The following is a 72089-nucleotide window of genomic DNA, read 5'->3' on the forward strand; positions in this document are numbered from 1 at the left end:
CAAATCAAGGACTCCATCTAGCTGTGATGTTTATTTTAATGAAGAACATTTCTTATCTTAGAGGCTATTTCTCAAAAATTACCTTGGAGGTCAGAACATTTTGGGGTTTAGGTCACTTTGCTTTCAATCTCCGAGGGCCATAAAACAAAGTGAAGGCAAGACTGGACTTGAAATCAGCAGAATTGAGCTCTGGTGCACCCCTGCTGAAACTTTGCAGCAAGATCCTTCATCTCTATTATTCATGCTACATTTGCCACATGGGTGGGGGGTAGGTTGGCAGCAGGACCACAGATAGGCGCCGAGATCTGGGCTCTGTAGGGATGGGCACCCCACTCACAGCTATCAGTCAGCCCAGAAGAAATAGCAAGAGGATCCTACTACCGTAGATTGTACAAAGCTTGTAAGGTTGTCAAAGATTCTAAGCTGTGTACCCTCTCAATGAAGCCATTCCAGCAGTACACATAAGGGATGCCTGTGGGTAGATCCTTTTGATAGTGTCCAAAAGTAACAGATCCCTACATTCTTCTCCTTCTGCTCCATCCAAATGAGAATGGCTGCTCATTTCACACACAAAGGCCCCCAAGGACAGATTGTGCTGAAAACAAATCAATATAATGCAAAGATTTTTTTTCCTTTTGAAATTTTCATATGAAAAAGTCAGGATAGTCAAATGGAAAACTTAGCTGCATTTCCATGAGAAGACAGAATATTTGAAAGAACTGTAAGTCTTTCTTAGCCCTTTGACCCAAAGGTAAACGTAGGTTTCAAACCTTAAGTTCCAGGTGTATATGTAAGATGCCAAGTAAACAAGTATTAGCATCTCTAAACTCTTCACTGCATTCCTAATAAAAATTCATATTTGCGTCTTTAATAAGTGAAAGACATTCCAAACCACATGCCATGGAAGTGGATTATTGTGTATTTTTTTGTTTGAGACCATGAAGAACAGTGGAGAAAGGTAAAGTACAAAACACAAGGAAACTGGATGATGACATCAGCTCTGCCATGCCCACCAGCCTTTTGTACCTTGAACAAGTCTCTTCATCCCTTTCATCCTTGGTACCTCAGTTTTCTCATCACCAAAATGGCTTTGTTGCCCTACTTACCTCTGAGATTAAAGAAGATCATAAGGAATAGTTAAAAATACACTGTCCATTCTATATGGATTTCTATCCTAATGTATATGCATCTTTCATATCCAGAATTTCTCTGAATAGGCAAATTTGGTGGGATATTGGTTTCATGATTGAATCCTGATCATTTGTATGGCAAAAGAACAGACATAGAGCCATTCATTGGTGAACTCTTAAGCCAGACATCCAATCTCCAAGTGATAAGCTTTTTATAAACTCATTATCATGTTTTTCCAAATGTTTGATTAGAGCAATATCCCATCTTTTGTGAAGTCCTCTCTCCTACCTCAAGTTCCCATCAGCCCCACAGAGGGTCCCCATTTCTGAGCTGGTTCTCTCTCTAGAGGCTCAGGCAAGGTGTTTCCTCAGTGCTACTCTGTACACCCTATGATGGGGATACAACAACTGGCATTCTGGGGCACATAGCCCAAATCAGCCTGAAGTCAAATGCAAAGTGATTGAAGTATCCTGTTTTATTATTGAAATGTAGATAGGTTTTTCATTTGACTTTATATCCTGATGTTTTAAAACAAAAATTTTAAAATAGGATAAAAGTTTGATTAATGTTTTTTTTTTTCAGTAAAATGAACCACATTTATGCTGCAACTATCTTTTTCCCTATCTCCAATACATTTTATCATAGCCTGAGGGTATCTTTCTTATGAATTCATTCCCAAAATGATATCTCTCCATGGGGACCGGTCATGCAACAAGGACTTTTAAAGCTAGAATTTTAGAAAATAGTACAGTTAGGGAAAGGAGAAGTGTGTATAGTGAAAACTCAAACTCTCTCTGACCATCTGAGCCTGATCCCTAGGCAACTCAGCTCACAGACCCGGTCTAATCACCTGCGTGGGAGAGATCTACAGGTAGCTGTCCATTTTTACCTGGCTAGAAGGAAGTAATTCAGATGTGGCATTCCATCTCTGAAACATGGCCATCCATTGAAAGATAAGTTTCTGGTGTGGCCCTGCTTGCTGGTGAGGTTCTGCATGGAATCATAGCTCTATAATCATTCCTCTATACCTCTGAGGCTATAGACTTACCAAATATACCATTGGTCAAAATGGGCCAGAATGGAAGGTACTAAGGCCTCAGTTCAGCACTGCCCATTTATCATGGCAGAAAAACAGTCTGATGTCCAACTGCTGAGGGGTCACTTTTAGTCTCCTCACATACCAAAAATAACACATGTGCATTGTGAAGGCAGGCCCCCCTCTCCCACTGAGGTTTTGCAGACAGTGTCTGCCTGCACAATCCATCCCCAGGCCCTGTGAGAGGGAGGTGGGGAAGAAAGGGTAATGTGAAACATAAACAAGTACAGCTGAGACAGTTGCAACTGCAAATGGCCCTTAACCAATACCAGGATTCATCTGTTGTGAGTGTTTGAAGTCTGTAGACAGAGTCCTGTGCCATTCCCCTCTAATTTTTTGTGCTGGAGCTCATCAGCAGTGGAATGCAGAGACTAAGCCTCTGGCTAGGGTCTGCTGTCAAGAACAAAACCTGATCTGTGAGATGGAGCCATACATGCCCTGGATGACTCAGCTGTGTACCAAGGGCAAGAGATCCACAAGTGGATCAGCAGTGGTGCCCACACGACTGTGCCTGAGGCCTGGTCTGTTTGCCTCATCAGGGTGTGAAGAGAGAAGAAAGTGCCTGACAGAGAGGAACACTGAGGAACTGGTCAGAGCAGTGCTTCTCAGGGTCATCTTCAGAGCTCTGGACTTCAGAAAGGAAGGACAGTTATTTGGATCACTGAGAGAAGCATGGAAGGTTGGCATGGGATGCTATGTTCTTATCTTCCTCCTAAAGGTCTATTCATACAGCTTTGTTTTAGTAAAATAAAGGTCACTTTCTTGGGAAGGGGCAATCAGTCTGAACTCTGTCCTTTGTTAGTCAGATAGCATCACTGTCTTTGCCTGTGTGCATCCCAGAACAGTGGGAGGTCCAATTGCTAAGGACAACTCAACAATTTATAACCTAATCTCTGATTCAGGTCATCCTAAGGTTACTAGTAATTAACATTAAAGTTTGGCTCAAGCCCCTGAGTTGGACCTTTCCACCAAAACCAGACACTTCAGTCTCTTCTGCATCAAATCCGAATACTTCTGGGATCTATCCCTTTTTTTTTCATTTTCTCAAGAACTTTCTGATCTTCAATACATGGCACATTCATATTTTCTTTTCAGTGTGTTAATTACATATTGATAAGGGATTATTAATATCCATAATCAGAAAAATAAACAAATAGGCAAATTCAGCAAGAAAAAAGCATTTACTATTCATTCCAAACCATTCTAATGTTTACTTAAACCACCTGAATTATCAAATAAAATTGAGGAAGAAATTCTTTAATTTTCACCCATTATTCCATTCATCCTACAGGTGTTTATTGAGCACTCTATGTGTCAATTCCATAAATCAATGCCTGACTAAAAGATGATTAATGGTAAATGATACGTTTCTCAACAACGAGCACCTCATTTGTTAAGAGCAATTCCCGAGAAAAATAATTTGATGATTTGCATGTTCTAGTCATCCCTTCATCTCCTTAAGAAAATGTAACAAATACTCCACTTTTTTTTTTTTTTTTTTAGGCAGAATAAGGTGACCCAGACTCTTACATTTCTTGATTCCCAACCTAGCAAAAAAAAGTTGGCTAAAGTGAATTTATTCTCTCATATCGAATGAGAGCTATGACATTAATACCAGCCAAGCCAAGCAGCACTGGTAAGTAGGATTGATCAGAAGCCCCACTGTTAATAAGCAGCCAGGAGAATCACTGTCCTTCCTCACTCAGAGACATCAAGCAAAAAGTAGGAGGAGAGATATCAGGAAGGGAAGTCCTGCCAGACAAATAGATTTGCCCAGAAAGCTACTTTTTGGTCCCTGAAAGCCTGAGGAGTTGCCTCCTTCACCCAAAGACACCAGGCAGTCAGGCACCTGTTAAGGGGGGATCCTGCCACAATAAGCACTTTTATTAAGAAATGTTCTATTTCTCTGCTGGACCTGAGAATATCTTCACAACCAAGAGACAGTAGGAAGCCAGAGAGCACTTGGAAGGGGGATTCAGCTACTACATGTGAATAGTCCCCAAAGCACTTTGTCTCCAGGGGCCTGAGACTTCTCTCTTACTTCAATATTCCAGGTAGCCAGTAGCACCCTGAAGAGGGGTCCTCAGCCTAACAAGTGGCCTAGACCAGAAAACCTATTCGTACTAGCAGGCCAGATACTTTTTCTCCACCTTGATATAGACAGCCTGGAAAACTCCTTACACCTCCTGAGCAAGGACCAGTGGGTGTTTCACCTGAATCAAAGACAGTAACAGAACAGAGTAGCATGGCAAAGGCTCTAAAAATAAAATTTTCACTGGAAAGACCGCCCAAGAAACTACGCCAGGATCTGCTGAAACTGAAGAAGGTACTGCCTGCTAAAATGAAAGATTTAAATGAGATCCCAAATTTCCCACCATAATAGCTAAAATGTCCAGGTTATAATTGAAAATCACCTGTCATAACAAGAACCAGGAAAATTACTACTTGGTGGCAAAACATGGTCAAATTATGCCAACATCAAGATGATAGAAATGTTTAAATTATCTAACAAAGATTTTAAAACACTCATCATAAAAATGCTTCAATGCATGATTACAAATTCCCTAAAACCAATGAAAAAAAAAATATCATGGAAAAAATAAAAGTTGTAAAAACAGAATTGACTGAAAATTATAGAATTGAAAAATACCATAACAGAAATTTTAAGATTTGCTAAACCTATTCAATAGTAGAGTTGAGAAGACCAGTGATAGAGCACTTGAATACAGATCAATAGAATTTACTCAATATGAACAATAGAGAGAAAAGGGGGGGGGATGGTGAAGAACAGAGGTTTAAGGATGTGTAAAAAAAGAAAGTTCCAATAGTGGATATTCCTGAAGGAGGGGAGAAAGAGAATGGGACATAAAAAGTATCTTATTAAACAATATTAAAAAACTTACAAAATTTGGCAAAAGACCTTCCAATTCAAGAATCTTAACAAAGTCAAAATAAGAGAAACCCAAAGAAATTTACATCAAGGTACATTATAATTAAAGTTCTGAAAACTAAAGATAAAGAAAATAATCTTGACAGCATTCAAAGAAAAATAATGTATTTCTTTGAGGGAGAAAATAATTCAAATGGAAACATTTTTTTTTTCTCTAACTACAGAGCCAGAATAAAGTGGAACACTTTTTGAGTGATGAAAAAAAAAAAAAGAACTGTCAACCACCAATTCTATGGCCAAAAAAACTACCCTTTGGAACTGAAGTGTCAATAAAAACATTCTCAGGTGAAGGAAAACAGAAAGAGCTTTTCATTAACAGTTCTATCTTTAAATCATAACTAAAGGGAAAACTGTAGTTTTTTTCTTTTCCTAAGAGAACTATTTCCTAAGAAGGAACAGTGGGGGTTTAAGGTCCTGTTTCCCCAAACCCAGTTGACCTGATTTGATTACCTGGCTGAGCTAGAAAGTTTAACCAAGGTAAGGCAGTAATTCAAAGCAAAAATGAATGGAAACAGAAAATAAAACTAGAGTAGCATGGGCAGCATGAATAGAGCTAAAGTACACAATTCTCAGTGTAACAAAGAGAATAGAGAGCTAAAGTACACAATTCTCAGTGTAACAAAGAGAAATTTTATTTAACAACAAATAGAAAGTTTAGAGCACTTCCAAAGTGAGTTGGAAGTAGGTCTCTGTCATGATGGACAGAAGGGGAGAGAGATGGAGATGCAAAGGCAGTGCAAAGGCATAAATGGCCTCTTTTCCTCCATTTTAAAATTGGTTGCAACTGTTTCATTGGCCTCTCTGCTCCAGGAATTGTTGCTCTTTTCTACTGGTCATTGATTATCATACCTTTCTATTGATTATTAGTTATCTAGGTTACCTGACGCTTACATTCTTATGGGCCCTGCAGACTTCCTGGAGGCCACACTTCCCTCCCTTCCCCCTTGAAGCCCCTTTCTTAGTGTGCCTTCTCAGGAATCTTAGTGCATCACGAAGGAAGAAAGAATAATGAAAAGAGAAGAAATACAGATACATGCAATGGACTATTCTTTCACCTTGAATTTTATGAGGTATAGTTGACTGAAACAAAAAGTATAAAAGTATCTGATGTTAAAGGCAATGATATTTAAAAGTGATGAAGTTAAAGAACTATAAATGGAAATAAGGTCCAAGTTTTACTTTGAGTAAAAATATACTGATATCATTAGACTGTAATAAGTTACATGTGTATATTGTAATATCATAACATTAAGAACACTAAACAAATAGAAACATGTAAAAACATTATATATAAATTAAGAAGGAATTCTGGAAAATATATATTTAAGTAACCTGTGGGAAGGCAAGAAAAGATAAACAGAGAACAAGAAATAGAGAAAACAAATAGAAAATAATAAAGTGGCCCTCTAAGCCCTAACATATCAATAACTACCTTAAATATGACCTAAAAAGGTTAATTAAAAGGTATAAATTGGCAAACTGAAGTGAAATAAAAGACTCACCTACATGCTGTTTACAATAAATTGACTCCAAATTAACAACAAAAGTGACTACAGGTTGAATGCAAAAAGAAAACACATACACAAATACTAATCACAGAAAGCAGTAATTGTTTCATTAATATTAAAATACAAAAAATGTTACTTCAGAGAAAAAAATTACTGAAGACAAAATAGAACATTACATGACAATAAAAGGATTGATCCACCTGGAAGACAAAATAATCCTAAATATGTATGTATCAAATGATGGAGTTTCGAAATACATAAAGCAGATTTTGATAAAACTGGGAGAAGAAAGAGACAAATCTACATTTATAACTGAGGACTTCAACATTCACCCAACAGTAGCAAGGATATAGACGATCTCAGCAGCACAACCAATCAGCCAACAGGATCTAATCCTTATATATTCCCTAACAGCAGAGGATACCCTTTATTTCCCAAGTGACTATGATATGTTCACAAAAATAAGCCACCCCCTGGCCAAAAAAATCCCTAAAGGTTTGAAGTCATGCAAAACATGTTCTATAAATATAATGAAATAAAACTAGAAATTAATAACAGAAAAACACCAGAAAACCCCCAAATTTAAGGAAAGATCTTAAATTATTTAAATATAATTCTCAAAAAATGGAAAAAGTAAACCAAAAGCAAGCAGAAAGAATAAATATAACAGAAATCAATTACATTAAATTAAAAAAAACAGAAAAAAAATGAAATAAAAACTTACTCCTCAAAAAAGAAATCCCTATAAAATTAGCAAAATTCTACCAAGACTAATGAGAGAGAGAGAGATTGAAAAGGAAGTCAAACAAAATAGCACTTATTGGAGGAAAAAATTGTAGTGCAGTTACACTGAATCGGGGAAGCCCTGAAAAGTGTCCCATAAGGCAAGCATAGGAGAGGTATTTCATAGGGGATTTCCACAAAATGTTGTTTTGGAGGCAGTTCATTTGATGAGCAGAAATCCTAAATCACAAACTCATTCTGACTGGTTAATTAATTAGAGTACTTCCAGCTGAGAGATACTGGATGCCTACAGATACTAATTTCAGTTTTTATCCAGGTCTATTGGAAATTCTGTAGTTTGACTTTTAGCAGGTATGAGTGCAATCTTTTAGAAATTCTTGGCCTTAATTGCTTCTTTTTCCTTCACATTTCCCTCTATTGCTCAAGATCTTTCTCCAGAAAGCATCACAGATCAATTGGAAAGTCTGATTTTCTCCCTTATCACTGGCAGGGACCTGTCCCAGGGAGTCATGTCTCTTATCTATCAGGGAGTCTCAGGGTCTAAAGGAGTGTAGGGGTGGGCTAGATCACATTTGAGGTTTTCAGGGACAAGCTTCAAGCTTACTGAGGTCTTATAAAAGTTGTCAGGTCACATGTCTTCTCTGAATCATAGGCATTACTTTCATTAAATTGTTATTTCTAAGCAAACCTGGGTAAGGAGTAACTTAAATATTACAACAATAGCAAAAATAATTATAATAGTGAATATCAAAAGTTAAAGAACAAAATTTACCCACATTCTGATTTTAGAAGATAGTCAATGAAGAGATCAAAAAGCCAAATTTTTAACAATAGATACTCTATTTTTTTCTTTAGTTTTTTTAAAGTTCCGATTAACATATGGGTGCAAATAATTAGGTTACATGTTTGCACTTGTTAGATAAAAGTTCACGTTGGACTTGAGCCTTCACCCAGGAGGTGTGCCATGTATACCTATGTTATACCTGTTAGGTGAGAGCTTACACTAGACTGTTTATCACAGCTCAGTTCACAATCACCAAGATGTGGACACAACCAAAAAGCCCATCAACACATGAATGAATAAATAAACTATGGTGTATCTATACCATGGAATACTATTCAGCCATAAAGAAAGATGGAGACTTTATATGTTTTGTATTTACCTGGATAGATTTGGAGAGCATCTTCCAAAGTAATTTATTACAAAAATGGAAAAGCAAGCATTCAATGTACTCAATACTAATTTGAAGCTAGTAGATGAAAAACTGCATACCGGCATCAGAGGAAAACAAAACTAAATTCAAGTGGAGGCAGAGGAGAGGAGAGAGGGAGTTTGGTAAGCTTTCAACAATGGGTACTCTAATTAGCTAATTAGTATGTGCACAGATTTTTTCAGCTTGGTCTCAAACTTTTACAAAGTATTTAACTAAGTGGAATAAGAGGTATTGGTTTAGTGCAAACACCTCCTTCCTTGGTCAACATATAATCAAAGGTAAACCTGTTGTATAAGGGAGTAGAAGGCAAAAATCAAGAATATAGAGAAAGCAACATATTAAGGGCCAAAATATTTCAGGGAACTTAATTGTATATAGGCCTTTCCAGGGGTCTTGGGTAGGCGGTGAACTTCAGCCATCATCTGCTTCACTTCATGGTAAGTTTTAGCTGTAAGTCGCTGAATGTTTCTGAATTTGAGGAAAGGGTAGGAGGTTTCTTTAAATAAATACGTATCATAAAGAAGAAATATGAAGTGTCAACACCTTTTAGTTTGGCGATGCAGGGACTGATTAAAGAGTGTCTGATATAGGGAGGCGGAGCAAGATGGCGGCCCAGTAACAGCTTCCTTGCATCTGGGCACTGTGAGTCTGGGGAGATAGGACTCCAGGCATCTCTGGCTGGTGGGATCTGCCTATCATCACTCCTATGAGGATACAGGGAGTCAGCGAGAGACTTCTGGACCCCAAGAGGAGGACTAAAACAGTGGAAAACTGGCAAGTGGTCGCGTGTGTTCAATCCATCTAAACCCGCCCACAACTGTAAGTTCAGTAGCAGCAAGACTGCAAACCAGAAAGGCCTTACCTGTGAACTGTTTTGGTGTCCTTGGACTTGGCACTGAGTTGAACTGCCTTGGGGAGGGCCTGAGCGGGAGTGCGGAGAACTTTGGCCGTTGTCTAGGGCCCCAGTCTGAGCCGCTGAGCCAGACGGAGCTAATAGTGTTTGGCGGTGGGTCACACGGAACCATTGTCAGTGATCTGTCCCGGCAAGCTCCGCCCTCAGGGTCACAGAGCTGGAAATAGGTGGGAGCTGGTAACCCAGCAACCAAGTAGCCTAAGGGTGGGGTCTGAGCCGCCTTGCAGCCCTAACCCTCAGGGGCAGAGTGAGACCGGTTTTGGCACACTGGATAAGTAGATAGCCACTTTAGCAGTGATTCCAACAAGAAAGCTGGGAAAGCTTCTGCTCAGCAAGTTTACAAGTTCAAAGTGCCTTTTAAGTGGGCCGAAAAGAGAATTAGGGTGTCTACCTGCTGGGGTTTGAGAAATCAGCAGCCTCCAGTCGTATCAGAACTGTGATTAACATCTCATACCCCAGAAGAACATGTGTTGCCCAGACAATATTCAATAACATATACAAACTGCTTTGTTTTTGGTTGTGTATTTTTTTCTTTATTTTTGTTTGGTTGGGTTTTTTTTTGTTTATTTTGACATTGTTGATGTTCTTTTGTTTTTTAATTTCAATCTTTTCCATACAGATCCCTTTTTCTTTCTCAATTTTTCTAGTTTAATTATAATTTCCCATTGCTGCCTTTTTTAATAACTAGAACTTCATTTTTCCTAGTGTTTCTACCGCTATTATTTGATTTTTCACCCAACTTTATCCCCGTAAAGTTTTCTTTTTGCTTGTTTTGGTTTGATTTATAGCATTTTTGTCTTTCCTCTCTACTTGCTGGAGGTGGGGTACTGTGTCTGATCAGGTTAGCAAAGAGCTGCTGACCTCAAGGGAACCACGCAACTGGGCACCCCCAGAAGGTGGGGTTTTTTAAGGTTGTGTCAAAGTACCCTACTGTACACCTATATTGCCCTGTCTCCCTCTTTCTGTGCCTCTCTTCTTTTTGTCAATATTCCTTATACCCACCCCTTCTCCTTTCTCTATCTTTCTTTTTTTTCTTATCACTCGGTCCTCCTTTCTTTCATCCCTTTTTTGCTCTTCAACCTTCTCACCCTTCTGGTCCTGTAACCCTTAGTCCACAGGCACAAGAACTTAAAGAGCAAGAGGAAGTAAAAGGAAAATTAGGGCAAGGAAACAGATAAAAGAAATCACTCATGAGGAAGAATCAGCAGAAAACTCCAGGCAACATGAAGAACCAGTCTAGAACAACCCCACCAAGGGACCATGAGGTAGCTACTGCAGATGATTCCACCTGTAAAGAAACGTTAGGAATGACAGAAAGGGAATTTAGAATACACATGTTGAAAACAATGAAAGAAATGATGGAAACAATGAAGGAAATTGCTAATAAAGTGGAAAATAACCAAAAGGAAATCCAAAAACAGAATCAAATAAGAGATGAACGATATGAAGAATATAAAAAGGATATAGCAGAGCTGAAGGAACTGAAACAGTCAATTAGGGAACTTAAAGATGCAATGGAAAGTATCAGCAACAGGTTAGACCATGCAGAAGAAAGAATTTCAGAGGTAGAAGACAAAGTTCTTGAGATAACACAGACAGTAAAAGAGGCAGAAAAGAAGAGAGAGAAAGCAGAACGTTCACTGTCAGAATTATGGGACTTTATGAAGCGTTCCAACATACGAGTTATAGGAATTGCAGAAGGGGAAGAAGAATGCCCCAGAGGAATGGAAGCCATATAGAGAATATTATAAAAGAAAATTTCCCAAACATCACCAAAGATTCTGACACACTGCTTTCAGAGGGATATTGGGCCCCAGGTCACCTCAACTCTAACCGAACTTCTCCAAGACACATTGTGATGAACCTGTCCAAAGTCAAGACAAAAGAAAAGATTCTGCAAGCTGCCAGGAGTAAGCGCCAGTTGACCTACGGGGGCAAATCCATCAGAGTGACCGCAGGAAGTTTCTCTAATGAAACTTTCCAAGCAAGAAGACAATGGTAATCTACGTTTAATCTACTTAAACAGAACAATTTCCAGCCCAGAATTCTGTACCTTGCTAAGCTAAGCTTAAAAATGGACAGAGAAATCAAATCATTTATGGATATACAAACATTGAGGAAATTCGCCACAACAAGACCAGCTCTACAGGAAATAATTCAACCTGTTCTGCACACTGACCACCACAATGGATCAGCAGCAAAGTAAGAACTCAGAAATCAAAGGACAGAACCTAACCTCCACACTGATGCAAAAGATAAAACTAAGCAATGGACTCTCACCAAATAAGACGAATAGAATACTACCACACTTATCAATTATCTCAATAAATGTTAATGGATTGAATTCCCCACTGAAGAGACATAGATTGGCTGACTGGATTAAAAAACACAAGCCATCCATTTGCTGTCTGCAAGAAACACACCTGGCTTCAAAAGACAAATTAAAGCTCCAAATCAAGGGTTGGAAGACAATTTTTCAGGCAAATGGAATTCAGAAGAAAAGAGGAGTTGCAAACTTATTTTCAGATACATGTGGATTTAAAGCAACTAAAGTCAAAAAAGACAAAGATGGTCACTTTATATTGGTCAAGGGAAAAATACAACAAGAAGACATTTCAATTCTAAATATTTATGCACCCAATTTAAATGCTCCCAGATTCTTGAAGCAGATCTTACTCAGTCTGAGCAATGTGATATCTGATAATACCATCATAACAGGGGACATTAACACTCCTCTTACAGAGCTGGACAGATCCTCTAAACAGAAATTAAACAAAGATATAAGAGATTTAAATGAGACCCTAGAACAACTGTGCTTGATAGATGCATACAGAACACTCCACCCCAAAGATACAGAATATACATTCTTCTCATCACCCCATGGAACATTCTCCAAAATTGATCATATCCTGGGACACAAAAAAAATATCAACAGAATCAAAAGAATTGAAATTTTACCTTGTATCTTTTCAGACCATAAAGCACTAAAGGTGGAAATCAACTCTAACAAAAATGCTGAACGCCACCCAAAGGCATGGAAATTAAACAATCTTCTGTTGAATAACAGATGGGTGCAGGAAGAAATAAAACAGGAAATAATTAACTTCCTTGAGCATAACAACAATGAAGACACAAGCTACCAAAACCTGTGGGATACTGCAAAAGCAGTTTTGAGAGGAAAATTCATCGCTTTAGATGCCTACATTGGAAAAACAGAAAGAGAGCACATCAACAATCTCACAAGAGATCTTATGGAATTGGAAAAAGAAGAACAATCTAAGCCTAAACTCAGTAGAAGAAAAGAAATATCCAAAATCAAATCAGAGATCAATGAAATTGAAAACAAAAGAATCATTCAGAAAATTAATGAAACAAGGAATTGGATTTTTGAAAAAATAAATAAAACAGATAAACCATTGGCCAGACTAACTAGAAATAGAAAAGTAAAATCTCTAGTAACGTCAATCAGAAACGATAAAGGGGAACTAACAACTGATCCCACAGAGATACAAGAGATCATCTCTGAATACTACCAGAAACTCTATGCCCAGAAATTTGACAATGTGAAGGAAATGGATCAATATTTGGAATCACACCCTCTCCCTAGACTTAGCCAGGAAGAAATAGAGCTCCTGAACAGACCAATTTCAAGCACTGAGATCAAAGAAACAATAAAAAAGCTTCCAACTAAAAAATGCCCTGGTCCAGATGGCTTCACTCCAGAATTCTATCAAACCTTCAAGGAAGAGCTTATTCCTGTACTGCAGAAATTATTCCAAAAAACTGAGGAAGAAGGAATCTTCCCCAACACATTCTATGAAGCAAACATCACCCTGATACCAAAACCAGGAAAAGACCCAACCAAAAAGGAGAATTTCAGACCAATCTTACTCATGGATATAGATGGAAAAATTCTCAACAAAATCCTCGCCAATAGATTACAGCTTATCATCAAAAAAGTCATTCATCATGATCAAGTAGGCTTCATCCCAGGGATGCAAGGCTGGTTTAACATACGCAAGTCCATAAACGTTATCCACCATATTAACAGAGGCAAAAATAAAGATCACATGATCCTCTCAATAGATGCAGAAAAAGCATTTGATAAAATCTAGCATCCGTTTGTAATTAGAACACTGAAGAGTATAGGCATAGGTGGCACACTTCTAAAACTGATTAAAGCTATCTATGACAAACCCACAGCCAATATTTTACTGAATGGAGTAAAACTGAAAGCTTTTCCTCTTAGAACTGGAACCAGACAAGGTTGTCCTCTGTCACCTTTACTATTCAACATAGTGCTGGAAGTTCCAGCCAATACAATTAGGCAAGACAAGGAAATCAAGGGAATCCAAATGGGAGCAGAGGAGGTCAAACTCTCCCTCTTTGCTGACGACATGATCTTATACTTAGAGAACCCCAAAGACTCAACCACAAGACTCATAGAATTCATCAAAAAATACAGTAATGTTTCAGGATATAAAATCAATGTCCACAAGTCAGTAGCCTTTGTGTACACCAATAACAGTCAAGATGAGAAGCTAATTAAGGACACAACTCCCTTCACCATAGTTTCAAAGAAAATGAAATACCTAGGAATATACCTAATGAAGGAGGTGAAGGACCTCTATAAAGAAAACTATGAAATCCTCAGAAAGGAAATAGCAGAGGATATTAACAAATGGAAGAACATACCATGCTCATGGATGGGAAGAATCAACATTGTTAAAATGTCTATACTTCCCAAAGCAATCTACCTATTCAATGCCATTCCTATCAAAGTACCTACATCGTACTTTCAAGATTTGGAAAAAATGATTCTGCATTTTGTATGGAACCGGAAAATACCCAGTATAGCTAAGGCAGTTCTTAGCAATAAAAATAAAGCTGGGGGCATCAGCATACCAGATTTTAGTCTGTACTACAAAGCCATAGTGGTCAAGACAGCATGGTACTGGCACAAAAACAGAGACATAGACACTTGGAATTGAATTGAAAACCAAGAAATGAAACTAACATCTTACAACCACCTAATCTTCGATAAACCAAACAAGAACTTACCTTGGGGGAAAGACTCCCCATTCAATAAATGGTGTTGGGAGAACTGGATGTCTACATGTAAAAGACTGAAACTGGACCCACACCTTTCCCCACTCACAAAAATTGATTCAAGATGGATAAAGGACTTAAATTTAAGGCATGAAACAATAAAAATCCTCAAAGAAAGCATAGGAAAAAACACTGGAAGATATTGGCCTGGGGGAAGACTTCATGAAGAAGACTGCCATGGCAGTTGCAACAACAACAAAAATAAACAAATGGGACTTCATTAAACTGAAAAGCTTCTGTACAGCTAAGGAGACAATAACCAAAGCAACGAGACAACCTACACAATGGGAAAGGATATTTGCATGTTTTCAATCAGACAAAAGCTTGATAACTAGGATCTATAGAGAACTCAAATTAATCCACATGAAAAAAGCCAACAATCCCATATATCAATGGGCAAGAGACATGAATAGAACTTTCTCTAAAGATGACAGACGAATGGCTAACAAACACATGAAAAAATGTTCATCATCTCTATATATTAGAGAAACGCAAATCAAAGCAACCCTGAGATATCATCTAACCCCAGTGAGAATGGCCCACATCACAAAATCTCAAAACTGCAGATGCTGGCGTGGATGTGGAGAGAAGGGAACACTTTTACACTGCTGGTGGGACTGCAAACTAGTACAACCTTTCTGGAAGGAAGTATGGAGAAACCTCAAAGCACTCAAGCTAGACCTCCCATTTGATCCTGCAATCCCATTACTGGGCATCTACCCAGAAAGAAAAAAATCCTTTTATCATAAGGACACTTGTACTAGACTGTTTATTGCAGTTCAATTTACAATCGCCAAAATGTGGAAACAGCCTAAATGCCCACCAACCCAGGAATGGATTAACAAGCTGTGGTATATATATACCATGGAATACTATTCAGCCATTAAAAAAAATGGAGACTTTACATCCTTCGTATTAACCTGGATGGACGTGGAAGACATTATTCTTAGTAAAGCATCACAAGAATGGAGAAGCATGAATCCTATGTACTTGATCTTGATATGAGGACAATTAATGACAATTAAGGTTATGGGGGGGGAAGCAGAAAGAGGGATGGAGGGAGGGGGGTGGGGCCTTAGTGTGTGTCACACTTTATGGGGGCAAGACATGATTGCAAGAGGGACTTTACCTAACAATTGCAATCAGTGTAACTGGCTTATTGTACCCTCAATGAATCCCCAACAATAAAAAAAAAAAAAGCTAAAAGAAGAGTGTTTGATGTAGACCTCTTCATTAAATTAGGAAGGAATTCTTTTGAAAATGCCTCTTCCAGTAGACATCACCAGGTGGAAGTTATGATGTTTTCCTTGTTTTTGTCTCCTGGGAGCATACTGTGGAAAGATTATTCTACTAAGGTTATGATTTTGTCTACAGGCTGAATTATTTCCTTTATGATATTGGAGAAAATCTCCTTTAATCCATCGAATATCAAAAGCAAAGGAAGCTAAATGCAAGGGTCATCCTGTGATAACCTCAAAAGTTAACAACTTAAATTTTCCAAAAGGTACAGATCTTAGATTGAATAGGACCAGAGAAAGTACCTTTGACCAGGCAATTTTGTTTCCACATATTTTGCTAGTCAAGTTTTGATAATGCCATTCGGTCTTTCCACCACTCTGGATGACTGGAAATGATAGGCACAATAGAAATGTTATAATATAGGTCAAACTTTGCAGATTCGTTTTACAAAGTGGCTAGTTAAGTGTGTTACTCGATTGCTATGCAACTCTGAATGTATGGACCATTTAGGAACAACCCAACAAAGGCAAGGAAATGCTTCTACCCAATAGGAAAATATACAAATCATAACAAGGACATATTTAGAATCTTGTAAGGGAAATAGCTGGATGAAACCCATTTGACAAACCTGAAAGTTGTATTAGGCAGGTCAAGATGATTTGAAATTAACTTGTCTTTCCTGGGTTAATTTTGGGCAAATAGTTTAAGAGAGTTGCATCTCTGGTGGCCCTTGAAATAACTGCCAACCAACACTGCTTCATAAACTTAAAAGTTTATGACTTTCCTAATCTTATGTGCCATTTTGAGCAGTTTTTTCATATCTTCTTATAAGATTTATTATTGGAATCATACTCTAAATTTGTTTTGCAGGGAAAAATGCAATAATTATTAGCTTAATACATTTTTTATGTGGTGCCTCAGAGTAGGCATCTTTATCAATATCATTTAAATCCTTTTGGGGGGGAAATACTCAATATTAACTATAAGATTTTTAGTATTAGTAGAACTCAAGGCAACTGCTTTTACTGTGTGACCAGTCACAGTTTCCCTTAGCCTCATTAGATTGAAATTTTAACAATGGCCAAGGCAAAGAGAAGTTAAATTGGATAAATTATTGACAAAAGTTTCATTTTTAATTTGGTTTCCTCTAGAGGTTTAAAATCCTCTTTATTTTCAAAGTGTACCCCAAACACAAACAACCCCAAAGGTATAACAACTATTGATATAAATATTTGCAATTTTACCTGTCACTAGAGTACAAGACCTGTTTGAAGTTCTGGGTATTGGGCCAAAATAGCCATCTGTAGTGGGGCTGCTTCAATTGCTCCAATTGCTTCAAAAAGACATAGGAGAAGAGGTTTTCTCTAGAAGATTTCCACAAAAAAATTGGTTTTGTCTGAATTAGAGATTTTATCTCACTTTCTTTAGCTCAAACATTCTAATAATTTTTGCCTGCAAAAGCCCTTTTTTATATCCTTATGTTTTCTGTTTTGGGTTTTTTTTTTTTTTGGAATTTAGAATATTTTATTAAGACATTTATATTCCACAGTTAGTAAGTTTCACATGTACCCTTGTAAGATGCACCATAGGTGTGGTCCCACCAATTACCCTCCCTCCACCCATCCTCTCCCCTCCTCTCCCCTCCCTTTCCCCATATTCTTAGGTTATAATTGGGTTACAGCTTTCATATGAATGCTATAAATTAGTTTCATAGTAGGGCTGAATGGATATTTTTGGATACCTTTTCTTCCATTCTTGAAATACTTTGCTAAGAAGAATATGTTCCAGCTCCATCCATGTGAGCATGAAAGAGGTGAAGTCTCCATCTTTCTTTAAGGCTGCATAATATACCATGCTATACATACACCACAATTTATTAATCCATTCATGAGTTGATGGGCACTTGGGCTTCTTCCATGATTTAGCAATTATGAATTGGGCTGCAATAAACATTCTGGTACAAATGTCTGTTATAATGTGATTTTTGGTCTTCTGGATATGTAGTAGAGGAATTGTGAGATCGAATGGCAGGTCTATTTTTAGATCTCTAAGTGTTCTCCAAACATCTTTCCAAAAGGAATGTATTACTTTGCATTCCCCAGCAGTGTAGAAGTGTTCCCTTTTCTCCACATCCATGCCAACATCTCTGGTTTTGGGATTTTGTGATATGGGCTAATCTCACTGGAGTTAGATGATATCTCATAGTAGTTTTGATTTGCATTTCTCTGATGATTAAGGATGATGAGCATTTTTTCATGTGTCTGTAGGCCATGCGCCTGTCTTCTTCAGAGAAGTTTCTCTTCAAGTCCCTTGCCCGCCCTAGAGATGGGATCACTTGTTCTTTTCTTGCTAATACATTTGAGTTCACTGTGGATTCTGGTTATTAAACCTTTATCGAAGACATAACCTGAAAATAACTCCTCCCATTCTGAGGGCTGTCTTTCTGCTTTACTTACTGTGTTGGAACTTTAAGAAGTGCAAAGAATTTGGAAAACTGCTGTGTGTGTATTAGCTAAGAAGCATTTCCGGGTATAGGCCACCTGTGCCTGGAATCTCAATATTATAACAACCGACTTTTTAAGCCACCTTAGACAAATCATAGAAAAGATAAAGCTTTCATGTATCCCTATGCCTTTGTGAGTTTAGGCAGGTTTTAACCTCTCAGATTTTTAAAATCATTATTTATGAAAAGGGTTATACTATAATAACAGTTGACAGACTAATAATAATCATACTTGATATTATTAAGATAATACTTGTCTCATAAAATTTTTTGAGGGTTGGAAATAGTTAATGCCTGTAAAAGACTTAGCTTAGTGCCTGGCAAGCACTGAACACACATCATATATTGTCTATTATTGTAAATGTCAAGAATTAGTGACAAAAATATCAAAACTGCTTTTGTGATTGTGGAATTAAAATGGTATACAGGTTTTGAGTCAGTCGGATAATAATTAAAAGCTAAGTGCTGCTGGGCACAGTGGCTCATTCCTGTAATTCTAGCACTTAGGCAGAGGTGGAGGATCATTTGATGCCAGGAGTTTGAAATCAGCCTGAGCAACATAAATGGGCCCCATCTCCACAAAAAAATAGAATAGAACATTAGCTAAGTGTGGTGATGTGTGTCTGTAGTCCCAGGTACTTGAGAGGCTGAGCCAGGAGGATCCCCAGAGCCCAGGAGTATTCCTTGAGCCCAAGAATTTGAGGTTGCATTGAACTATGATGTCATCACTGCACTCTAGCCTGTGTGACAAAGTGATGGCCTGTCTCAAAAAAAGAAAAAAAGAAAAAAGAGAATAAAAAAGAAAAAAGAATGGTTTTGAAGGCAGTTTAATGGCAGGGCAGAAGTTACAAATCACAACTTATTCAGATTGGTTAGTTAATTAGATTCCTCCCAGCTGGGAGATGCTGAATGCTGGTAGATACTGACTTCAGTTGTTTATCCAAGTCTATTAGAAATTCTGTGGTCTTATTTTTATCAAGTGTAAGTAAAATTTTCTTTCCCAGCTCTACTTTAGAAACCCTTAGACTTAGTTACTTCATTTTCTTTCCCAGTGTGCACATACAAATTATCAATAATGGGAAGGAAAGGGGGTATGTCACTATAGATCCTGGAAAGGGCACCTGCCCCATATACCAGAGGTGGTGGGTTCAAAACTCGGCCCCGGCCAAAAACAGAAAAAAAGAAAAAAAGTTAATTGGTGGCACCTGTGACTCAAAGGAATAGGGCGCCAGCCCCATATGCCAGAGGTGGCGGGTTCAAAACCAGCCCCCAGCCAAAAACTGCAAAAAAAAGGGTAGTAAGATAATGCTATAAAGAACTTCACACTCATAAATGTGGCAACTTAAAAATGGACCAATTCCTTGAAAAATACAAACCACCAAAACTCAACCAGGACAGAATATACAATCCAAATAGTTCTATAACCACTATAAGGATTGAATTTATAAGTTGACTGCAGTGGTTCAAGCTTCTAATCCACCTAGCATTGTGAGAGGACAATGAAAAGGATTGCCTGAGACTAGGAGTTTCAGACCAGCCTAAGCAACATAGTGAGAACCTCTCTCTACAAAAGTAGAAAAAAATAGCCAGGTGTAGTAGCATGTACCTGTAGTTCAGTTACTTGAAAGTCTGACGTTGGAGCATTGCTTAAGCCCAGGAGTTTGAGACTGTAGTAGTTCAAACCCAGCCCCCAGCTGTAGTAGATATGACTATGTCACTGAACTCCAGCCTGGATGTTAGGACAAGATCCTGTTTAAAAAAAAAATTGAATTTATAATTAATAATTTCTTTCCCCTAAAATAAATCTTAAAGTCTAGGTGGTTTCACTAGAGAATTCTACCAAACTTTTAATTTATAATTTATAATTTATAATTTCTTTTCCCCAAAAGAAATCTTGAAGTCTAGGTGGTTTCACTAAAGAATTCTACCAAACCTTTAAAGAACTAATACCAATTTTACACAATCTCTTCCAGAAAATGAAAGAGGAATGAAATGTTCTGATTCATTTTATAATATTAATATTACTAAAATACATAAATAAATGCTATAAAAAGAAAGAAAACTACGTTCTACAGATCACTTTCTCTCATGAACTAGGAAGCAAAAATCCTCAACAAGATTACAAATTAATTGAAATGATACATTTTTTAAATTACACATGGAATCATAAAATATATGGTTTCCAAGACATGACTTTCTCTTTCACTTAGCATAAATTAGTGATGCCTAGACTGGGGATTGGTAGAGCATGGGGAGTGTCATGCTGCTGAACAAAATACTACTGGGTAATTTAGAAATAACAGAAATTTATTTCTTGCAATTCTGGAGGCTCAGAAGTCCAAGGTCAAGGTCTAACATATTTAGCATGTGATGAGGGCTTCTCTCTGCTTCCAAGGTGGTGCCTTCTTGCTGCATTCTCTGGAGGGGATGAATGCTGTGCCCTCATACAGAAGAAGGTAAAAGGTCAAAAAAGGCCTTGTAAGCTCCCTACAGCACCTTTATTCTATACAAACTTTTGGGATTTACAGGCATGAGCCACTTTACCCAACCTATAAATTCAGTTCTTGTATAAGCTATAGAAATATTTGAATTATCTATTTCATCTTGGTTGAATTTTGGTGGCTTATATTTTTCAAGGAATTGGCCCATTTCTAAGTTGCCAAATTTTTGAGTCAAATGTTATTTATAGTTTTAACTCCATGAGTTTAGAGACCTCATGTCCTAATAACCTCTTGAAGGCTTCATCTCTTAATACTGTTGCACTGGGGATTAAGTTTTGACATGAATTTTTGAAGGGGATACAAACACTTAAACTATAGTAGGAAGTGACTATTAACATATACAGGGTTTCTTAGAGGGATGATAAAAACATCTGAAACTTAGATTATGGTGATTGTTGTGCAATTCCATAAATATACTAAAAACAATTATATCACTATAAAGATGTTTCAAAATCTATACACTATGATCAAGAAAGATTTGTTCCTGGTATGAAAGATTAATTTAATATTCAAAAATCAAACAAAATTGTCTACCATATCTAGAGTCCAAAGAAGAAAAGTTGAGTGATCATATTAGAGAAAAGCCACTTGACAAAATCCAACACCCTTTCGCAATCAAAATAAGCTAATAATGAAAGCAAATTAACTCAACTTGATAAAGAGCATTTATAAAAATCTTACAGCTAACATTATATTTAATAGTGAAAGACAATGCATTCTGGTTTTCCCAATGTTCTTGAAAGCACAGTTTTAAAAACCATGTAATTTCCAAAAAATCTTGTTAGGCTATTGTAAGTTTCATTCCTTTTTTTTGATTTCTAAGATGATGACCAAGAGGCTTTATTGGTCTATGTACAATTTTTTATATGTATTCTCTCACTTAAATGCATCTTCTACATTAAAATACAATTAGATGAAATCAAGGATTTTTTAAACTCATATATTTGTAGTTTATGACGTATTTTAATGTTAGTAGTTACCAAACTTCAATTTTCTAGATACTTTTAAAGCACATTAAATGTTGTGACAGAGAAACAGAGAGAAAGACGTTTAAGAATCATTATGGAGGTAGAATGATAACCTCTTGGTAAAAAAACAATGGCATTTACACATACCAATTGCCAGAATTATAATAGAATATTAGGATCTGAGAGGTATTAATCTTAATAAAATAAAGCTGTTTCTATACTTCTTGCATGTTGTATTCAGAATACCAAGGAAATGTAGGAAATATAGAAAAGAAGTATTCTTCCTTGTACAAAGATAAAAATAGGTATTCTGCTTTTAAGACAATAGTTTAATTTACTTCCTTGACTTGAGAGTCAAAAGAAAGGAAAATCTTGAACCAGAAGTAATCGTGGGACTTAGAAGGGGCAATTAATTATTATAATTATCAAGTATATCATTTTGAGCACAATTCACAGTCTTGTCCTATTACTATAATAAGTACAAGATAGGAGTGAATTAATAGCAGAGTGAAAGAAGTAGCAGAGAAACAACTGACAAATGATAATGGAAGAACACTTGAGCTCAGGAAATAATAGTGAATATAAATTTACATTATCAAGTAATATTTTAATTACTGAAAGAATTTAAAAATGCTTTTGATAGTAATTATAAAAGTTCAAAAAACATTTCTCCTATGCATTTAATTAATGTTCAAGAAAATATAAAACACTGTCTTACCTCAACATATAGACTTTTTACTTGAAGACATTATGTAGATTTGTGAGACATAAATACGGAACTTTTCATCCTCCTTGAATTTATGCAGAATGTAGGAGTAAGACTTATTCAGGTCAATAAGAACATGCATAACTTTTTTTCTTTTCATTGACAGTAAAAACAGAGCATTTTTTTTGTACATTCATAAAATGTTTTTTTATTAATATATATTCCAACAGGAAGGAAGGCTGGAACATGGGAAGGAAAGAAAAAAGGAAATCTTTAAGATTATTCAAGAAATGGAAGAGAAAATTATAACTTCAAGTATCACACTGAACAATGTATTTCAATTCAGAACATCCTGACAATGTTCATCTCTGCCATCATTTTCTCACTTAGAAGACATATGTAAGAGACAAAGGCAGAAATCCTACTGTGGATTATGGGGCCTTGACTGAAACAGTTTTTGCTGCTACCTATATGTATATATTTTTAATTGTTTGAGATTCATTGAGGGTACAAAGAATTAGTTTACATTGATTGCATTTATTAGATAAAGTCTCCAAAAGGTGTGCCATACACCGTGACCCCCCATGCCCCTCACTCATCCCCCATCCCCACTTGCTCATTCCCCTACTCCCCCCTTTGTATTAGCTCATCTACTTCTCTCATATCATAATTGAATACATTGGATTCTTGCTTCTCCATTCTTATGATACTTTACTAAGAATAATGTGTTCCACCTCCATCCAGGTTAATACAAAAGATGTAAAGTCTTTTTTTTTTTTTTTTTTTTTTTTGCAGTTTTTGGCCAGGGCTGGTTTTGAACCCACCACCTCTGACATATGGGGCCAGCGCCCTACTCTATTGAGCCACAGGTGCCACCCAAGTCTCCATCTTTTTTAATGGATGAATAGTATTCCATTGGAATACATATACAATAGTTTGTTGATCCATTCCTGGGTTGCTGGGCATTTATACTGTTTCCACATTTTGGTGACTGTAAATTGGGCTGTGATAAACAGTCTAGTACAAATGTCCTTATGATAAAAGGATTATATTTCTTCTGGGTAGATGCCCAGTAGTGGGATTGCAGGATCAAATGGGAGGTCTAATTTGAGTTATTTGAGGATTCTCCATACTTCCTTCCAAAAAGGTTTAATTTGTAGTCCCACAATGTAAAAGTGCTCCCTTCTCTCCACATCTATGCCAGCATTTGCAACTTTGAGACATTGTGATGGGGGACATTCTCACTGGGGTTAGGTGATAACACAGTGTAGTTTTGGGTTGCATTTCTCTGATGATTAGGGACAAGGAGAATTTTTTCATGTTTGTGTAGCCATTCATCTGTCTTCATTAGAGAAAGTTCTATTCATGTCTCTTGCCCAGTGATATATGGTATTGTTGGCTCCTTTTTGTTGATTATTTTTCCGTAGATCCTAGTTATTAAGCTTTTGTCTGATACATAATATGCAAATATCTTTTCCCATTCCGATGATGGTCTGTTTGCTTTGGTTGTTGTTTCCTTAGTTGTGCAGGTGCTTTTCAGGTGAATTAATTCCATTTGTTCATTTTTGTTGTTGCATTTGCCATGGAAGTCTTCTTTATAAAATTATTCCCCAGGTTGATATCTTCAAGTGTTTTCCCCGCACTTTCTTCAAGGAATTTTATTATTCCATGCCTTATATTTAAACCTTTTATCCATCTTGAATCAATTTTTGTGAGTGGGGAGAGGTGTGGGTCCAATTTCAGTCTTTTACATGTGGTTATCCAGCACCATTTACTGAGTAGGGATTGTTTTCCCCAGTGTATGTTCTTGTTTGGTTTACCAAAGATCAAGTAGCCATATTAGTTTCATCCCATAGTTTTCTAATCAGTTCCAAATGTCAAATTCTCTATTTTTGTGCCTATTCCACACTGTTTTGATTGCAATGGCCTTGTTGTATAGCCAAAAGTCTGCACCTTTGTTTTTATTACTAAGTATTGCCTTTGCTATACGGAGTTTCTTCTGGTTCCATATAAAATGAAGAATTATTTTTTCCAAATCTTGAAAGTATGATGATGGTATTTTAGTGGGGATTGTATTGAACTTGTAGATTGCTTTGGCTAGTATAGACATTTTCACAATGTTCATTCTTCCCCACCATGAGCATGGTATGTTCTTCCATTTGTTAATGTCCTCTGCTATTTTGTTTCTTGTGGTTTCATAATTTCCTTTATACAGTCCTTCACCTCTTTTCTTGGGTATATTCCTAGGTATTTCAGTATTTCAATTTTTTTGAAGCTATTGTGAAGGGAATTTTGTCTTTTCTTAGCTTCTCATATTAGTTGTTATTGGCATATACAAAGGCTACTGATTTGTGGACATTGATTTTATATCCTAAGACATTGCTGTATTTTTTGATCACTTCCAGGAGTCTTGTGGTTAAATCTTGGGGTTCTCTAAGTATAAGATCATATCATCAGCAAAGAGGCAGAGTTTGAACTCCTCTGCACCTATTTGGATGCCCTTTATTGCCTTGTCTTGCCTGATTGTATTGTCTAGAACTTCTGGCAATATGTTGAATAGCAGTGGTGATAGAGGACAACCTTGTCTGGTTCCACTTCTAACTGGAAAAGCTTTCAGTTTTACTCTATTCAGTTTAATGTTAGCTGTGGGTTTGTTGTAGATAACTTTGATCAGATTAAGAAATAGGCCTCTATGCCTATATTCTTAAATGTTCTAATTAGAAAAGGATGCTAAATTTCATCGAATGCTTTTTATACATCTATGGAGAGGATCATATGGACTTTCTTTTTGCTTCTGTTGATATGGTCAATTATATTTATTGACTTGAATATGTTAAACCAGCCTTGCATCCCTGGGTTGAAACCTACCTGATCGTGATGAATGTTTTTTTTTAATGTGTAGCTGTAATCTATTGGCTAGGATTTTATTGAGAATTTTTGCATCTATATTCATTAGTGCAAGTGGTCTGAAATTCTCCTTTTTAGTTAGATATTTTCCTTGTTTTGTTATCAATGCTTCATAGAAAGTGTTGGAGAAGATTCCTTTCTTCTCAATTTTTTGGAATAATTTCTGCAGTATGGGTATAAGCTCTTCTTTGAAGGTTTGATGGAATTCTGATGCGAAGCCATCTAGACCAGGGCAATTTTGTTGGGAGATTTTTTACTGTTTCTGAGATCTCAGTTGTTGAAAGCAGCCTCTTCAAGAAATCTATTTCTTCTTGTTTAAATCTAGAGAGAGGATGCAATTCCAGGTATGGATCCATTTCCTCAACACTGTCAAATTTCTGGGTATAGAATTTCTTATAGTACCCAGAAATGATTTCTTGTATCTCTGTGGCATTTGTTATTTCCCGTTTATTATTTCTTATTGAGCATATTTAGAGATTTTTCTTTTCTGTTTCTAATTATTCTGGCCAAAGGTTTATCAATTTTATTAACTTTTTTCAAAAATGACTTTTTAAATTAATTTTCTGAATGATTCTTTTGTTTTCAATTTCATTAATCTCTGAATAAATTTTGGTTATTTCTTTTCTTCTGCCAGTTTTGGGATTAGATTGTTCTTCTTTTTCCAATTCCATAAGATGGGTCATTAGTTTGTTGATACTTTCTTTTTCTGTTTTTCAAAAGTAGGCATCTAATGGGATAAATTTCCCTCTTAAGACTTTTTTCTGTATCCCACAGGTTTTGGTAACTTGTGATTTCACTGTTGTTATGTTTGAGGAATTCAACAATCTCCTCTTTTATCTCTTCCTGAACCCAACTCTCATTCAGCATAAGGTTGTTTAATTTCCAAGTCTTTGTGTGAGTATGAATGTTTTTGTTGGAGTTCCACTGTTATTTCCCTCTGGTCTGAGAAGATACAAAGTATAATTTCTATTCTTTTAATATTGCTGAGATTTAATTTTTATCCTAGGATGTGGTAGATTTTGGAGTTTGTACCATGGGCTGATGAGAAAGATGTATATTCTTTATCTTTGGGATGGTGTGTTCTGTACATGTCTATTAATCCCATTTGTAGCTGAAATAAGATTGCAACCCCTCCTTTCTTCTGATTCCATTTGCTTGAAATAATGTTTTCCATCCCTTAACCCTGAGTCTTGATTTGTCTTTCAAGGCTAGGTGTGTCTCCTGGAGACAGCATAAGGATGGTTTGTGCTTTTTTTTATCCAATCAGACAGCCTGGGCCTCTTCAGTGATGAATTCAGTCCATTCACATTTATTGAGAGAATTGCTAAGTGTCATGTAGTTCTATTCATCTTATTTGTGAAATTTCATTGTGTAGTTTTCTGGCTGTTTACTTTGCTGGTGGTCCATTGTGATGGTCATTGTTGAGAATAGGTCTAAATATTTCCTATAGATCTGTTCCTGTTGTGGCAAATTTCCTCCATGCTTCTATATCCACAAAAGATTTGATTTCTCTATCAATTTTGAAGCTTAGTTTGGCAGAATACAGAATTCTGGGCTGAAAATTGTTCTGTTTCTGAATGTTGAAGGTGGATAACCATGCTCTTCTGGCTTAGAAGGTTTCAGTTGAAAAGATTGCTGTCATCTTAATGGCTCGGCCTCTGTAGGTTAGTTGGTTCTTACTCCTGACTGCTTGCAGAATATTTTTCTTCCATCTTGACTTTGGACAGGTCTATTACAATGAGTGTTGGAGAAGCTGTTTGAGTTGAGATGTCCTAGGGTTCTAATCTGTCTGAAAGTAGTGTGTTAGGTTCTTTAGTAAAACTTGGGAAGTTTTTGTTTATGATAGTCTCCAGTAAGACTTCCATTTCTTTGGGACAATCTTCTTCCCCTTCAGGAATCCCTATTATTTGTATGTTTGAATGCTTCTTTTAGTCACGTAGTTCTCTAAGTGCCTATTCTGCTTTCTCTCTCTTTTTTTCTGCCTCTTTAACTACCTGGGTTAACTCAAAAAATTTATCCTGTAGCTCTGAGTTTCTTTCTTCTCTGTGGTCTAACCCACTTTTGATACTTTCTACTGCATCTTTACATTCTCTGATGTCGCATTCATTTCCTTAAGGTCTGCCATATCCTTTCTATATTCTACATATTTCTCATCTGATTTTGGTTCTGTCTTTCCATTTTCTTGTCTATTCCTTTTATTGTCTTTGTCATCCATACTTTAAATTCCCTTTCTGTCAAATCCATTAATTCTTTATAGGAGTCTTCTGCACTAGCTGCCTCGTGGTCCTTTGAGGGAGTTGCTCTGTTTTAGTTTTTCATGTTGCCTGACTTTTTCTGTAGGTTACTCCTCATGTGTTCTTTCTTCTTGTTCACCTTCTTGTATTCCTTTTTACTTCTTACTGATTCCTTTGCTTCAAATTATCTTGTTTCAGAGATTAGGTATTGATGTGGCCTCAGCCTGAGCAAAGCCAAAGTCTTTCTCAAAGCCAAATAAACAGAAGTCCTTGCTATTGATGACAACATGTTGCAATATGTTGCTGGGACACCAGGTGGCAATGTGGTTTTATTAGGAGATAGAGAACACAGCTGGCAATCTCTATGATCCTTATTCCTAACTTAGTTGTCTTCAGTGATCACCTGCTTGTTTCTTCTGCATTCAGACTCTGCTGAAAGCTCACAAGAATCCTTCAGAGGCAGGTCTCACAGTGCTCCCTGACAATAGTTCCCAGGGGGTGCAGGAGTCCATCAGCCTATCCCAAGAGTGGAGTTCTGATCCTGGCAGGAAGAATTCAGACAGCCATGCTTTAGGCCCCTGCTAAGACCTCCTCACCACCTTCCCACAATGGTAGCCCTCTGGCCACTGAAACTTTCTCAATATGGTTGCCTCACCAACCACCCACTCTTCCAAGCTTTTCATTCAACATGCAGCTTTCCCCAACAACTTAAAACTCCAGAAAGGCTTTCTCCCATCCTGGACCTCCATGGGGGGCCAGCCCCGTGCCAGTCATAATCACGTGCCTAGTTCATCAGATTTCCACTGCTCAGATCATATGCTGTATCCAGCTCACCACCTCATCACTGTATTCCCTGAGATATGACTATGGTAAGGTCCCCATGCCAGATATGGCCAGATTCTCTCTCTTTCCTCAGTCATTCTGGGAGAACTCAGTGAGTGATATTTCTGGTCCACCATCTTGCTCTGTTCCCCCTGGTAACATTTTGAAATAAAAAAGAAGCAAACTATTGATATGTACCACAACATGGTGACTCTCAAATTATGCTGAGAGTAGGCATCTAGACCAAAAAGAAAAAAGAAAAAAATATATATACATATACTGCATGATTTCATCTATGTAACTCTTTAAAACATGCAAATTCCAATGATGGATGGTACATCAGTGGCTGCTAGGGCTGAAAATTAGAGTTGAATGAGGCAGGAGGGAACTTTTAAACATAATAGGCCTGTTCTATATCTTGATTATGGTGGTAGTTACACAACTATATAAAAATGTTTAAGTTCACTAAACTGTACACTTGTAAACAAACAAAAACTAAAAAATGTCTTTCTCCTTTCTCATATACAATGTTAAGCACCCTGGACTCCAGCACTCCACTTCCTATCCCCTAGAGAAGGCAAGGGTAATGTTTGTGTTTGATATTCAGCTCTACTCAAATTTCTAGCATGTGTGGTCTTCCCTAATTCCTTATAGTATTTCTCTGAGTCTTATGATCTGACCATTTGTGCTTCCCACCAAAAATGTGTATGTTACCTAATCCCCAATGAGATGAGATTAGGAAGTGAGGCTCTGGGTGGTGGTGGTGGGGGTGGTGATTAGGTCATGAGAGCTTCACTTTCATGAATAGGATTTGTGCCCTTAGAAAATAACCCCCAGAGAGCTGCCTTGCATTTTCCACCATATGAGGATAGTAAGAGAGTGCCATCTATGATCCAGGAAGTAGACCCTCACCAAATACTGCATCTTCCATTGCCATGATCTTTGACTTCCCAGCCTCCAGAACTGTGAGCAACAAATTTCTGTTGTTTTAAAGCTACCCATCTATAGTATTTTGTTATATGTATAGCAGCCTGAAATGCTCTGGTAGCCATTCCAAAAAAAAGAATTCTAAAATTGCTTTGAAGGGTGGACTAGGTGCTGGTTTTTGTGCATAGCTTCTCCAGGGGACTACCTCAAGGGTGACTGTAGTGATACTCAGCAACGAGGTATGTAATACTTTTTCTAGGATTACTTTGCAAACTTAATTGTCTGACCTTGTATAACCACTATGTAATTTCTGTTGTCAGACAGCATTTTAACTAAGTTCTAAGCACATTTCTCATTCCTGCTTAGCAACAAATGTAAAATGGCTGTTAATTCCTTTGTATCAAAGTTATCTAGCACAGAACAAGTTGGAGGCTACAGTAGAAAAGTCAGAAAAATAAATAAAGGAAAGGTCATAATGAAAAATTATATGAAGCAATATATTATCACACTGTTGCATGAGTCCTAATATTTCTTTAGAGGACAGCCATAATAAACAACACTCTCCCTAAAGAATTACAACACCTGCTACTGATTTTTTTTCCTTCCCTCAAATTGGAAATCATCGGTGGAATTCTACAAACAGAAGAGGAGCTGGCTATTGCTTTTAGACAGCTGGGAAATATGCTTTCAAGATGTCCATGAGCACCCAGATGGTAGCCTGAACCCTGGAAGATCAGGAGAAACAGACAAATAAAAACAGAGAAGGATGAACATAAACCTATAAAGATGGAGGGAGAAAGAAAATAAAATACAGATTCTATTTCTCCTGGCAACCTGGGCCATTTGCTTTGCTTGCTGATTATCTAACCACTGCTTCCATATTTTGGATTTAATAATGCCACACAATAAGCCTTTTGCTCCAAGCACCATTTTGTCCTTAATAGTCAAATTCATATGCAATTGGAAGGAAATATAATCCAAATGTTTTGCTCCTTTACACTTAAATCATCCAAATAGGTTAAATGTTTTAACCCTAATTTGTCATTCACAGAAATTTTGGAGACTTAAGTAGATTTCTGGATGCCTGTCCCAATTTTCTACTCTTTTGTGGTCCTTGAGTAAATATGTATATTTGAATTCAGAATTTAAAAGATTTACAGGAAGTTCCAAAACAAAGTTTCTCTTCCTTTTTGGTTCCCCTCCAACCTCAATGAATAGTTTTCCTCCAATCCTTTGCTGACTCTTCCTCTTCTACCCAAACTCGTAACAGTTGGGACTCAGCCGTTGGTCTTCTTTAGTGCTACTATATCCCTAGGGATACTTTTTAGTCCCATGACTGTTAGTACCATCCATTATTAATAATTAATTAATAAAAATTAATTATTATTAATAATTTTTTATTTCTGTGTTGATCTTAAGCCTGAGCTTTTATCTTGAATGTCTGCTTTCAATTTATATTTGTACTTGGAAATCATGTATCTCAAATTTAATTTTCCAAAATGAAATACATGGTACCATTTCTACAACATCTTGTGAGCCCATAATAATTTCAAAACAAAAGGTTAAAAATGTGTATGCTGAAAAAATAAAATAGTTGATTCTGCCTGCCTAAAACATATTCTTCCCCCAATCATTTTCCGTCTCACTAAAAGGCACAACTTTCATCCAGTTGCATCTGGAAAAAAAAAGAAGTGATTCTGGTTTTATTTCTTTTCCTCCACTCTTTTCATACCTCTCATTAGCAAATCCTGTTGGCTCCACCTTGCTGTTGTCTGGATATCTACTTCCTCCATTGCCACTAGCACCATCCCAGTCTGTGGTGTCACTATCTCAATGTATCAGCTTTTCTATTACTACACACCACATTACCTTAAGTTTTTAGCAGTTTAAAGCCACAAAAATTTATTATCTCAGTTTCTGTGCATGAGAAGTTCTGTAGCTGAGTTCTCTGCTCAGGGTCTCACCAGACTAAAATCACAGAGTCCATGAGGGCTGACAAATACAAAAGCCTTCTGGTTGGTTTTCCTACAACTACTCTTCCCCTCCACTATCATGTCTCCACAAAAGCAAACATGTATATTATTTATTTTTGCTCCACTACTGCTTAAAACACTGCAATGTTTTCTCATTTCACTTAAAGTAAACTAAAGCCTTCTTACCATGTCAGACAAAATAATCTACACTTGAGCCCTGCCCAAAGGTAGATTTACCATGAAGATAATAAAGTGTAAGCTTTGGGACTCTCACTTGAATGAGGCCTTGTGAGTATTAGAAGTTGTAGGTTATACTAAATGAGGAAAGTCAGTTTGTAATTAGGAAATATTTCCATGTAGGCAGTATTGATAAGTTGCCTGTAGCTATTTCAGAAAAAAGCCATCTAAATCTCCAAAGTCTTGGTAATTTCATTTCTTTCTTATTCTGAACCAATATTCATTCATACTTAATATTTGTTATTGTTCTACTTTTCTTTTCTCCTAAAACTGTTGCTTCTGTTTTATAAATGTTAGGGAGTAAAAAAAAAATGTACATATGTATGTGTATTTTGTTTATATTTATATTTATTTGCCACTTCCCCTGCCTACTTATCCAGCCATGTCTTAAACCTGTTCCTCACTTTGCTTACTGTACTCCAGCCACATTGATTCTTATTTTGCTTCTAGATCAGCTAAGCTCCTTCCCACCATGGAGTCTTTGCAATTCCTGTTCCCTTTGTCTGAAATTCTCTCTCTCTTTGTGGTGTTGGCTTCTCAGTATTCTGACCTCAGCTTAAATATGATGAGCCCTCTAAAGTAACCTCTACCCATTTATTCAATACAGTCATGTCTGTCATGCCACCTTTTTGTTTACCTAGCCCATACAACTTTCTAATAGCATCCCACTGTCCCCAGCCTGTTATTTGTCTCACTGCCCTACTACAACCACCACTTCTGCCTTCACCTAGGCTGTGTGCTCCACGTCTGCTCAGATCCCATTCAATAGCTCATCTCTGGGGCCTAAAACAGTGAATGGGGCAGTGGTCAGCAAATGTTTCAGCTGAGAACTTCTGATTTGATTTTCAAATTTTCCCATAGAAATGACTTTTTCCTGGGGTTTATATCAGAGAAGTGTGTTAGGGAATTTGGTGTTCTGGTTTGCGAATTTTGTTCTGTTTGGAGAAGCCATCTTGCATGCTACTGGGCAATGATAGAAACCAAAGGTCTAGGCCCCACCACCATCAGACATTTGCAGCCAGGACCAGCCATAAAAAACCAAAGTTACATTTCAATTTAGTCTGGAAATAAGCAGACATTGTTCCAGAAAGATACACAGAAGAATCATTCCAACCTAAAGAAACAGCTTTGAAAAAGCTTTGGAAATATGAAATATAATAATATTGTGTGTGTGTGTGTGTGAACAGGAAAAATTCTAGTGGGGAAAACACAGGATCACACATTTAAAAAAAAAAGAAGTAAATGCCCATCAACCCAGAAAGGGATTAGTAAACTGTGGTGAATGTATACCATGGAATACTATTCAGCCCTCAAATGATGGAGGGTTTATATCTTTTGTATTAAATTGGATAGAGGTAAAACACATGGAAAAGCAAGTATCCAATGTCCTCAATACTAATATGAAGCCAGTAGATGATCTAATACATGCCCACATAAGAGAAAACCTCAACTCAATTCAAGTTGGGAGGAAGGAAGAGAGAGGAGAAGGGAGGGGGATTGTTATGCTCCCACCTAATGGGCACAATGTAAGGGTATATGGCACATCTTCTGGGTGCAGGACACAGCTACAACAGGAACTTGACTTAACAAACATTGTAAACTAATTGTACCCTCACATTAATCTGAAATTTTAAAAAGGCATAAAAAACAAAATAAAACAAAACAAAATTAAATTAAATTAATTAAATACAAAGAAGCCTAAAAAGGCAAGAAAAAAAAATAAAAAACATAGGGTCACCTTTCTCCACACAAACTGGGTGACCAGACATACCACATAAAACTGCTTACTGGGAGGAATCTGTCTTGTCACTGCCTTTCAGAGCCATCCCTCAAAGGGGCAAAAGCACAGAAGCAGTCCATTTTTGACTCTCCCAGTATTTTATGTTGGTCCAGCCCATATGCCCCAGGCCCCTTCTTTTTCTCCTTGCTCATCTGACTCCAGGAAACTCCCATGAGGATGTAGCTGTTGACCTGGAAGAGAACCATTGGTGAAACAGGCTAGAGATGTGGGAGTCAGAGCACCTCTCCCTATGTAACTTATGTGCCTTCTGGACCTGCCAAGTCCTCTTCCCAATATAACATTTCCATCACGTGATGGATTGCTGCTATGCCCACCCAAACTCATGGGAGTAGTCAGTTTTTAGTGCTATTTAAAATGTGGGACTAGATGAGTGATGATAGTGCATAGGTTCAGAGCCTAAGCCCAGCAACACTCTAATGTTGAGAAATCAGGGAAATGCAGAAGGTTCAGCAAAGGTAACTGAGAAGAACTATTCAGGCAATAGGAAGAGAATCTAGAAATATGGGTTCCTGAGACACCAACTCAAGAAAATTTAAAAAAAAAGAAGCAATAGTGATAAACTGAGTTAGATGGTACTAATATATTAGGAAGATAAAGATTAGAAATCAAATATTAGATGCAGCAACATGATGCTCACTAACAATCTTAAGAGCAGCTTTTGGGGAGGTTTAGAGCAAAAGCCTGAGTAGAGATTACTTAGAGAATTGGAAGTAGCAAGTTTTGACAACTTTCTGGTAATGTGAAGGGGAGCCAAAAGATGCGGTTGGTAGTAGCTGTTAAATTACATAGCTTAACATTCTCCTGTTTCTTTCCCCCCTAACTAAAAAGTGCCTGCTAGCCTATATATTCCCTTGAGTAAGCATCACTTTTTTGCAAGTATCTACTTTATATTGCAAACACACCTAGAAGGGAGTGTTTCACTGAGCTCCTGATACTCTCAAGGCTTTGTAGGGTGGGTCCTAGAGCACAGGCTTTGGAATCAGACAGAAACGGCAGCTTTGGGATCTTGTATATGTAATATGAACTCTCTGAGATTCCATTTTCTCAACTATAACCTAATATCAAGCAAATATTGTTAATCTTACCAGAAGCTTTCATTTTCTTTATAGTAGAGGATATGGATGGGGCTACATTAGAACCAGAAAGCTAAAAGAAGTGGTATGTGGGAAAGGGCTGCTGTATTAAGCACATTATGGTTCCTTTAGGAAGAAAACCCTGATGCAAAACTCAGGACACTCAGAGAAAGAATCTATTACATCTAGAGAAAGGCCCACATTCCTTGACATAACGCACCATTCATGAAAATCAACATTTTCCTGCTCCTAGGACAGTGCCTGCCACATATTGGGAATTTAGCAAATGTTGTATAAGGGATGACATTCCCATTTCATCCTAACCTTGTCCACTTGTCTTCCTGTTCATGATTTAACAAACAGATTGTGCATTTCATCCTTCAGTCTTAGGCTGAGACACCAAGAGACATAGAGGAATAAAAGATCATTTGTCACATATCTTTGCATCCCCGGCTCTGTGCATGCTGCCACACAGATGTGTGGGCAGACAGAGGCACTCGTAATGCTTATCAAATATTGCACAAGAGCAATTCTGCATGCAAATGCTTCTTTCCTTCTTTCCCATCTTGCAGACAAGCAAGTTGACATGATACTTTGAATGCTAAAAATTCCTTAACAGTAATGATGAATGGTTGTTACCCAGAAAGAATTCAGCAAGTTAGCCAATAAATAAATAGGGACTACATTTGGAGCCTTGGTCATCCCAAACACCCTTCTTAGAAAATCAAAGATGTATAGCCGAACGTTGTGGTGGGCATTTGTAGTCCCAGCTACTTGGGAGGCTGAGGAAAGAGAATCACTTAAGCCTAAGAGTTTGAGGTTGCTGTGAGCTGTGATGCTACAGCTCTCTACCGAGGGTGATAGCTTAAGACTATCTCAAAAATAAATAAATAAATAAAGGGAAGAAAGAAAAGAAAACCAAAAATTTTATAAAGGTTCAACTTCCTGAACTTATTTACAATAGGAGATGAGTAGAGTGTGGATTTCATTCTACCATGCATCACCATTTACTAAATTTCCTTCAGCTCAATTCAATGACCCCTGAGTCATTTTAGTCCATGAAATGGACTTACAAGCTCTATCCTACCATTCAGTGTTAGAAAGGCCCTGGCTGTATTTGAATGGGAGAGGCCATTGACACCCACTGCAAACATGTACATTGGGCTTCCCAGCAAGGCCACAGGAGGCTGTTCTATTGTTTCTACATGGATCAGGTTGAATCAATTCTACATGGCAGACAGAAAAGTCTGGATTTCCATTCTGTGTACAGTTAAATCTGAGCCCTGCTTCATCATTGCACTCAGCACATGCAGGTGGTTCAGAGTAAAAAAGCAAATCCTTGTACTGATTCTGAGTTTCCTAGGTCCTCTTCTGAGCAGGCCAGGGGATGGGGGAGAAGACTCGCAGGGCAATCTCCTGGGTGAACTCAAGATTACTGTTGTACAGCTCAAATGATCACTACAGAGCCCCTGATTGTGATTAGGGAAATCTCAGAGATATAGGGAGATATCAGACATCTTTTAAATGTGATCAATATTATCATTAACAAATGTCTGCTTTTGCCACTGTATTGAACACTGTACTGATGTAATCTACAAGACATCTCACTGCATCACCCTTGTTCCAGTCTAGGTCAGAAATGCCTATCTTGAACAAAAGTTTTCATATATGTAGCATCATTATGTTTTTATTTTTTAAGCTACGTTCAAAGTTTAAAAGGAACATGATTAAATTCCCTACATTATGCCTCTTGTTTATTAAAATGTTTGATCTACAGTCAGATTATGTGAGTTCAGTTTGGGTAATATTAGATGCTGTATAATAATAATAATAATACACATGTTATTTCAGACACTTGACAAACTACCCCCCTTGAAACTCCCCCAATGACATCTGCCTGGCAACCTTTAATTTACCTTTTGTTTCCCATGATCTCAGCATTTTGATTTCCTTATAATCCAATTGTACTTTGTGCCTAATACTATAAAATATGTTACCTTATGGGATTATAGTCATTTAATTACCTCTCTGTCCCCCACTGTGCTTCCACTTCCTTGAGGGCATAAGTGCTCTTTACTATATTACCCACGGCATTTAGTAGAGTTCCTGGCACAAAAATTGACTCAGGCTTAAACGTTTGGTAAATTTGCCAAGTACTTTTATACATTTTATCTCACTTCAAGCTTATAATAATCTTGTTATGAACTGGCTATGGTGTAGATATTATTATCCCCAATTAAGAGCTGAGAAAATTAAGGCTTAGAGAGATTAAGTGATTTTGACAAGGGTGGACACTTAGTAAATGCCATAAATTTAACTCTAGCCAAGATCTTCCACATGCCAAGTCTCATGTTATTTCTAACGTGCCACAGAGGCCTTTCAGATGCCTTTTCTCATTCAACTAAGGAAATGACCACTTTCATCATTTTACAGGGTAAGACGAATAAATCCTATAACTCTGCCAGATAATTCAGTTCTCATCTCCATCGGCAATTGGAACCAACAATTCAACAATGTGACTATTCTGCTTCATAGCCACTTCACATGGATGTGATGAGCACTGTGTGTTCCTTGACCAAGTGAGCCTGCAAATAAGACAGGTGTAGACCAACACACCAGTCTAAACCCTCCTCCCAGATGGCAGCATTGTGCTGGACATAGAAGAAGTACTTGGAAGAAGTACCTTTTCATTTTTCTTTTTACCCAACACATTGGGGAAAATATAAATCATGTTTATAACACACAGTCTCATATATCCTTTTGTCTTTGTCCCACTAGCTCTTCTTTCATATTCTTTGCATCTTACATAATTGAGTAAAAGGAACTTCATCCTGAATTTCAAAACCTCTGGAACTAGCTTCTGAACTTCTTCAGTTTTGGTTTACAGCTCAGGTGTATAACAAGGTCATGTCTATTCTATTCATTTCCTTGGTTAAGAGACTATGAAGGGAACACTCAGGGGTCCTGAAATACTCAGGGAACAAGGAGCATTGTTTTAGTCTAAGCCATCTGAGATCCATCGATGGTAAGTCAGAATGCCGTAGGGTTCTCCTAAGCCCCAGAACTCATTTGAGTACACTCTTACGTCAACTTCCTTAGCCTTTCAGCAGTTACTGGCAAATATCTCCTACAGCTCCTTGTCAAAACTCAGTGATCATAGAATGCTTATCTTGTACTGAATGCCTGAGTATCTCAAAGGACTCAGCCCAATCACTTCCACGATATTCAGTGAGAAATGAAGGAGCTACATAGTCAGTCACCTATCTTCCATCTCTGTCTTATAGGCTCTACTTTTGGAAGTTAAACATTGATTTACTTCTAAATCAGAAGAGTCAGTTTAGCTCTGGGGCCAGAAAATTACCAGTGAAATTTGAGATGTGATAAAAGTCTTGAGATATCAGTTAGATCTTTGCAATAAGAATGTAGTGAAACTGGCAAAGATAGCCAGGATTTAGAAATAAGAAAGGGCCAACGAGTAAGTTTCCAACCTTAAGAAAGAATAAGAGGTAATCCAGACCATGATATTTGGGGGGAAAAAGACTTTGAAAGAGTTCTGGAATCTACTAGAAGTTTTATAAATTCAAAAATGGGTGAACTTAAGAATTTACTAAGGGGAATGATAGACAAAGATAGAGAAAAACTAATAAGTGTTTCAGAATTTTACACCAAAATAGCTTAAAGGTAATGTAATTCAGAATGCAATTACCTGCATAATATCCTGAAAAAGATGAACATTTCATTGTGCCTCGTGTGCAGGGAACTCATGCCTTCTCTTCCTGGCTGGTTTAGGAAACTGATCGGTCAATGTCTTATTACCATGAGGTTATAATGTCCTTGCCAAACTCTATTATCCACAAAGCTACTCACCAAGTCCTGAATAGTACTAAATTCCCAGATAAAAAAACATGAGAATACATTCCTTACAAAAGGGTAAGGAATAAATATTGAACCCTAATGGATTCATCAGATTTGTCTCAGTACTTGGTAAAACTCAATAAATACTTATTGAATTAATGTAGGATTGAATGAATGCAGAAGAACAAGGAATCCTGGTCCTACTGATAAGAGACAATTCTTTGCCTTAAAAGGAAGAGTTTAACTAGCTGTTACCTGAATACTGATCATTACTGCATTTGCTAACTAATATTAGTACTCCTAAATTAGTCTCTATTATCTTTATCTTGTGCACATTTGTGCTATTCAGTGAATATCTGAATACTGTTTTTGTTTAGTCCAACAATTCTTCACAGATCACCTTCAGTGAGCCAGGAACTGTGTTAGCTATCAGTGATTCAAAAGTTTACCTTTATACTCATTTTAATGAATAGACAGACAAAAATATCATCATAATAGAATTAACTTTTATAACATCAGTATTAGAACTGTGCATTGGAATTTAATAAATATTTGATAAGTGAATGATTGGTTAAACAAATCAGTGTTCAATTTTAATAAGCCATATGTATATATAAACATAGCTAGGTCAATTTTTCTTGGGAATGCTAGAAACTTCCATTGAATAAGAGGTCAACTCAGAGGTCTACAATCCCACCCTAGTGGTATTTCAGGGTGGGAGGCATTATTCTCTTCTAAGACTTCCAAGTGGCATGGTAGGACAGACTTCCCTTCAAGGGAACCTGAGGGTTATCATCCCCTTGACTCCAGGGAAGGAAGAAAAATTGAATGTGTTCTGGAGAATCCTGTGGATTTTGGATGGCACAGAGAGAACAGTATTTATTTTTCAGGAGCTCTACCACATATATGGCTGTGTGCCAGGCCTGGATGAAAACCATACATTGAGAACCACCACAAAATTAAAAGATCCCACAAAAATAAGTGTAGAGCCTAAAGTCCAACTGTAGTGAATAGTCTGGGAGGTGGGGGTAGGGTAAAGGTGGATCTGATCAGCACTCTTTGCATTTATTAGCACCTCTTGGTGAACTTCAACAGATAACCTAGGATTCAGCTAAACTCACTTCCCCCAAAATTCCTTTTATGAAATTTTAAAATCACTGCCACATCTATGTCACAATATGGGAACATGAGCTCAGAAAGTTGCCACTTAGCCAATAATCAATCCCTGGAACTGTAATTATCACCCAGACAACAAAGTTGGCTCTGGGCAGCTGTCCGGGACCACCATTTTCTCTGCTCAGCCTGCTACTCTCACTCTCTTCTGCTCACTCAGGACCTGACTCATCTGTTCACTCCCCATCCTTGATACATTTTCTAGCTCCATTGGTTTGAAGATTATCTCATTCCTTTTTGGATCTGTAACCTTCTACTCTACCCCCAGCCTTTCCTTTCTCCACTCTCAGACAGCCTCTGCCTTAACCCAAGACTTGGAGAGAAGGTCTAAGATACCAGAAACCATACCAAATACTTCTCTAGAAATCTATGGGAAAAGCTCGGGATCCCAAATACTCATAAGCAGTCATTATATTCCAGTAGCATTAGCTAATACTCAGAGGTGAAAGACCTGGGTCCAACTCCTGACTAAATTAGTAGTTGTGTGACCTTTGCCAAAATCAATCTTGTTAAAGTACATTGCCTTTGTGTAGCAATGATGTAATGATAGTATTAGCTCCAAAGGGCCTTCAAAGGCACAAAAAAATAAGATGTATGAATATGCGTATAGGCACTTTTCATTGCTATTTGGTAATCTAACCAGCTCGAAATGAAGCTTATGAAAAAATAAATCTGCAATTCTGGTCTTTGTTGGGGAGAGCTGGTCTTGGTTTTAATAGTAGAGTATCCTTCAGTTGATATTTGGTGAATTAAAGAGAAATTAAAATGAACAAGCTGAGCAGAAGAACTGCACTTACATTGGTACCTGACTTTTATAGAACAACCTGAAAGAAACTATTATTAGCAAAACTAGGCAAATCTTTTAGATCTCCCTTCAGAGGAAAGAGCAGAGTTGTAAACCATGATTATAGCCAAACTGCAGACCAGTGGGAGACCTTGCCTGCAGGGCTAGAAGAATAGATCATCTTATCCCTCAGACCCATCCGCACACACAGTGCAGAGATGCCAGCACTGAGATGATGGAAGGGTGAGTGTTAAACAGCAGGAGGACACATGCAGCCCAGAGGCTGAGTGCCATGGGCTGGGTTCAGAGAGGCCGGCTTCCAAGTGAACACCTGTGCCCATCATGCCTCGCTACAGCCAGCTCTGTCAATTATCCATTTAAAGAGGCCTAGATTCATCACCCACTTGGAAAAAGAGTTAACGTAATGGTCTTGCCTCTGATGAAAATACACTGACAGGTTTGGCCCATTTCATCCAAATTTACCTCTATTAAATTCACATGTGCAGCATACCAGTTGGCGCCTCATATCAGTTACAACATATGGATTTTAGAAAGTGAGAGCGTGGCAAAAAGGAGGGGGGAGCTAATTGTAAATCTGCATTGTAAGCAGCCCTAAGTCATCAAGGAGGATTATTCCCCACTGGGAAGGTGAACATGCACACACGCACCCACACATACTTTAAACACACAAGCTCTGTCTTTGCTTCCCCTATACCTAAAAGTATGAAGGGGAAAAAAGAAAAGAAGAAAAACGAAAATAAAGAATGAATGTATTAATTGCATCTTGGACCTCTCTCAAAAAGAATATATCAGATCAACAATTTTTTCCTATTTCCTATTTGGTTCAAAGTTTCTGACCTGCATCAGGGGGTAAAACTTGAAGCGCAAAATAAGAGATGCCATTTTCATAATCATCGCATACCAAGTACAAAAAGCTTATGAGCTTAGATACCACCCACTATTGCACTTTGTACTTTTGCTAATATCTTTCCCTAGATTTTCTCCAAGAGAAAACTGTTCTTGGTGATTAACAATATTTTCATTCAGCCTGGAAACATACTTATCTCACAGCAAAGGAGAGGGCTAACTTTTAGTATTCGAAAATAAGACTATCACTATTCAAAAGATCAAATTATTTCCATGTATCAAGCCCCTGAATAAGAGTTGCCAGGAAATAAGTTTGTGGAGAATTGTGAAGCCCTGGGTGGGATCATGTCCACATAGCTGAAATGTGACCAAAAAAGACTCTGAATGCAGTTCTGCTGCTATTATATTTCTTAAGTCCTCAGCCTTAGACAAAAAAAAAAAAAAGAAAGAAAGAAAGAAAAGAAAAGACATTATCATATGGGCTAGAACAACTACAAAATTTTTTTTTTTTTTTTTTTTTGTAGAGACAGAGTCTCACTTTATCAACCTTGGTAGAGTGCCGTGGCGTCACACAGCTCACAGCAACCTCTAACTCTTGGGCTTAGGCGATTCTCTTGCCTCAGCCTCCCAAGTAGCTGGGATTACAGGCGCCCGCCACAACGCCCGGCTATTTTTTTGTTGCAGTTTGGCCGGGGCCGGGTTTGAACCCACCACCCTCAGCATGTGGGGCCGGCGGCCTACCCGCTGAGCCACAGGCGCCGCCCACAACTACAAAATTTAATACTTTTACATAACCCTAAAATATCAGTATTATTAATAACCTTACTATTTTGAATGCTTAATAAATGCCAAACATCATGCTTTCATTTTACACACAAATTATCTCTTTGAATGTTCACAGTAACTCCATAAAGTAGAGATAATTAATAACATCTTACAGAGGAGAATGAGGCTTCCTCTGACCACAAGGCTAGCCAACCGTGAGAGATAAAATGTAATACACAAATGTCCGACTTCAAAGCCTATGCTCTGAAGTACTACATAACTCCACCAATAAATGTGCTCACTAACGATTCTCAGTCAATTGTGTAACATATAAGCAATGGTCCAGAAACAGAAGTGAGAGGAGGCCTGTGTTACAATCATGTCAGGGTCCCCCATCCATGGAGCTTCATGATTCTATGGCAGCAGGCATCCATCAACCTCATGGGAGAGAGTTTTGCTTCCCTTATTTGAGGCAGCAATCCAACAGGGCAAGAACAATTTGAAAACATGCACCTTATCTGAGTCAGTCATTTCTCCTGGGAGGACATACCCTGACTAGAGGTTACTCCACTGAATACTCATGATGGGATCATACAGCAATGACACTTGACCCAAATGCCATACAGACACAATCTGTTCCCATATACTGACGCCCAGCAAGCACATTATCCATGGAAGAAAAGTTTTGACCTCCCTAACTTAACCTTCCTCCTAAGAGGATGGATGGATAATTTGATAGTGACTGAAATTGTCTGCATTTCATAGTTGGGCAAAAGCAAAAAAGATAGAGGCTAAAGTCAAATATTTCAATGTCCCATGCTGGCATTTGTAACAGAGATGCTATCGTCACATGGTTTATGTGTTCATGTTTTGGTGGAATAGGGGCAGGAGAACAATGCATTTTTTTAGCGGGGCAGGACTTGAACAGTACCATCATCATACTGCAACCCGAGGCAACTACTATTCGTTGGAGAAATATCAAGGCACGGGCACAGTCAGAGGCCACAGAACAAAATGCTTATAACCAGTTTGTGCCAACCCCCAAACCTCCAGCTTGTTGATGGAAAAATCAACCAAACGGCTCTCTGTTGACCTAGCCTTTGAGAGGGAGGTATTAGGTGGCAGTCATTCCTAAAAAGAGATCACTGCTAAAGACGACAAAAAGCAGCTGGTAAAGTCATTAACCATCCTGGTTTCAAAGCCTTGGTATTAAATATAAACCCTAGTGCTTGTTTCAAATGTAACCCAAAGTTCTAGAAAAGACTAAACAGTTTCTGTAGATGTAGAAAGTCCTATTTGACGAGATACATAATCACAAGTAAGAAGGATAATTTTTACCTTTTAAAACCTCAGGGCAGCTGGCAGCAGGCAGATTGCCATCCTACAACAGAAAGGAAAACCAAAGCCCAGCACTCTACAGTAACCGTCTCTGGATCTCTTGGTGACAAAGGATGTTTCTGGAATTGGACACTGGATGACACACAGGGTCTGTGGCATCTGTGAGAGATAATCTTGATTTTGACAATGCAGAGAACTTAAAGAAAAACATGTCCTTTTGGAGATTATGAGGTGATGTTGAAACTCCTTTTATATGTTGAACTGGCATCATTGAAAGAGTTGGGCCCAGTGGTCTTGTCACTCAAACACAGCCCCTAGTTGTCTGTTGCTGACCACATCAGGTGCCAGATCTTACTTTTCTCCTGGATCCTGACATTAGGGGGAAAATGTGGTGCCATTGGAGGAAAAAAAGTCAAGATGAATAAAAAGAAGGCAAATAACTGGTGAGTTTGGGATCCAGAGAGGACATTCATCTGTTTCTAGAGAGGAAAAGAGACCAAGAGAAGGGAGTGATTTGTCCATGTAGCGAACTGGGATCTTGGGCAGTGGCCTGTTCTTCTGATCTCCCCAGACTCGCCGACCTCAACCCAAAAGTTTTCAGTTTCCTCTCTGCCAGTCATTTTGGAAGCTTTTGTAGAGAAGACGATTTATAAAATAACCCAGAATTCATCCTCCATGGGTGGGGTGATAGAATAATTATTCCTTATACACCTTTTAGGTCATAGCCCATGAAAAAATAATTTCCTGAAACTGTTTCTCTGTCTACCCTGTTTCCAACAATCAAATTGAGTTTTGCCAGCAAATGGAGCTGCCCTCCCCACCCCCACCCCTGTCCCTGACCTTGAGAGCCAATAGTTTCCCAGAGTTCCCTTGCAGTTCTCTGCAGACAGATGGAATGCAGAAGGCAAGTCTCCTGGGGCCACTTGTGGACTCAGGTTGTTGTTTTTTTATTGTTGTTGTTTTTCAAAGTCCTAACCCTTAGGCGAATGGCTGATTTATCTTCCCTGAGCAGTGCTTGCCAGGGAACAGTCACTATGGCAAGAAAGGGGAGGGGCTGTGTCTAAATTGGAATGTTGGAGGTTTTTCACATTTTATCTCTGTCATTCTCTACTATAATCTCCATCTACCCACAAAAATGTGGCAGCTTTGATCCTCCGATGTTATCTCCCCACACCCTTTCAGACTGAATTGTGGTACAAACTCACTCCTCACCAGAGTGGATTATTCAGTTCTTTCCTCTCTGCTCCATCCAAGCACCCTGAATTTTAGAATCTGAGGTCTGATTTAAAGGCTTTCTCCATTAATCACTTCTTACTATGGAAATTTGAATAATAATCTGCAGAGTATGCCTGCTTGCTCTCTCTCTCCCTCTCTTTCCCCCTCTTTCTCTCTCACACACCAATTTTCTACCATACTTCTCTTTGTTGTGTAGATAACAAATCCATCATTCTGATAGTTTCTCTATCACTTTTGGGGACAAAGGTAAGTCATCCCTATCTTCCCAAAGCATAAGCTACTTCCAAAAAGAAAAGCAAAAAGGAAAACCTTAGAAGTACTGAGTACATTGGAATTAAGTAAATGAGGTGAAAGCTATATTAAATAGTTTGATGTAAGTGTTACCAATTGTATAAAAAATCAACACATTGTACCCCACAAATGCATAAATGTATTCATGATCTATGTGATATGACTTAATAAAAGGAAAAAAAAAAAGAAGAAGAAGAAAAACCTTTGCATTTGGCAGCTTTTCCCATTCAGTCGCCCACTTCCCTACTTGGGTTCAAGAACTGGTTGACCTCCTGCTGTTGCCATGCTGGTTCGGTGACTCCACTCTCTCCAAAAGAATCCTTGGAGAGGGTATGTGCCTTTGCAGCACTCTTCCTTGCCCTTCCTCCTCCTTTCTGGATGGTTGAAGGCTTTGAGAGTTTAGATAGAGGCTTCCAGCCTGAACATGTATTTAGTTTCCCCCAGGAAGTCTGCCCAATAAGCTACATGGGTACCTTAGAAGTGATAGCTGTAGAGGCCCAAGGATGATGACAGAGCATCCAAATCACCATCTTTTAGTCCATTCAAGAGTTTTTTTCCCTGATGAGATGAAAATGCTTTAAAAAAATTAAAAAGTAAATTATTGCTACAAACCTGGAGCTCACCAGCCTTGTGAACTGTTAGAGAAAACATCCCCCATCCCAGCAGACCTGGTCCTCAAAACTTAGCTGGTTGTCCAAATACTTGACATCAGCTTCCTCTTGGAATGTACTCTATCTCAAAGAGAAGGAAAAAATAAACTCAACAGTTTGCTGCTTATAAATTGGTAGGAAAAGGCCTTCACATGATAAGCTGGGACTTCTATTTTAAGGCTTTATTTTTCCAAATAAATCCATATAAACAAGCATTTCAGAACCTAAATGGTCACTGAAAAGCTATTTCATTGCCTGTTTGCTGGAAGCCAAGGCTCGAATTCTTTGGGCTGGATTCCGGTGAGACAGATCTCAGGTTACAACAGAAAAACAAACAACAAAAACCTTCTATCCTTATGTCTCAAGTCTTCACCTGAAGCTGACCAGGTTAGAATATCCCAGATCTTGTTTTCCTTGTGGATACTGAGAATGGATCTGCATGAGATAGTATGTCTGTGTGGCGTCCTGTCCTTCAGGACAAGGAAAGGGGCAATGAGAAAGGACACCATTGTGTCACCACAAAGCCTTCAGTGGGACAGCCTATAAACATACACTTATAAGAGGAGGAAATATCTGTGTTCACATAACTCTTTTAATTTACCCTACCCTCTCCACCCCAAGAGAGTCTTAAAACATTGGTTCTGGGAAACATTATTTGAATTTAAATGTGTCCACAGTAACAGAAGTAAGAAAGCTATTCTAGTCTTCACCCATTCACCTCAGTAACAATTTTAATGTAGCTTCTTTTTTGTGCTCAAATTATCGATTACATGAAAATTTGCAAAAATAAACTCCTAAAATAAAATTACAAATAGCTGTGCCTTTTGGAGCAGTATTAGGCTTGAGACCTGCCATCGAAGAGGTCACTCTGTGGAATCTTTACCCTCTTTCCTCTGTCCCGGGTCCTTCACGTGCATTTGCTCATTTTATGTGTATCATTACACACCATGCAAGACTTTATTTCCATTTTATGCAATAGGAAACTGAGGATCTGAGTGAATAGTTACTTGCCGAAAATTACTCTACTAATAATTAAAAGAGCTTGAAACTCAAACCCAGAGTTGTCTATTTCTAAAGCCTATATTTTAAGAAAAAAATCCAGCTGGGCGTTGTGGTGGGTGCCTGTAGTCCCAGCTACTTGGGAGGCTGAGGCAAGAGAATCACTTAAGCCCAAGAGTTGGAGGTTGCTGTGAGCTGTGACAACACAGCACTCTACCGTGAGAGCAGCATAGTGAGATTCTGTCTCAAAAAAAAAAAAAAAGAAAGAAAGAAAAGAAAAAAATTTAATTGTGATAAAAATACACACAACATAAAATTTATCACCTTAATCATTTTGTTAATCATCATGTTAAGTAACATTCGCATTGTTGTGCAACCAGGCTCTAGAACTTTTTCAATTTCCCAAATGGAAATTCTGTACTCATGAAGAGCAACTCCAATTTGCCTCTGTCCCCCATTGCTGGCAACCATGATCCCACTTTCTGTCTTTATAAATTTGGCTACTCTAGGTGTCTCATATAAGTGGAATCATACAATATTTGTCCTTTTGTAACTTGCTTGTTTCATTTAGTGTAACACCCTCAAGATTCAACCATATTGTTTTAGGTGTCATAAATTGCATTTGTCATGTCATAAATTACATCTTCATATATTGTGTACTGATTAACATAGATTTACAGTTTCTTTTTATTCTTTGACTCTAAAGTTCTATTTTTTTATATTTATCATTAGACTTGAGACTAACTAATATAAAATTGAGTTAGAAACCAAAATTATAAGAAATTTTTTAATTTGACTATATGATTCCCTTTGGCAGGAAAGTGTATGTTTTTGTACTGCCTTGAGTTACTGCCTAGCATCCTTTCATTTCCACTTGAAGGACTCCCTCTAACATTTCGTGTAGGGCAGGTCTACTGACAGCCATCTCCTTCAGCTTTTTTAAAATCTGGGAATGTCTTATTTTCTCCTTCACTTTTGAGGCTTAGTTTTGCTGAATAAAGAATTGTCAGTAATATCTTGGTTTTTTGTTTCCTTGTTTTTAGCATTTTAAATATATCATCCCACGGCTTTGTTGTCTGCAAGTTTTCTGCTGAGATCTGCTGACAGTGTTATTGAAGATTCCTCACATTTTTTTCAAGGAATTTGTTTTTTTTTGTTGTTGTTGTTGTTGTTTTATTTTATTTTATTTTATTTTTTATTTTATTTTTATTTTTTTGCAGTTTTTGGTTGAGGCTGGGTTTGACCCTGCCACCTCTGGCATATGGGGCTGGCACCCTACTCCTTTGAGCCACAGGTGCTGCCCTTTTCAAGGAATTTTTAATACATGTGTGAAAGACACCTTATTAGGAGAAGAGGAAATGCTGCCTCAAATCCATGTCCAAGAATCCTTTGTATTTTACAAGTCATTGTTCCCTTACTGTTTTCAATATTTTTTTTTGTCTTTGCCTTTTGACTATTTGACTATGTTCCATATGGATTATCCTATTTGGGGTTCGTTGAGCTTCTTGTATTTGTAGAGTCATGTTTTTCTTTGAATTTTAGAAGTTTTTTTGCCATTATCTCTTCAAATATAGTAGTCTGCTCTTACCAGCTGTTTTACTTTCTACAGTTGATTTATCCACAGTCACCACAGTTTGAAAATATCAAGTGGAAAATTGTAAAAATGGGCAATTTTTAAATTTTAAATTGCATGCATTTGCGAGTAACATGATGAAATCTTTCACCATCCTATTCTGTCCTGCCTGGAACATGAGTCTTTCTTTGCCCAGCATATCCATTACTCAATAGCCGTCTCAGTTACTAGATTGACTGTCATGATATCACAGTGCTTGTGTTCAAGTAACTCTGATTTTACTTGACAATGGCCCAAAGGTGATGATGTTAATTGGGATATGACAAAGAAAAGACACAAAGTTCTTTCTTTAAGTAAAAAGATAAAAGTTCTCAATCTCATAAGGAAAGAAAAAAAAATTATACCGTGGTTGTGTTTGCTAAGATCTATGGTAAGAAATTTCCTATCCACAAAATTGTGATGAAGAAAAAAGAAATTTGTACATAAGATATTTAGAGTTGTTTCTACCTGCAGTTTCAGGCATTTACTGTGGGTCTTTGAATGCATCCCCTGCAGATAAGAGGGGAGTACTATAAGTTTTTTGTTCTTTCTCCGTTTCCTTCTAGAAATTCATAATGTGTATATTAGTACACTTGATGGCATCCCACAATCTTTTAGTCTCTGTTCACTTTTCTTAATTCATTTTTCTTTTTGCTCTTCAGACGTAATAATTTCAAATGAGTTGCCTACTAACTCATGGATTTTTTTTCCTTCCTGTTCAAGCCTACTATTGAACTACTCTAGTGAACTCTTCAATTCAGATCCCATAATTACTTATTGAAAAAAAATTTTTTTTTTTGCAGTTTTTGGCCAGGGCTGGGTTTGAACCTACCACCTCCGGCATATGGGGCCAGTGCCCTACTCCTTTGAGCCACAGGCACCGCCCCTTATTGGGATCTTTTTTATAATTTCTCTGTCTTTATTAATATCAGTTCTCTATCTCTTTTGTTATTTTCTTTAGTTGTTTGCCTGTGTTCTTCTTTAGCTCACTGAACACATTTAAGATGGTTGCTTTAAAGTATTTCTCAAGTAAGTCTGAGGCCTGTGTTTTTTGGGGGGTCAGTTTTTATAAATTTACTTTGTTCTTTTATATGCCTTGTGACCTTTTGGTGAAACTTGATCATTTAAAAACCATTCACCTTTCTCAGATTTTGTAGGCTTTTTCTGTGCAGGAGAAGACTTTCACTGTTCAGTCTGGAATAATGGTTCAAGGTCCTCTCAGGCCTTTTCTGGAGAATGTTTTCCCTATGTTTATATGTGTGCTCCCCCATTCTTTTCTACACACAGGTGTTCTTAAATGTCTTGATTTCCCTATGATTCTCACATTTGCTTCTTCTCAGGGCCATAGATGTTCTGTAATATTTCTTCACATGCCCAGAGATCTACAGTTCCCTTGCACCTTTCATGTGCCACAGAGCCATCACTGCCTTCAACAGCTTCCAGCTTGATATCCAGATTATGCCACCATTCCTATCAGCATTCAGAGTCATGTGGGATAGAAACCAATCCTTTGGGCAGTTTCCATATATGTCACTATTTCCATCCTGGAGAGGAACCAGAAATTGGGCAACATTCTCCCAACTGGACCAGGAAGTGGGGAGGGTCAGGGTAAGCAACAATTCCATGAAATTTCCTCTCATTTTGAATGTGGCTTTTTCTTTCTTTTTTTTTTTTTTGTAGAGACAGGGTCTCACTTTATGGCCCTCGGTAGAGTGCCGCGGCCTCACACAGCTCACAGCAACCTCCAACTCCTGGGCTTAAGCGATTCTCTTGCCTCAGCCTCCCGAGTAGCTGGGACTACAGGCGCCCGCCACAACGCCCGGCTATTTTTTGGTTGCAGTTTGGCCGGGGCCGGGTTCGAACTCGTCACCCTCGGTATATGGGGCCGACGCCTTACCGACTGAGCCACAGGCACCGCCCGAATGTGGCTTTTTCTAGGTTGGGCATTTGCTAGGTGCTGCAGATTCCTAATGGATTCTGACATTCCTACAAAGCTGCTTTTTTCCATATGTTATTGTTTACTTGGAATTTCAATGAGAGAATGAGGCCTGGAGCTTCCTAGTCCAGTATCTTACTAACATTCCTCTCAAGCACAAATTTCTTAACTACACTGTATTGCTTCCCATCTGAAGATAAGACAGACAAAGGCAAAACAGAACCCCATAAGCAAGTGCACAATTAATTAGAAAATTGTGAGTATAGGTTAAGGATAGAGGAAAAGTATTAAAACTAGAATAAGAAGAGTAAATTCTTTGGGAGAAAGAGGATATTAGACTGGGTTTTATATAAATACACACAAAATTTCACAGAACAGGCCAAATTTCTATTGTTGAGGATCTTTCACAGGGGAATAAATCTTGAGTCTCCAGATCCTTCTAAATCATTCTGAAACATTTTCATTGAGTCCAAAGATGAGGAAAAGGAAATTGATCTTATCATATTTTGTTTATTACTTTTATGTTTTTGGTAAATGGATAGTTGATATCTAAAAGGAAGCTCTCTGGTCTTTAGTATCTGTAGGGGACATCAACATTTTGAAAACTCATCATTCAGCCCACAAGAAGCTGTACCATTAGAGAGGCATGAGTGGCTGAAATACTTCTGGCCTGCCATGATTCTCAAATTGCTTAGATTATAGTCACACTGACATTTGCAGTCTGAGATGGTGCTGTGGTTGGGGTTTAATAGCTAGATTGAAAGGCTAATGTTTTACTTCATATTATTTTTAATAGTTCCATTTTCCAGATGTTTATTCCTAGAGCATTTTCCTAAAAAGAAGGGGAATTCTTTTTGAAAACCTGGAAGACTCAGACCCCTTTAGGCCAGAGATTTTAGACTAAACTAAATAAAACTGGGAAGAAAAAGATGCTTGCAATGTGTTTGAAGATTCTGAAGAAATCCTTTGCACAAAAACAACAAAGGCGGGACCAGGAAACAAAGTATTAATTTCATGTTCCCCCCATTAGCTTACCACCTGTTCTGTCTGATCGTTACTCAGCACGGAGAGGGGAAAAGGCTAATCTGTAGCACATTTTTATCAACAAACTTGCAGAAAACCCTGCCTAATTATCCCATTGAACTTGTGTCCTCCCAATGGAAGGCAGTTTCCTATGCTGGCTGAGGGCCAACTGCAGCAAGCTGGTGTCCATAAGCATGGCTAATGACAGCCTACTTTCACTCCAGGAGAGCCATAATTGCCCAAAGCAGTTTACAGATCCATTATTTTATGGCCATATATCAGAAGGTGGGGTTGGAAGTTGGCAGAGTAGGATTCCTGGCAGTGCAGTGTAGGGGACCAGCTCTACTTTCCGTCCCAGATCATTTCCTGTCAAAAAATTCAATAGGCTTCCCCCTCAAAATAGCTGCATCCCTGGCAAAAACTGACAAGGGAGCCACAGTGATGGGAAGATATTTTGGGGAAAGAGAAGAAGCACTGGACAGGAAGTTAGAAGCTCCCCCTACAGCCCCCACTTCCTCCAGCCATGTGCAGCTTGGGCAAGCCAAGAAATCACAGAGATCAGAGCCTCTTCTAGTACCCTCCCTGAGGGCACCACAGCAGGGGACTATTGTCCTGGATTAGAGACTTGCTGAGTAGGTGTGCAACAAACATTTCTTGTAAAATATATTATGCACCAGAGACAAATCTCAATTCTCAGACTACAACTTTCAGTAAAACAAAGCCCCTGTACTTTATGAAGTTTACAACCTCATAATAGGCAGACAATTAAGAAACATATACATAATACAATGTCAGGAATTATAGTACTATAATGAATGCTATGGCTAAGGAGAGAGTTTAGAGAGAGAATGGGGCTGCTGCCTTATCCAGGGCTGTAAGGGACATCGCTGAGAGGTAATCTGAGCAGAGGCCCTACTGAAGGAGGGAAGGAATCATACGGATATGTGAAGCTAGTGTGCTCCAGCTGAGGCAACTATTGGGCATGTACCAAATACAACAAAGATGGGGCGACTTAAGAATATTAAATGGGGGAATCCCACACACTTATCTTGGATGTGAAGTTTCCCGCTACTCTGTAGACAGAGACCACAGGGAGGAAAGTATAGGAGGGAGAGCCTGGGAGGGTCTGGCAGGCTGGGATTCCCAGTAAGATGTGATAGGACCTGGACAGTGGTCATGAGTTTGGAGGTGGTGAAACAGCACTCAAAGCAACAATGCCTAAAGCTACAGAAATTATTCCACACAGCTTAGGTTTTCCTGACACTCCCTTTCTTAGGCTTGAAAACATCCAAGCTGTGGTGAAAGGTTAGCCATCTGGCTGTTTCTAGCAGGTGCGAGCTTCATCCTTTCCTCCTGCTTTTTTTAGAAACAGCAAGTGAATTGCCACACTCCATGGCTCTCATGGCCTGTAGTACTGGTCACTTACCTCCTTTGATCCCCTCTTCTCCTCCCGCTCCCTGGGCTGCTATGCTGCTTGCAGGAGGATGGCAGGGTACCATGATACTTACAAGTCCTAAGACTAGAAAGAGACAGACTGGGTTTAATTCCAGGCTATAACGCTTACTGGGTCACCTTGGACAAATTACTCAATCTCTTCCTGATTTAATTTTCTCATCTATAAAATGGAGGTTATGGTAGTACCCTCTTTGTAGAGTTTTGTTGTGAGAACTAAATAAAATAGGTAAGAGCTTATAATAATGTTTAGAACAAAGTTAGTGCTTGATAAATAACTATTATACTCACAAAATGAATGACCTCCCTGACCACGCCCCCCAAAGTTAGCCTCTGCTGTATTCTATCTTAGAGAGACACAAAGAGACAAACCAAATAAGTAATCCTCCCATATATAGCCTTATTGTTTGGGGAATATAACACAAAAATCTTGATTTCTCTTGGTACCCATTAGAAATCTATCTTTCACTAATAAAGTTAGATTAGTTTTTCCCAAGATAGGTTTAACATTCTGCAGCATGATTTGGACAAAAGGGATTCTGTGATGAAGAAAATGTGGAATAATCAATAAAATTTAAACAAGTTTTCTTTCCAAGAGATTTCTTTCAGCCTTTATACAGTAATTTAGAACTATCCAAGGCTCAGATGCATACATATGTGGCATTTTGTTAAACTTGTAGGATCATGGAAATGCTTTTAAAGTGGGACCAGATGAAGGATTTTGGAACACATTTAGTTAAATGGTAGTATCAATTACATCACCCTAATTTTTAACCTGTGTCACTAGGATAAAATAAATTTTAAAATTTACTTATGTTTGCTGGTCCATCCCCTAAGAAATCCTGTAAATGAGTTACTATATAAAAAATTTAGTAACTGCAGAGTAAAATTTATTGTTATTAGCTCCCTCAAACTTTAATGGGTGTCCCCAGATTCCATTCTTTGACAAGAATAGGAGTTATTCAATTCATGTTCACTTTATCCAAATCCTTCACACTTGATCATGTTTTGTCTTTCCCAATAAGCATAGGCAGTCCTGAGGCAACATTTTTTTATTCTTCCCACTTCCCTGCTAATGATAGTTGTTGCATTGAAGACTTTTACCAGCTTCCCTGTCTCCCTTAAAGTGCTGGTGATCACAGGTCCAAATTCCCCATGGTGTTGACCAGGGATGACAGAAGATTGGTTTGACATACTGTGTCCTTCTTGAGGAGATATTTTATGGAGTTTTTGATGGAAACTTTATATTGAGCTGTTTTTCTCAAGGATGGCCTTAAAAAGATGCTCACACTATTTTCCTGAGTTGCAGCTGCAAACCCAGAGTTAACCCTTGTTAAGTTTTCCAGATACACGTGACTGGCTATAATGCCAAATTTCTGTCTACTCATACTATTGATGATAGCTTAGCATTTCACTGGAACAAAAACGATTTTATTCTGACCTAGATCTTGATCTTGGTCAGAAGAATCACCACCCTGTGCTATTTGTCATAGATCAAAAAGGACCTATGCAAATAACCCTTTGTGAATAAAGGAGAAACACTTGAAAGTGTATGTTCTATTAAGGACGGGTCAGCCATAGCCATCAACAGAAAGAAGTTCAGCTTGGTATGTGAACTTACATCTTTCTATGTTAGAACATATGTTTCATATGTTTCATATGTTCCCTCTGACAAGCTAGTGTTATAATATCTGTTAAAAATAATAATATTTATGTAGATCTAAGTACTAGATTGGCTGCTGGATAAAGCAAAAGTGATTTACAATGTGGGATCTCATGTTTCAGAGAGCAAATCAGATTATTTATCTGAAAGCTTCACTTTCTATAATGTTCATTCTGTACATTGCTAATGGTCTTAAAATGTTCCAGAAAATAAATCCAACTTTCAGGGGTGAAGCAAGTCACTAATTCTTCTGGTTATCTATTTTTTTATTTTTTTGGAATGACTTTTTCTTTTTATTGTTAAATCATAGCTGTGTACATTAGTGCAATCAAGGGGTACAATGTGCTGGTTTCATATACAATCTGAAATACTCTCATCAAACTGTTCAAAGTAGCCTTTGTGGCATTTTCTTAGTTATTGTATGTAGACATTTGTATTCTGCATTTAGTAAGTTTCACCTGTGCCCATTCTAAGATGCACCATTGGTGTGGCCCCACCATTACTTCCACCCTAACCTCCCCCCTCCCTTCCTGTCCCTTGGCCCTTTCCCCATATTCTTGTGCTATAGTTGGGTTATAGCCTTCATGCATCCCCCTGGTATCTATTTTAAACAAGCTCTGTCCTCCACCCTCCAACCCATGTAAGGTGCCCAGATCATGGAGAATGACAACTTCGTACAGCAATAAACACATAAACACACAAAAATATCTGTTCCAGGCATAGGAATATAGCCTGGAACATCCAGAATCTATGATGGAATTATGACCATTTCTCTTTCTCTTGGATCAAAAGGTTCAAATGAAGTGCTAGGTCTTTCCTTCACAAAATGTGCATTTCCCAAAATATCAGCATTTAAAAAAATCTCTTAAAAGGGAATCATGAAAGCAAGGTAGAACCTTTCCATAAAATAAGAAGTCAGTTTTCTAAGTAACTTCTAATCTGTCTCCAGAAAAGAGAAATACAGAGTATAGGTGACCCAATAGTGGGGACAAATGCTGGGTAGTTCTCTTAGTCATTCTACCTACTCACCGCTCACTGAGAGATACCAACTTGCCCAGAAAAATGAGTTAAGAATAAGATATCATCTATTATGTTTACTAACACAAGCTAACAGCAATAGTGTGAAATTAGAAAGACCCAGGATAAGTGCCACTAAAGACTAAGGAATCCACAGTACTAGGATGAGGTACAAAGTCCTCTGAGACTGAGCCTACATCTTTTTCTCCCACCTTCCCCTGCTAGTCTTCTGTTGCACTGTATCAAGTTCCCAGCAAACCAAATGAGCTACTTTTGTGCCATAGAACTGTCTCCTACACCTGAGGTGGCTGCTGGGAAGTGTGAGGGAGGAAACAAAAAGAATGGAAGACAAGATCCTAGTTTCACGGAATTTTTCCTTGGGTGGTAAGGACAAGTCTAAAAAGCATACTCCCAAAATGTTAGCTTGCACATTGGTCTCGAAAATAATTAAACCAAACAAAATATTTGCTTTCAAAATTTTGCACCGTCATCTCTATGGTTCAACTACACAAATACTGTAGGTAGGAAAAGAAAATATGATATTTATTTTCATCTAAAGTCTCTGTTCCTCAGGTCGATGTGGATGGCACCAATCACTTCTATGTCTCTCGATAAATAAACCAAATTTCAAGCTTTTATTTCTCACCATAATCACAAGGCTAGAGCTAAAACAAAAGCAAACCTCTCCTTACCACAAATGAGTGATAGGTTGATAATTTCTCTGTCTAGTGTCTAGTCAGGTTAGATTTCAAGTCAAGTTAACTCAGTTTTAACTTAGCATTCTCAAGAGTAACACCAAGCAAAATGACAGCCAACAGCCCTTTTCTAAACCCCATCAGACTCTTAAATGCCAAAATCACAAGCTTAAATATACCATTGTGTATAGGAAAGTCTGCAAAATACATTAAGATCCCAAAGGTCTTATGAGATATTTTCTCTCCTTCTTAATATTTCTAGCCAGTGTTACTACAAGAAGTTTGGGGTAATGCAAAGAGTGTCAGTTTTCCTCACAACCTATCTTTTTCCTTTGGTTTAATTCCACACTCATTCTGTTGAAATCATAATAATTTAACTGGTGAAATACTTAGATGTTTCAAGGATCTTTTCAAGTCTTTATTACAGAAGACAGATGGCATTGGAAGGTGAAATATTGTTTTACATGAGATTTCCTCAACTTTTTTCAAAAATCAGATTGCTCAGTGAAAGTAAATATTGTTTTAAAATGTGTCTTTAGTTCTTTCTGTTTCAAAACATCCACGCATGAAATGATCTCTTTGTCCTGGACTAGGACAAAGCTAGAATTATAGCTACAATAGTAAAACTCCAGGAATTATGTACTATACATAATAAAACTGATAGTTTATTAAGTTTAATAATAAAGCTATGGGCAAAGCAAAGGCTAACATATTAGGGAGGTAAACCATTCTGACCCAGGCCATAGCTTTATAGATTTTTAGCATCTGCAGGTAGTTATGCAGGATTTTACTATCTCCAGTTCAATATAGTTTTCTGATTAAAAGCCTACTTACTACTTATCTGGTTATTCTTTTATTAGCCTGAAGTCAGCATGTGTCACAGAATGCAATTTAGTCAGACACCTTGTCTAAGAGCAGATGGGAAGAATGCTTTGAAAAGATGAACAGTTATTCATTTAAAATTATAAAGAAGAAAACTGAGAAGCCAAGGGGAGCCATGATACTCAGAGAACTTTGACTTGGAAGAAATCTATCCCTTGTGGGGGAATCTTTTCTCTGCAGCCTGAACATGCTTTTCACCATGTTCCACCGAGGCTAAAAACATAAAGGTGGCTGGACTAAAGCAATGGCTGAGCTCAAGGCACTCAAAGTATACTCTGGAATGTGGCCAGACATCTCTAGCATCTCCACACTTGTTCCTTCTGCCAGTGTTCCCTGGGGCACACTGAGGGGTGTGATGAGGGAGCCACTGAGCAATGACACTTGTGGATAATAAACAAATGAGGATGTGTGTTAGAACTATATTGGTCAGAGTTCTCCAGAGAAAAGATGGGAAGAGTGGGAGAGGGAAAGAAAATTGGATTTATTAGAGAAATCGGCTCACATGATTAGGAAGGCTGAGAAGTCCCAAGACAGAATGTCTGGAAGGTGAACACTCAGGGGTGCTGGTAACAAGGCTCAGTCCAAGTCCAAAGGTCTGAGAACCAGGAAAGTTGTTAGTGTAACTCTTGGTCTGAGGATAAAGGCCTGTAAACAGAGGGGGCTGGTGGTGTCAGTCCCAGAGTTCAAATATCAAAGATCCTAGAATTCTGATGTCCCGGAGAATAGGAGTGTATCCCAGCTCTAGGAGAGACAGGAAAGCACCTTTCTGTTCTTCTCAGGCCCTCAGCTAACTGGACAGTGCATGCCCACATTAAGAATAGATCTTTCCTGATCTTTCCCACTAAGGCAACTGACACACACTAATCTCCTCTGGAAACACCCTTAATGACACACCTAGAAATAAGCTTTTAGCAACTCGCCAGGTAATTCTTAATCCAATCAAGTTGATGCCTAAAATTAACCATCACAAGTCCACTCCTCATTAACTTGGCATCTCATAACACATCTCCTTAAACCGTACTTAATCTCAAAAAATACAATAAAAAGCTAATAGTTCTGTGTGACACGATGCAACTATTCTGTGTACAATGAAAAATGTGCTACTCCCTTCCCCAGAAGAAGTAAAGTCTTTGGGTGATGTCTCTTATAAAACATCTCTTCTCCTGATATTTTATAACTTAAATATTGTGATGTAAAATTAACCATAAATACCAATGAGGTCAATAAATCTTATGTCACATAGTAAAGGGATGAGACATGGACAAAAACAAAGATATTTTCTTACAATTGTATATATGCATACACAAACATATTCGTAACAAAATAAAGAGGAGAAACTCATGACTATACAGACCTCCTTGTTTCCATAACTGGTGATGTGGTTGGAGCTGATATTTATAACCACCTTTATCTACTACATTCAGTATTCCCTTTGCCTTCAGTACTCACTTGAGCTGCTTTGGATTCTCAACCTGGGTGAAAAGGCTGGGTACCTGAAGCCTTTACTCCTAAAGAGTCTGGGACATTCATGGTCTTGACTGGGTTGGGTTATTGTAATTTCCCATCAGCCTTAATCATAGGGCATAGTAATTCTAAGAAGTATGCTAAGGGAGCTCCCATACTCCAGTACTTCGGATGTACTCTTTCTTACCTCTGTTGTGGAGGTGTGGTCCAGTTTCTCCTGGGAGTCTAGATCAATCACCCAGTTAATCCTATAGCCCCCTTCTTGGCCTGTTGACTTGAAGGAATGAAGACCCCAAGTAGTCGCTTAGCCGTCTAACTTCCGGTGCAGTAGAATCATTATTGTAATTCATGGTGGAGCATTCCTCCCTCTGAAACTAAGATGTCTAGGCCAGAAGAAAATAAAGTTAAAGTTATAGGAACAAAAACCAAAAATGTTGGGTCACTAGAGGTAATGCTGAGTAGTGCCCCTCCCATTTCCACCCCTTACTTCTTGGACCTGTGAATTTTGACTGGGAGAATCAGTACTGTATAATAGATGGTGATTCAGAGCATAGACAGCCTTCTGGAGAACCTGGCCCAGCTCTACAGAGTATGGTCACCCAGCTGGCATTGTGACCATGACTTCAAAAGAACATTTCACCATTCTATCGAGTCAGCTGCTTCATAATAATGAAGAACATAATCAAGTGAGTAAAACTAGCAAGTTCTATGGACATGAGCCCATTACCATACTTCTTTGGATATAAAGTGAATTCCTTGGTCAGAAGCAGTGCTGGGCAGAATACCATATAGTGGATAAGGCATTCTGTAGGTTCATGAGTAGTAGTTTTGGCAGTAGCGTTGTGTGCAGAGAAAAAGATTCATATCTAGAGTAAATTTTCACCCTTCTATGGTAGAAGCAGTCCAGTGTAATCAATCAGCTACCAGGTGGTTGGCTGATCACAGGAAGGGGAGAAGCAGATAGCGTGAAATGAACCTAAGGTCCTTTGTCACATTTTTGGTGCTCAGTTAAAACAAATATTGAATTATTGAGTTGGAAAGGACCCTAAGCGTTGATATTATCTCCTATATTCTAGGAGTGCCGGCAGCCTGCCAGGCTGGTGTGGTATACTCTAAAAAGAAGTAAATATTTTCATGAATGTTGCTGGGTTTTTGATGTTTTGGGGTGAGTTATTTGAAAATGGCATTATATTAAAATAACTTTCAAACAAACAAGACCTGATTTTTATTTATCAGCTATAGCTAAAACTGTTTTTAGGTTGCACAACTATATAAATCATGAGCCAAGGTTTTACTCTGCTTTAACTGAAATATTTAGTCTGTGGATGATTGAGGGAGAAAGTGACTACTGTGGAGCCTAGCAAGGCATCGCATTTATGCTCTGCCTGAAGAAAAGAGAGAGACAATGTAAATGCAGTAATAATTTGCATTCATATAGCACCTCACAGGTGCTATATAATATACTTTTGCATTCATTATTTTTAAACTCTTGCATCATCCTTTAAAGCTGTATTTCGTCCCATTTTACAGAAAAGAAAAACTGAGATTCAGTTGAGGTGCATGTGCATATGTATTCTTGTTTATAGAAAATCATAAAATTTATAAGCTCTGAAATTTAGATTCTCTACTCTAGCATCTTCATCTTAGGAGGAGAAAACCTGGGCCTCTCCTTACCTTGCCATGCTGCCCATCTTAGAGGGTAAGGGATTAAGGTCTGGTGGTTTGTGATCTTTAGTGACAGAGTAACAGTCCCGGCATGGAATCCAGACTCCCTGACTCCCTATCAGAGGATTTTTTTTCTGAGACACAAGACAAGGCAATGTACAACTGCTGGCAGCGTGGATATGCCCCAGCCAGGGACCTTGATTCGGAAAGAGCAGTAGAGATGGTGGTAGCCAGAAGACCATTCTTTTTTTTTTTAATTATTTTTATTAAATCATAACTTTGTACATTGATGCATTTATGGGGTTCAGGGTACAGCTTCGATAAATAGTGTGAAATGCTTACATTGAACTAAGTAACACATCCATCACAATTATACTCATTTCTTAATAGTTTTGAATGTACCACTGCATCATGCACATTAGGTGAGGTCCCCCCAAATACCTTCCCTCCTCTCATTTCCCCATCTCCTCCCCTTTCTCTCCTCTTCCCTTCTACTTTCTGGACTATAGTTATGTTTTGCCATTTGTATGAGTGTGTAGGTGGTTATATGTTGATTTCATAGTAGTATTGAGTACATTGGATACTTTTTTTCCCATTTTTGAGATACTTTACTAAGAAGAATATGTTCCAGCTCCGTCCAGGTAAACATAAAAGATGTAAAGTCTCCATCTTTTTTATTGCTGCATAGTATTCCATGGTGTATATATATCACAATTTGTTAATCCATTCATGGGTCAATGGGCACTTGGGCTGTTTCCATGTGTTGGCTATTATGAACTGGGCTGCAATAAACATTCTAGTGCAAATGTCTTCATTGTAAAATGATTTTTGATCATCTGGGTATATACTTAGTAGAGAAATTGAAGGATCTGTAGGTATGTCTACTTTTAGTTCCTTGAGTGTTCTCCAAACTTCTTTCCAGAAAGGTCGTATTAGCTTGCATTCCCACCAGCAGTGTAGTAGCATTCCCTTCTCTCTGCATCCACATCAACATCTGTAGTTTGGGGATTTTGTGATGTGGGCTAATCTTACTGGAGTTAGATGATATCTCAAAGTGGTTTTGATTTGCATTACAAGCCTATCAAAAATATTCAGTGGGGGAAGGACTCCCTATTTAACAAATGGTGCTGGATGAACTTGCTGGAGACCTGTAGAAGACTGAAACTGGACCCCCACCTTTCACCATTAACAAAATTGATTCTCACTGGATAAAAGATTTAAACTTAAGACATGAAACTATAAAAATACTAGAAGAGAGTGCAGGGAAAACACTTGAAGAAATCTGCCTGGGAGATTATTTTATGAGGAGGACCCCCTGGGCAATTGAAGCAACACCAAAAATGCATTCCTGGGATCTGATCAAACTAAAAAGCTTTTGCACAGCCAAGAACACAGTAAGTAAAGCAAACAGACAACCTTCAGAAGAGGAGAAGATTTTTGCAGGTTATGCTTCCAACAAATGTCTGATAACTAGAATCTACAGAGAACTCAAACTAATCAATAATAAAAGAATAAATAACCCCATTTCTATGTGTGCCTTTTCTTTTTCCATAGGTGTGTGGAGCCACACAGCACTTCCTGCATATCAATTTTTATCTTTGGGATACAATTTCTCAGGGAACACACAATCGTAAAGCAAAGACTCCAGTTAATATAGTTTTTGTGTCTGCATGGTGGAGCCATTTCTGACTGGATAGTGAACCTGTTCAAGATACTTGAACAGAAACTTCTCTGATGAAGGCAGGTGCCTGGCCTACAAACACATGAAAATATGCTCATCGTCCTTAATCATCAGAGAAATGCAAGTCAGGGAGACCATTCTGAGCTCCAGGTTCACTATCCAGTCAGAAATGGCTCCACCATGCAGACACAAAAACTATATTAACTGGAGTCTTTGCTTTACGATTGTGTGTTCCCTGAGAAATTGTATCCCAAAGATAAAAATTGATATGCAGGAAGTGCTGTGTAGCTCCACACACCTATGGAAAAAGAAAAGGCAGTAGGATTGAACAGAGGGAGAAATGGCTCTGTGATATGGTCTTGACAAAGGCCACAGCCAATCCCACAGGGAGCTCTGCTAAGGTTGGAATAGCCCTGGAAGGTTACCCTGGTTGGGGTGCCACAGTACAGGCCTTTGTATCCCAACATTGCCTGCCTAGTTAGGCACAGCTGCAGCTGAAATCAATTCCCAGAGAGGGCTGACAAGGGTTGCTGTAGCTGGCAGTACTCTCTACAGCTAAGGGACAAGCTTGCTGGTCCCAAAGGGGATCTAAGTGACAACATATCTCAGTGTCCTCTATAATGAAATAAACAAACAGAAGAAAATGAACATTCTGTTTGTTTGCCGTGACCCTTTATCATCTTTCATTAACTTGGCTCCAGATGCTAAAAAATCCTTGGATGCTTTCTTTACAGATTACTTGATGTGGTACATAGTCAGCACTTAGACCTGTTCCTTCAATTATACACACTCATTAAATATTTTATCATTGTTATTACCTTTATCATTAATAAGTGCCTTTTCAGGGGCTGCATGTTGAGTCAAAGGAGGCACCTGGAACTCACTGACAACTCTGTTCTCTGTGGGGTGGGTTGTTTGTTTGTTTGAGGTAGAGTCTCACTCTGTCACCCTCTCTTGGCATGGGCCTCCTGCTCCTGTAAGTAAGAGGGGGCACGTGAGCATGACAATAAACTATTATGGCAGCATTCAGCTTTGTCTTGAGTTTTTATTTTTGAATGGAGAGGATTATAGATCATTGCTTGTGTTTAAAAGTATTTTTATTTTGTGGGCCACTTTAATGAGTAAAGATGTTAATTCATTCTATGCAGCTACAATCAAATATGAGCTAGAAAAAGTGCACAACCCATTATTTATTACAAGTTCCTAAATCTCCTTTATTACCAGGGGAGCATTTGCTCCTCAAAAATGTGAGCAACCTCTTCACATGGGGGTGAGGGGTGGGGTTGAGCAGGGTGCTGGGGTTTAAAAGGGTGTCTATTATTTTTGACTACCCACCATTCACTCCCCATTTTTCTGGTACTGGTGTCCAGTCTTTTCCCTAGGAGCAAGCCTCCCTACCATTTCTTGCCATATGGTACATCACAGTGCCTTTCCCTTCCCACAGCCAAGGGCATGCATGAGAGATCCCAGGGAGGCTAAATTCTCTGTCTCCAGGGAATTTACAGGAGAAAAGGGTTGGAGCTTATTCATCTTTTTGGTGCTTGTCCAAATAAACATTCCATTAGTTGCTGCTGCCTAAGTGCTTTGTTCCGGACCTTTTGAAGGCTCATTGTCTAACACTCTTACTGACCTGTAAGAGATCCTGTACTCTGCTAATGAATTGCCTTTTCTTTTTTAATTTAATGAAGGTTGGTTTGCATCATATAATACTAACTGGTGAAATGACTAGATCCTTTTAACTAATCAATGTCTTCTCTAGAGCTAAGACCTTGAAAAATATACTTGCTTTTAATGAGGTAAAGAAACACAAAACCTTAGCTTATGCCTGGTTTCTTCATTTGGAAGATTTTTTAAGAAAGGCTGAAGTGAGAGACCCCAAATAAGGATACCATCTTGAAATCCTTGAGAGAAAGTGTGTTGTAACTGTAACATATATTTTAGTTAAGCCATTCGGACATTTGAGTATTTTTATGCAGAGTTTTTCTTCTCTTATACATAGAAAAATCTCTAGTTAACTGATGTTTGATCTAAAATACCTATACCACCTTTCAACAGTGATATTGTGAGCATGGAACTTCACTGTATCCAAACTGGTCTATTGAGCTGAAGTTCTGGAGAATTGGGGTTTTGCTGTTAGAAAGCAGGAATGTCGTTTGCTTAAGTGTTTGCTTGCACCCTGCTGTAGATTAGTTAGTGAACATTCAGGAGCACATTATCTCAGGTGAGATAGAATGTGGAGGAAAGTTCCAATAACAAAAATAATATTTCCAAACCTCTGAGCTGGAATAAAGTTCAATTAAACAATCCTTTATTGAGCATCTACCATGTGCATCTTGGAGCAGTTTTAAAGTCAATAAGACAAAGTCCTGCTTTAAATACCTTGCAAGATGCATATGAAAATTCAGGATTGTAAACAAAATAATACAAGGAATTAAGTGTGGGCTTGATGAAAGAGGTAGCATTTGACTTTGGATTTGATGGATAAGTAATATAACAGCAGATAAAGCAAAAAGGATTGGAGTTTCAGATATAAGGAATTACATTGTGTTGCAAAATATAGTTCTCTGGATTACCCTGTGTATGTAGAAAAGTAATGACAGATCAAATTGCAGGAATAAATGGGCATCATCCTGAAAAGTGTCCTACATGCCTCAGTGATGCTCTTCAATGCAGTTCTTCTTTCAATAAGATGAAGGTATCTGCAAGCTTGTGCTTGAACAGGTGATTCTAATTCCCTGAAAGTCAAAGATGGGCTGTAGAAAATAACTCAACCCCTTTGCCACCAGGCACAAAAATCAACTTAAGATATATTACCGTAGACTTAAACAAGAAAGTTATAACTATAAAGCTTCTAGAATAGAAAAGTGTATGTGTTCATTCATGACTTTGGAGTGGACAATGATTTCTTAGACAAAGTACAAAAGCATTAACCATTAAAACATTGAACAATTAATCTTTATTACAATCAAACACTTGATAATGGAAAGGATTATTAAAATATGATAAGCAAGCCTCAGACTTGGATAGAATAGTAACAGTCTCTATTTCTGAAAATTGACTTTTATTCAGGTTACATATATGCCCACAATCTAATAACAAAAAGACAAACAATGATAAAACATGAGTAATAGTTTTGGACTAACATTTTGCAAAAGAAGATTTGGACTAACCAACTAGTCCATGAAACATTACTCATAGCATGTTTATTTATAATAGCCAAAAACTGGAAATAACTCGACAGAAGAATGTGTAAACAAAATTGTGGTATATGAAGTCAAATGCTACTCAGTAATAAATAAGAATGAACTACTGCAGAAAGTATCCAACTTTTGGGTCTCAGGACCACTTTTCACTTCAAAAGATAATCGATGACTCCAAAGAGTTTTCCTTTCGTGTCTTATGGCTATTGATATTTACCATATTGGAAATTCAAAATAATTTAAAAACATGTATTCACTTATTCACTTTAACATAGCAATAATAATCTTATTATATATTAACATAAGTGAAATGCTTTTATGAACATAACTATATTTGTCAAAAAAACATTTAGTGAGAAAATATTGCTTTATTTGGGGGGAATCTCTTTAATGTTTAGCTCAATAATAGACTTTTAGAGTCTACTCTCTGCTTCATCATTCAATCTATTGTACTATGTGAGTTATTACAAAAGTTTTGAGATACACAAACATCAAGAAACATAAAATCTGCATAGACATAAACAAATGAAGCCCTCCTAAGCCAATCAAGTTGAAACTTTCATGGGTGAATCAGAAAGAATGCTGTCCACCGTGTTCCTTACAAGTGGAATAATGGACCATAGCACTGTCTGTCTCAAAACTTCCATAGTGACCATACGTATCATACTTCATTTACACTTAGGAAAACTATACAGTATACTTGAATAAGAATAAATAAAATAAGAATGACAAAGGTAAATAGTACCTTAATTTTAAAAATAATTTTGACTTCATGGATACCCTAAAAGTGTCTTAGGAATTCCCAGGAGTTCACTTTGGGAATCACTAAATTATTAATATATATAATAGCCTAGTGACTTTTAAAAACATTTTTGAGCAAAAAAAAAAAACAGACACAAAAAGTAATACAGTATTAGTTCTTTATATGAAGTTTTAAAGTAAACATAACTAATTTATGGTGATGGAAATCAGAACAGCTTTGGTCTAATGAGAGGCTTACCATTCTCAATTGACTGGAAAATGGAATAATGGAACTTTTAATAGAACTATTTTATATCTTGATTTGGGTGGCGAACCAATGAGAACATTGATTCATTCCGCATTTGATTAAAACACATATAAATATATGCTTAAAATCTGTGCATCTCACTATAATTACCTTGATTTTAAAAAATCAAGATAAAACCAAAAATGCTAGGCAACAGTACACTGTAAGTTGATTGGAAATATGATTGGAGTTTAAATTGTTCTAAGGTCTCTTAGAATGAAGGTAAAGATATTTAATTAATCTTTTCACTTTTAAAATTTAATATGCATATTAAAATGTCTAATTATATAAGGAATAAAAGTAGATAGTGAACCTTCCAGAATAGTAGCAGGGTGAGATTGAAACTGGTAGACGTAGTGGGAAAGGGTAGCACACTTTCAGACTCTTGAAATCTCAATATTTTCAGAATAAGCAAGCTGACAGAGGCAGAGGAGAAAATGCCAAATAACATGGTAAAAATGACATAGTCATGGCACACTGACAGGGGTTAGCCCATGTCATTTCTTATCCAGATATCATGCTCATTTGTATGAATTTACACATCTCCCTTTGAACAAATTCACCTTTAAGGCTTTTCCAGTTAACTCAGGGACCAATTTCGAATACATTCTTACTGGAAGGAGAAAAAACATCACAACATAGATAAATATATAATCATAATGTATACACAAATATTTACCTCTAATTTCTTCTTCTTTTTTTTCTTCCCTTCAAAACGTAAACTCCAAACCCTTGGTTTATCTGAGATTCTCTAGTGTAGCTAAGGGTTTGGCTTGAAAATGCATTCAACTGAGATGAGACACACCCACCCATTAACAGTTAAGAACCAGATAAATAAACCCTCCACCCCCGTCAGTTCCCTCAGTCTCTGGGTCTGACATACCCCAACCCCTCCCTCCTCTTTCCTAGTGTTTGCCTTATTAATAGATTCATTCCATATTTTCTCTGGGAATTTGCCACCTTAGTTGGGTGTCTTGGGACAAACAGCTTATCAGAATAGGGGTTCTTCTCAGGTGGTAGATACTGGCTGGTGTTAGCAGCAGCTCCCTCCCTAGAGAACCCTGATAAGTCCTTAATTAGCGTGTTAGCAGAAAGAGGGCAAGCCTCCCAGATGGTCTCAGGAAGGTAAATGAGTACTTCCAGCTCCTTACCTTTCAAGGCAGACTGAAGAAGGAGAAATGAATCCCTAAAGACAATTCGAGGAAGAAATCTTATTACAAGTAGAAGAGCACTGTGAATCTTTAGAGGATTTTTCTTTTCAGTTATTTCTTTATTATAAAGAAAAGCATACACGTGCAGGAATTACAATGGAGTGCCACATAAAGAGATCAAACATTCAACTTCCTTTTTATTTGTCTTTCCGGGGTAATATGGCTTATTTCTCTACGCATGTTTTCCTATAGAAAAGATTTACAATTGGAGTGGCTGAGAGATTCTGTAGGGTTCAGGTATTTCCAAGAGCACTCCAGAAGAACATCGGACACTACTAGTGTGAGTCCTCTCTCCTGCCTGGTCAATAGCCTGGCCTCTAGTAGGAGTAACACTTACAAATTCTAATATATCCCATGCCGTTTCAAAATTAATACCACCTAGTCAGTGTCTTATTGATAGGAAAGACAAGCATCCCATTCATTCTCGTAAGGGTCTTAGTGCCCTGTGGCCCAAAAAGTCTTTCCTCCCAGCAAAAGTAATCTCTAAACCAAAAAGGCTTATGTCATATTGTTTTCAATGATACCAGGATACCTTGCCGTAAGCTAACATATGACTTAAATCAGTCATTTAACAATAGATGGGTACTTGGTACTTATTTAAGTTAACTTCTTTCAAGCAACATAATTTGAAGAAAATTACAGCAAATTAATTTGAAGAAAATATTGGTGCCACTGAGGGAGTGGGAACAGTGTGAATGGCACACTGAAGTGGCAGTCTGGGGACAAGCGACTGAAAGGTACCATGTGGTTTGTGCATAGTAGTTCCACACACACAGCCAATTGTTCAACCTTTAGGTTCAGAACCAAGGGGAGTTGTGGGCATTTCTTCTTCTTTCTTGTTTTATAGTAAAAGAACGGCTTAAACAAAGCCAGAAGACTTCTTGTCACAGGACGAGCACCCCAGTCTGTTAGGGAGAATGATGTACCCATGTGTACAGAACTGTGCTGGTGTGCTGCCCCACAGCTGGCTTCTTCCTTCACCCCCATGTGGCAAGTGTGTTTGGGTGACCTTGAACTATGCAGGTTACACCCCACTTGTCACTGATGAACTGAATGATACATTGAACTCATGGAAAGGACTTTGTTTTCCTTTCTGCAGGCCAAATACAGTTTTATTTCTTACTGCATGTTATCTCATTGATTATAAAAATTTTTCCAAATACATTTTCATACGTGTGAATTTTACTGTCTAAAGAAAGACATCCCCCTTCCATTGGAAGCCTTAGCCTCCCTCCCTTGCTCATTTCACTCTCTCACACATTTCTATACTTTTATAGGCCCACAAAGTGCTTAAGGTGGAATAATAAATAGATCCCTGTCCAGATGCATTCTTTTCTATTCACATCTTCTTCCACCCATTCACCTCCAAGAATGTCTTCCCACCAGCTGATTAATTTTGTGATTTTTAGTACAATGCAAAGCTGGCTAAACCCATGATGAATTTATCTACCCTCAGATGCATGCTGACAAGCTAATGTTCATTCTTGACACAGTTATGGAGGCAATAAGAAGAAATCTGAACATGACAGCAAATCTCAAAGACCACTCTTAACAGCTGCAAGTGTCGCCTGATTTGGGGTCCGACAGGAATTACTTTTATCAGACCATGAAAAGCTATCTATACAGTCTCTCCTAGGAGGTGTGTGGATATTTTGTGTACTGACCTTGCTCTAAGAAAATAGAATTGACCAATTACATCTCAAGGATATTTCCTAGTTATCTCTGAATGCTTTGATATCCATGAAAATGTATGGACCAACTCTCAGGAGAAGTAAAAAAGAACAGGACTTCCTGTGCCTTGCAGACCGTCATAGCACCAGCCATAGCTTTAGTTATCTAAATCATGTAGTTAATCCCATGGGGTTTCAGGCACAGAGTAGTTTTTAGCAGAGGGAATTGTTCTGAGTTATTAAGGTGACAGCATTTACAAGGAGACAATTCCTTTATTTACTTCTTCAGAGTGTTCAACTCCTTTCCTTTACATTTCCTCATTTGCTTCTGATAACACTGCTAGGATGCCAGTGTTAACTATATTCATTTAATTAACCAGAAAGGAGGACAGAATGTTTGAATGATCTGCCTTAGATTATGCATCTTCTCAGAGGCACAGCTTGGGACTCCAACCTGGGGAATGCTAGTCCAGTTCCAACTACTTTCAACAGTAGCAATTATTCTATTAAGATTTTTTGAGCACTAGAGAAGTGCCACGTACCCTATTCGGTGTCCCCCCAAAGACAGCTCTCTTGTTTTCATAAACCAGTGGCTCTTCACCTAAAAATCTGAGAAAACATTGTCAGAACATTTAGCATATTCTACTCTCTGATAATTTTCATATTTTTCTCCCACAACCCCGTGATTCTCATGATCCTGTGATTTCCTCAAAATCAAGCACTTTATCTTACTCAACTTTGTACCTTTGTCACCCAGCCCTGGAACCCAAGAGATAAGGGATGTGTTGAATAAATGAACAACTATCCTAATTTAATACACCCAAACATACATAATGTTAAAATAGAGGCATGAGCAAAGTGTTACTGAAACAGAAACAAGGAAGTGGCGAAGTCAGCCTAGGAACTTATTTTAACTAAAGTAATTAAATTACTGAAAATAATTTATTTTTCATTAATTATAATAAATCAATTTCTTAAAGTAACTTTAAGAATATTGTTTTAAGCAAGTCAGTTAATAAGAAGGAAATCCCCACTTTTTTTTATTGCTATGTAATATTTGTGCATATTTATGAGGAAGCTGTGGCTACATGCATAGAAATCCCCACTCTTTAAGGCTGAAAATGATCAGGCAGAAGCAGGAGGCCTGTGGGCCCCGCTCTGCCTGGGCCCCTCTCTGGGCTCCTCCCTGGTCCCTCCTTGGCCGCCTGGGAGGAGCTGGCCTGGCCCTGGAGGCTGGTGCGGCAGGCAGGCCACACCTGGCATGCATTCCCGGGGCAGCCTATAGCAGCACCTCCAGGAGAGGCCCGTGTCTGAGCCACAGAGCCTTTAGGGATCCCCAAGGCCCCCTCAATCAATAATCCCGGGGTTTTTTTATGAGGGTTGGATTATGAGGATTTGGAAAGGGGACGATTAAGCAGCACTTCAAAGAGGTGCTCCAACCGCACCTGCAGCATTTATGAAGATCTATTAATAGAAAGCACACGATTTAGCAGTAATCCCTAATTCATAGAAAATCAATGATTTATGTCCTTGGACCAAAAAACACTGAGGACTTTGGCTCATGAGCTGCCTGGAGACAGGGTGTACTTGTCCCACATCTGGTCAAGGCTGACCCGGGTCACCCGGGATGGTGTAAGACCCTTCAGGCCATGCCAGTAAATGGAAAACAATTCTGCAGACCCACAGTCAGTCCCTTCAAAGTCTGTCATTTCTTTCTTTCTTTCTTTCTTTTTTTCTATCCTAAGACATCAACTGATCTGGTACAGAATCCAGGTAAACTGAGTGAGTCCTTTTAAGAATAGGACTGATGCCAGTTTGCAAAGAACTCACTGTCAAGTCAAAGTCTGTCCCTAGCCAACATCCTCCCTTCTCCCTCTTTGTCACTAGGACCTCTGTTTTGTCATTTGCAGAATGGTGACATTCAAACTAACAAATATAAGAGTACCTTTCTGGTGTACTGGATATTCTGAGATCCTTCTGGGTCCTATTTGATCCTAGAAGTTTATGTACTTGAATGTCTCATTAAAAGAATCATGGAGCAGATCCATTAATTAATGTCTAAGTACACCCCAGAGAGCCAAAGGCTAGCTTCCTTTACTGAATACACAATGAGGAAAAAAAAAAAAGCTTGAATCACAGAAGGAAAAATTCAGATTATAAAAAATTGAAAAGAATTCCGCAAATCACAAGAATAGTTCAATAATCTTGTGTCATTCTTTAGGAAAGAGACATTCAACAGACAGGGAGAAATACGGGGGTGGATGTTCTAAGTTGGCAGGGAATTAGAGGCTGGGTTGTTCCGTATTTACAATGGGATGATAATCAGTGTGCAGTAGACCTGATGATGCATTTTCATTGATAACCCACTGATGTATTTATAAATGAACAAGTGTGTATGGTTATTTCTAATACCAAAAGGCTTCATATCCCTTCTTTCCCACCCTCAGCTTAAATATAAATATATTGTCTACCTGTTACCAGTTGTGTCAAATCCCTCAACTAAATCTTCAGGTGTATGTTAACTTAGCCTCACAGATAACACCTCTGCTTTGTGACCAGAAATATAATACATGGAACTCAAACTTCAAAACATAATTTAGGGAGTAATTAAAATCACTGCAAAGAAATCTGCACCAGGCCAGAGTTCACCCCAGGGCTCCCTTCTCTAGACCAAGGTAAATGTTTATAGAGTGCTGAGCTGGGAGGAGAAGGGGAATGGAGGGGGCAGCCCCATCTCCCTCTCCCTCCCCACCCTTACTCCTACCTCATCCCTCCCACCCCCACCCCTGCCCATTATGAAGAGCCCCCAGCATTGAGAATAGCGTGTCTCAGGATGGAATGCACTTAATTGGCAAAGAAGTCAGACCCAGTCACATCATTTCCCTACACAGTGGAACTCTGTCCTTACTATAAACATGTTATATGTAGATTGTTTTTTAAAAGTGGCAAATATGTAAAAGTTTAAAAAAGGAAACAAATATTACCAATGGTTCTATTACTTAGACATAGCCATCATATTTCTTTCCAGAATTTTTTTTCTATGCTTTTCATTCAGAGATAGCCACAGATGTAGTTACAAACATTTCCATTGTCAAACAAAGTAGGGTAGGCATTTTACATGGTGCCTTCCTTTTTGATCCCATGTCATGATGATTTCCCACATTATTAAATATTATTTTCAAAAATATTTTCATGTTTTGCAAATATTCTATATCTTACCTTTCAAAAGGTTATAAGTTTGGTTAGCTATTTTCTTCTTTTGCTGAAAGTTTATCATTAAGGTTTCACTATTTTAAATAACATGGTCACAGGCATCCTTGTTTAGCCCTGAGAGGTAGTGAAATGTAATGTTAAGA

The 72089-nt window shown here is 38.1% G+C and overlaps 1 pseudogene; it reads left to right on the forward strand.

Annotated features, from left to right (window-relative positions):
* Positions 1-4472: 4472 nt before the first annotated feature.
* On the forward strand, positions 4473-46061 carry LOC128596399 (uncharacterized; annotated as a pseudogene).
* Positions 46062-72089: the final 26028 nt, after the last annotated feature.

This window comes from Nycticebus coucang, chromosome 10 (genome assembly GCF_027406575.1).
Source record: "Nycticebus coucang isolate mNycCou1 chromosome 10, mNycCou1.pri, whole genome shotgun sequence".
In the NCBI taxonomy this organism is placed as follows: Eukaryota; Metazoa; Chordata; class Mammalia; order Primates; family Lorisidae; genus Nycticebus; species Nycticebus coucang.